This window comes from Lampetra fluviatilis, chromosome 31 (genome assembly GCF_964198595.1).
Source record: "Lampetra fluviatilis chromosome 31, kcLamFluv1.1, whole genome shotgun sequence".
Classification (NCBI taxonomy): domain Eukaryota; kingdom Metazoa; phylum Chordata; class Hyperoartia; order Petromyzontiformes; family Petromyzontidae; genus Lampetra; species Lampetra fluviatilis.
The window spans coordinates 8070282-8141040 of NC_136305.1; the positions used below are offsets into that span (position 1 = coordinate 8070282).

General features: G+C 52.5%; 3 protein-coding genes across 4 annotated transcripts in view; 2 read left to right on the forward strand and 1 right to left on the reverse strand.

Moving 5' to 3' along the window:
- The first annotated feature begins 4386 nt into the window (after positions 1-4386).
- Positions 4387-18550, forward strand: LOC144943590 (aquaporin-like). 2 transcript variants are annotated; one of them, XM_078871195.1, is made up of 7 exons: positions 4387-4397; positions 11106-11354; positions 11882-11983; positions 12921-13322; positions 15617-15781; positions 16181-16261; positions 16890-18550. In XM_078871195.1, the coding sequence occupies exons 3-7, from the start codon at positions 11969-11971 to the stop codon at positions 17130-17132; spliced, it is 906 nt and encodes a 301-aa protein (XP_078727321.1). In that variant the 5' UTR covers positions 4387-4397; positions 11106-11354; positions 11882-11968; the 3' UTR covers positions 17133-18550. The 2 variants fall into 2 exon arrangements, with proteins under 2 accessions (XP_078727321.1, XP_078727320.1); XM_078871194.1 differs by lacking the exon at positions 4387-4397 and having other exon boundaries at positions 11083-11354.
- Positions 18551-21179: 2629 nt separating this feature from the next.
- Positions 21180-44983, forward strand: LOC144943502 (aquaporin-1-like). The gene is made up of 5 exons (XM_078871018.1): positions 21180-21824; positions 26114-26245; positions 32022-32186; positions 34694-34774; positions 41466-44983. Exons 1-5 carry the CDS (start codon positions 21588-21590, stop codon positions 41643-41645), a joined length of 795 nt encoding a protein of 264 aa, XP_078727144.1. The 5' UTR covers positions 21180-21587; the 3' UTR covers positions 41646-44983.
- An 11157-nt stretch (positions 44984-56140) lies between these two features.
- Positions 56141-70759, reverse strand: part of LOC144943503 (vasoactive intestinal polypeptide receptor-like) — a 34511-nt gene continuing 19892 nt past the window's right edge. Inside the window, exons 3-14 of the mRNA XM_078871019.1 lie at positions 70039-70143; positions 68824-68930; positions 67826-67920; positions 66586-66718; positions 65291-65329; positions 64687-64840; positions 63433-63493; positions 62199-62268; positions 59679-59770; positions 58601-58742; positions 57855-57896; positions 56141-56457 (exon numbers count right to left, since the gene is read on the reverse strand). Coding sequence (XP_078727145.1) covers positions 56269-56457; positions 57855-57896; positions 58601-58742; positions 59679-59770; positions 62199-62268; positions 63433-63493; positions 64687-64840; positions 65291-65329; positions 66586-66718; positions 67826-67920; positions 68824-68930; positions 70039-70143 — 1229 coding nt within the window. The 3' untranslated portion in view covers positions 56141-56268. The remainder of the gene's footprint in view (positions 56458-57854; positions 57897-58600; positions 58743-59678; positions 59771-62198; positions 62269-63432; positions 63494-64686; positions 64841-65290; positions 65330-66585; positions 66719-67825; positions 67921-68823; positions 68931-70038; positions 70144-70759) is intronic.

The window sequence follows — 70759 nt, forward strand, 5'->3', positions numbered from 1 at the left end:
CAAGCAGCCGTCCTCAGGTGAAGAACAGGTCTGTCGGAAAGACAGCGTCTGAATGAGTCTTTCCGACAGACCTGTTCTTCACCTGAGGACGGCTGCTTGCGTTGTGGCCGAAACGCCGAAACGTCGTGAGAATTATTTTATTATGTTTTATTTTTATTATTTCATTATTTTATTATTTCCCTTCTACGTGACTTTACCGAAAGAACCAAGAAGATGAATCCCTGCAGCCACGAAAGCTTTAAATCCAAATTTATTGGTTTCCTCTCTGTCCAAAATAATGAGGAGAGAGTCAAGTGGTCCCCACAGCGGCGGTGGCTATGTCTGTGTTGAACTTCTTTTTTTCTTGGCGCCGTACGTAGCCAACCGCGCTCATCGGAGGTGCGGCGCTGATCGGAGGGCAATGCTGCACGTGGCCTGCGATCCAGCGCTGTGGAGCAGAGGTCGCAACCGGGTACCCGATACCCGGCTACCCGTACCCGGCGACCCGTACCCGGCCGGGTACGGGTACGGGTGCCCGTTTGCGACCCTGGTGCAGCCGGGTACGGGTACGGGTAGGCCGTGAGTCACTGTTGAGTAACCGTAGGTCACTCATTTCGGGTAGGGTACGGGTAGGGAACGGGTACCCGTACCCGGCCGGGTACGGGTACGGGTACCCATTTGCGACTCTGATGCGGCCGGGTACGGGTAAGGAATCAAAACCCGTTTGCGACCTCTGCTGTGGAGGCAGCGAGGGTCGGTGGTTCGTCACACACATCTTGTGACACTTCCCTTGCCGCGGGCGTCGGAGGAAGTGTCATACAACGCTGGCTCGTCAGAAGAATTTGTGCTACAGCTACGTGTGGACTCCATATGTTCCATTTGTATGGGATCGAGTGTGTTCTCCTCGCACGTGTGGGTTTTCTCCTGGTACGCTAGTTCACTCTCACGCGTAAGCACTCATTAATCGGCCGACGACACCTTAATATATCGAGTATCGCAGAGCTTGGGGCAATTGTTGGGGCCGGATCGCCGCGTGGTCGCTTGTCCGCTGGTTCCTCCGAGGCCATCCTCTCCCTCCCTCTCTCTCTCTCGACGAGAGCGAGCGGATACCGAGCGGCGCGTTACAAGTTGAGGCTATGACTAGAGCATTACCCATAAGCCCGTCAACAATGAGCGTGCGAAGACCATCCGGCAGCCCATCTTGGCAATCCACCGCTGGGTTAGGGACCTCCCCACGTTGGTCGGACCGTTCTTGACTACTGCTGATGCTGTGCTGGTTGGTGAAGGTCGGGGGGGGTGTACGGGCAACTTGAACGTTGGCAGATCACAGCAGTGGATGTCGCCTCGCTTTGCCGTGATGCCCTCTGCAGCCCACGGCGTGGCCCGCGCAAAGTTTTTTTGTGACAAGTCAGATGCAGTTCGGCAGCGCCACCACAGGAGGACGCGCACGACTCGAATGTTCACGTCCGGTGTTCTTCACTCACTTTCACAGGGGTGGGTGCGGTGAGGTGGGCGTCTTTCGCCGATAAGACATCGTCAGTGTGAAAGCCGCAACACGTTTGAAAGCATTGGGGGTTTGACAGCACGACGACGATGATGACGACGACGACGACGACGATGATGATTGATGATGATGATTATGATGATGATGGGGTGTTTTCACATTTGGGCCGCCAGTGGGCCGCGAGCCTTGCAATGTAGATCACGTGGCTTTGTCATAAATTGCAAACAAAAAAATAAAATATACAGAGTACTTGCCAGATTGGGCATTCCAGAGTTATCGCGTTTGTACCACGAACTCCCCCTGCTGACTGCTGCTGAGGACGCCTTGGCGAGGGGACACCAGTGGCGTCGCTGCCCGGTGTGCAGGCGGTGCAACTGCACGGACACCCGTGGGCCAAAAGGCGGTGGGGAGGGGGCAGGTGTCGGCCTCCGAAGAGGGTGGAAGCGATTTGGACGGGGCGGAGCTGGAGGGCGGGGGGCTTTCTTATACATTATTATATTGTAATGCCCTCGAATTGTGTGTGTAACCTTTTTTTGTTTGTTTCATACCCGTAATTGTTTTCAAGATTCGACTCAACACAAATTTATACGCATGCAAACTACAAAGAGAAGAAGAAAGAAACGTACTCGATCTACGTGGTTAATTGTGTGGTTGCGAGTCGGTGTATTTATTTACGTCCAACGTGTGTGTGGTCCAGCGACGTGCGGTGAGGTCAATGGCTGGGGAGGCACAGGCTCGTTGTCAGAGCCAGATTCACACACTGAGGGGGGCGTGTCCTCGCGGAGGGGGCGTGACCTCACTGAGGGGGCGTGGCCTCATGGAGGGGGCGTGGCCTCACGGAGGGGCGTGTCCTCGCTGAGGGGGCGTGGCCTCACGGAGGGGACGTGGCGTCCAGGAGGGGGCGTGTCCTCACTGAGGGGGCGTGTTAGACACGTCCCCCTCAGTGAGGCAGATGTGGTGGCTGCCTCCCCTGGTGCGTTTCATTGCAGTTTCATGACGAGACCAGCGAGCCTAAATATCTTTATACACGCACGTGAAATAAGTTACCTGGAGTATGGAAGGCGAGGACATGAAATGAAGGGGTCTACAAACATTACATTGGTGACATACTGAGATAGTAACAGGCACGCGCTTATTGCCCGCGCTCCATCCAGTGTCTGAGGGGTTGCGCAATCAGAGGGGAGGCTGAGCTCGTCACTGCCTCACCTCTCGTCTCTCCCTGTATTTGCAGCGGAGATCCGCAAATTTGGCGATTTTGACTATAAAAAATGAATGGAATCGTACAGAAATTACATTTATAACACAGATCAGTGGAAAAATCTTAATCTTTATTTTATTTGATTATTATTATTTTTTACTTTTAGTAACAGCTATTTTCATTGGAGTATGGCAGGTGAGGCTCTGCCTTCGAAAGTCTCTCGAAGTTAGAGGTGGGCCAAAAGAAAACCCCGCCCATCAGTCACGTGGATACGGAGATGATTTTGTATTTATCTATTCTGTTGTACCGGTCGTTGAACTTCTGTCGTCCATACGTAGACAACCGCTCTAATCGGAGGTGAGGGGGCAGGTCAACAAACTAAATACATAACAACAGTTCGAAAGAAATATTATTTTTCAATCTACATTTAAAAGCGCACAGCTCCAGTAGCTTCCTAATATCGAAAGGAAGAGCGTTCCAGACGGCCGCAGAAGCGCGTCTGAAAGCGCGCGATGCGGTGACCGTCTTTGTTCGACGCCAGTGATGTCGATCACTCCGATACCTGCTTTGTCCCTGCTGCCCCACGCAGTCACCGCATGCTGCCGGAGAGCTCTCCATGTCCCATTTGTGCATCGTCAAGTGTCCCCATCAGTTGCTGCTGCTGCTACTGCTGCTGCTCGCATGGTTCGTGTGAGGCTGATGCGGTTCAGGGGTTGCGCCCAGAATCGTCGTGGGAGATCGAACGCCTGGAAGCGTTTTCGTTGTCGGCTCTGACGGGGAGGAGACGGCGTTTGTTTGTCGCTTCTGGAGAACTCCGTGCGGCTTTACAAGCGTCGTCGTCGTCTTTGAAGTTTGAGCGAGGGGGAACTCCATCTGTAATAAATGTCCTTTCAATTGTTTAAAAGGTCATCTGAACGGGAAGAAGACAAATTGATCTTAATGTCAACAACACTAGATACACGTTTTAACTTAAAGAATAAACAGCCAAAAAGTGCGCATGCCGGTGTCAAAATAAAATCAATAACAATATAAACCCAACGTGCTTCGTTCAAATAAATGTAATAACCCATCGCGTCCCAACTTTTGTCCCACCCCTTGAGCGTGCACTTGTTCGGGCATCGCAGGCGGACTGGGGGGGGGCGGTTTGGTGACCCTCTTTAAAAGGTCATCTGAACGTGAAGAATACAAATTGATCTTAATGTCAACATACACTAGATACACATTTTAACTTAAAGAATGAACAGCCAAAAACTGCGCATGCCGGTGTCAAAATAAAATCAATAACAAAATAAACCCAACGTGCTTCGTTCAAATAAATGTAATAACCCAACGCGTCCCGACTTTTGGCCCACCCCATGAGCGTGCACTTGTTGGGGCATCGCAGGCGGACTTGGAGGGGGGGGGGCGGTTTGGTGACCTTTGCGACCCCCTGCGAGCGAGGCGCCGCCACGGTGCGGGGAGAGCGATTCCAACGACGCCTTTGCGCCCCTGTCCCGTGCAGCAGAAACCTCGGCGAGCGCCCATTGGAGCGATCGGCACAAAGCGCCTCACTGTGGACGCGGTGGGGGGGGGGGGGGCTGCAGCTGAAGATGGTTCTCCATGGCACAAACACTCACCGCGTGGGAGGGAGAAAGTCGTTTTGGGACGGGGGGGGGCGGGTACGAATTGTCCCCCCCCCCTTCCCTCCTCCCCCCACAGCACATCACGGTTGCCACGGTAATGTGTGCCAGGGACTTCGAGGGCCCTGTCGGAGGTGCATGAGATGCGTGTGTGTGTATGGTACTGTGTGTGTGTGGTGCTGTGTGTGTGGTGCTGTGTGTGTGTGATGCTGTGTGTGGGGAGCGGTGGTGTAGCGGTTAGCGCGCTGCGCTACGAACCCGGCCACCCGAGTTCGCTTCCCGGCGACGATTGTCTGAACCAGTTCTGGGCCTCCCCTAGATCGACTCAGTCTTAAATTAGCACCTGGTGCGGTGTGTACACATCGCCACTGGGGAGACAAAGGCGGCTGGGCGTAGTTGCTGGCCACCCACCCCCGGGCGTGCCGTTTTGGTTTTAATAGGCGCTCGCTAACAGCACTTGCCCCAACAGTCTGTTAAAGCTACACGGGGCATCTTTGTTACGTGGCTGGTGGTGTACAATAAATCACGTGACTGGGAATGCAACTGGATGCGTTGCTGAATGTGTGGGCTGGGTGTGGGTGGTGGCTGGGAGCGCCTGCAGGAGTCGACTGAGTGCGTGGCTGGCTGCCTGGCTGAGTGCCTGGCTGGCTGCCTGGCTGAGTGGGTGGCCAGTTTCCTGGCTGAGTGCGTGGCTGGTTGCCTGGCTGAGTGGGTGGCTGGCTGCCTGGCTGAGTGGGTGGCTGGCTGCCTGGCTGAGTGGGTGGCTGGCTGCCTGGCTGAGTGGGTGGCCAGTTGCCTGGCTGAGTGGGTGGCCGGTTGTCTGGCTGAGTACCTGGCTGGCTGCCTGGCTAAGTGTGTGGCTGACTGGCTGCCTGGCTGAGTGTGTGGGCTGTGTGACCCCACTGACCCAGCAGCAGTGGTTCCCAGCATCAGTCTCAGTGCCCGCACATTCGAGGTCTGAAATTCCAAAAATGCATTAATTCATAGAGTTTAGAAGAAAAAAAACGCCCATTATCAATCTTCCTTGTTCCAGTTATTGAGGTCATTGAGGTGCATGTGAAGGTCACGACGTCAGGGCTTAGCCACGGCACGGGTAAATTAACCCAGTGGGAGGGTTTGTATTTGGGTTCAGCATAGGGTTGCCACCTGTCTGGGTTTGCCCCAGACAGTCTGGGAATTGACATTTGAACCTTTTGGCGGGACCCCGGGGTCCTGAATAAACAGAAGTAAAAATCGTAATTCATTTATTTATTTTTTGCGACTCTGTCCCACCGCGCAACATAAACGCCGCGACCCACCAGAAATAAATTCTCTCGTTTTTTCACCAAGCACCCGTCGTTGCCAAAATTGCCGTAGTCATAAACAACACTTTGAAACTTTGATTAGCGAATCGTGTAGAACTCGTCGAGAGGAATAGATTGCCGTGTCGGTCACCTTCAACAGACGTAAAATGACGTCGCAACGCAGTTGATGCGAGAGGGGCTTATGGGACCCCGGGGTCCCGCCATAAGGTTCATATTTTGTGATCGGGTGGCAGGAATTGATTTGTACCGAGATTTGGTACCGGTTTTTTGTTGTTATTGTTGTTGACATTTATTACAGTACTAGCGATAAGTACCCAGCGTTGCCCGCGCGAAAAAGGCAGACACACACATGGACTTACACACAGACATCGACCCACACACATAGGAACACATCGACTTACACGCACACACTATAAACTTGCACAGCTCGTGATGACTGAGAAACACGGTCCGGGTTTGGTTTGCAATGGAAAAGGTGGCGACCCGAGTTCAGCAAAGGCGTGCTGTGTGCACACTTGCCGCGATTTCGGCCTCTCACTTGGCGACCTCCTCTTGACCCCCCCCCCCCCCTGCACCCTGCACTGGGCCAGCATCGCCCTCGTGGACTGGAGACAATTGATATGAGCAAAATACAATAAGTTAATTTTGCCTCTTTACGTATAAATAAAACGGATATATGTGTTAGTTCATCAGCAGTTGTCTATTATTGTTGTTGTCTATGTTGTTGTCATATTATTGTTGTCTATGTCGTTTATTGTCGTTTATTGTGAAAATTCGGTCACAGTTCCTATGATCACTGTTACATTGCTTTTATGGTTTTATTTTGGTGATTTCGAAAAGTTTTTTGGTTTGGCCATGTGTGTTTGTTGTAGTACGGAGTTAGACTGATGGCCTTAATCTAAGTTGTCTTGTTGTTGTTGTTTGACTTGCATCCCACTGGAATTTTTGCACACAGCGTTGGTGTACGGTGCTTTTTCTGGAAGATTTTGCCGTTATTTCTTGGATTTTCTGTTTGCACACAGTCACATAGTCACTTTAAGATGTTTTCTTGTTCATGTTTTTGTTTGTTGCGGTTGCACCCGATTCAAGAGCCGAATGGCTCACAGGGCTATACCAAATAAATTAAACTGAGAAAACTGATAAATCTTTCCAGACCAATATTACCTAGCAGCATTTATGTTTAAGCAAACACACTCTGGACCAGGTTGCGACCTTCCATCTCTCATCAATAGATACAGGCGTATTATGGAAACGTTGCCGGATAACCTATGTTATTGGCAAGAGTGCTCCATATAAAATATAGGGCCCCGTTCAACGCAATAAGCAATGCCGTGCACAAACTCGTGATGCGCTTCCGTGGGGCATAATGGGGTTTAAGTAAATCTCCTGGAGCTGAGTGTGAACCATCAAACACGTGGCTAGGGATGGCGCAGGCGAGGAGAGGGCATAATGCAGCGGAGACTCGCAGAACGGTGTCTGTTTATCACACACTGCCGCTGCCAACTATGAAAATTCATCGGAGGCAGTAGCAACTATAGTAGCGACAGCAGTTAACTCAGCCATCAGCTGCATCCGTCGCGTGGCTTTCACACTCAGACCGAGATCTTTAACGTCGCTCTCAACTCAGCCGAACGCAAAAAGACGGAGGAGGATGAGGAGGGGCGGACGCAGGGGAGAGATTTACACTTCCTAAGAGCGTGAGAGTTGTGCGTGAGTGCAAGGCGTTAGTGTGGCACAAGATAAAAAAAAACAAATAACAGTTTCGTTCCCAACCACGTTTGCCAGCAAATGCCCTCCTCTGGCGTCACCGTCACGATGCCCTGAATAGAGTTGCTTGCGGCAAAGTTTGGCACACAGCCGCGTCTCTCGCGCCTTTGTCGTCGTCGTTGTTGCTGCTGCTGCTGTAATTGTTGCTGGGTTTGCGTGCCACCGACTGTGCCGAGAGGCGACCTCAATGGACACTGCCGACGTTGATTTCTTAGAAATTACGAGCCGCTCTGGCAGGAGGCGGTTGCGCATTTCATTACGGACCTCGCTAGGTGTTACAAACGTATATTGTGCAAGAGGCTCCATGGAACTACGTAGACGGTTTCCGATAGTAGTCGTCGGAATAATAATGTCCATTATTTACCCAAGAGAGCCTTACTGACCCTCAGACCTCTTTTTCACAAGGATCCCGGATGTTTAGCCAGTTTGCAATAATGAGTGTTTGGCTTCACGTATGCATGTATATTGAACTTTTTCCGCACCGTACGTAGCCAACCGTGCACATCGGAGGTGCGGGGGACGGACGACGAACTGAACACAGAAAGCAGTTCTAAAGAAAGGAGTTTTCAACGTAGATATAAAAGTGCACGGCTCCAGTGGCTTCCTAATATCGGAAGGAAGAAAGAAGATGACAATTGGGCACCCATGGTAACGCTCGAAACTCCGCACAGATAGATTTAAAAAAATCCATTCCTCTGCTACCATCCCCTGGCCATGCACCTAGCAGCCCAAAGGCTACATGTACCACCTGCTATTCCCGAAGGTAGTCTCCCCTGCAAGTCCTAACCCTATCTGTCCAGCTTAGCCTCTGAGGTCTTGGTGAGACACCGCACACAGCCACGGTGATTTGGCCGCGGCCGTGGCTGAATGTTGCAAAGAGCGCGATTTCTTTGACTGGGCTCGGTGACATTCAAGAGTTGTGTGCTCACCCCACCTCATCTCCTGGCGCCAGGAGTTTGCTGAGGCCAGATCTGGCCCAGGAATTCTACGTGATTGACCACGCAGCAGTAACAGCAGCACAATCGAAGCACAGGGAGGAGGGGGGATAGGGGGGGTAACTCAGTATTGAGAAGCAGAATCAAGTTCCTTTTTTGCTCAACTCGAAGTTTAAAATTGCTAGGCGTTATTTAAAAGCTAACGCTCTTGGTGACAAACGCACAACGCCAGTGAACACTCTTCGACTCGCGTGCGGCTCAGTGTGAAAGGTCAAAGAGCATTCAGACGCTGCCTTTCCGACAGACCTGATCTTCACCTGAGGACGGCTGCTTGCGTTGTGGCCGAAACGTCGTGAGAATTGTATTATTTTATCACGTTTTATTTTTATTATTTTATTATTTCCCTTCTACGTGACTTTACCGAACGAACCAAGAAGAAGTCAAAGAGCAGTCGAGATGTTTGGCTCCAGTTTTTTTGAGCCAAATGATTGCATTTACGGAGGCAGCGTGTAGCTCCCCCACTCCTCCGTAGACATCGACTCTTCACTCCTATCCAAGAGAAGCGTGGTCACCGTGAAACACTCATGGGCCTCAAGCCCTGCAATCGTGCAGCCTCGCCTCCTGCCCCGCGGTCTCTCTGGGCGGCACTTCCTGCTCCACCCCAGTTACTCAACTGGCTCAGAATATGTTTTGATAACGGGGGAATCCGATGAGCTATAAAGCTTTTTTCGCAGATGTCCAGTATGGGCATCAATATCACCCTTACCGTCTTCAAGATCCTCCACGAACTCGCCCTGCTACGAACTCACTCTATTCCCCGTCATGTGTTAGTGCAGCAAACAATGTCTTCGGTCACGGTGCCTCTGTGCTTTATGTACGGTATGCATGTTGCACTTCTTTCGCACCGTACGTAGCCAACCACGCCAATTGTTTAATGGACCTCCTACTCACTGGCCGTCTGCACTGCCAACCACACGCCTCTGTTCAGCTGAACCAGGTTCACAATCATCCTCTCCTCTTCCGTCTATTGCTCTTGCATCTATTTAAAATATATTCATATAAATACACACACTATTCTGTTCCTGGTGATTTACATCATACTGTACAAACACCTTGAGATGCAGTGGCAATTTAGACGCTGTATAAGTCCAAATTCTATTGTATTTCATTGCGCTGCGTGACCTGAGTTAATTTGTGGGCCGTATTCAAACCTTATTCAACCGCTCGTGAAATTTACCGCTTGCTTTTGTGTACGCGCAGCAGTGTGAAAATGTTAAACATGTATATCTTCTTCCTGTTCTCATTTTTATTATTATTATTATTTCTCACACAGTGTCTCTTTTCAGCTCGTTAGAAGCTTGGCTGGGTTTCCTTTTTAAGGAAGTTTATCAACCGCCTTGAACCGGACATCTTCGCCAAAATTGAGAAAATTGATAAAAGGACGTCGTTCACGACGAAAGGCCATTATTATTTGGGAGCCCATCAACACCAAATTCCGAATGTTAACCTATAAGGGCGAACTTTGGAAGCAGTGTCCAATCCGGAGCCGGTTGGGCTCGCTGCCCGTTAAGGCCCTGTTTCCAAGCGAGGGCATTCCTCCACTGGCAAGAACTCAGAATAAGAATGAATATTAACTGTTAATTCTACGACTAAACTCCGTTACGTCTGAGGCTGCGTACACGGTATATCTACACACGTCTGTGATGGGGAGGTTTTGACACTGATTTTGATTTGTACGTAAGCCCTGTATATTGTTTATCATGTGTGCAGTGAGTTCTGGCGTGGATTCCGTGTAGATGTGTTGTTGTTGTTGTTTTCGTTCTGGTTAGTTTGCAAGTTCCCTCCACCCTGCAGTGTCCAGTCATGTAACAGCCACCACGACCGACTGTCTTGGACTGTGGACGTCATTACCAAAGAGTTGCTGAGCTCAATGGGGCCTTACCAGCTGAAATATAGGCCGAGTCTGAATTATTCCCGCCATTCTCTAAGCACAAGGCTATCGCGACGGCACATTGTTTCACAGACGGGTACCTGAGGACCTTCTCTGTGTCGGTCTATCATCAGTAGCGGCAGCCATGATCTACCCACTGCTGTCAAACCTAAGTGTAGAGCCAAGGGTGATACGCCTGCGACAAGAGAGACAAATGCGACGATTTCTTAACATTGCGAAGTAATAATAAGTAATAATTGTTTTTTTTACCCTTTTATCTGGCAACAAAACTGACACCTTTTTTACAAGGAGTCATGTTTGCATTGACCGCAATACCTGCGGTCGGAATGCAAACAAAAAACACGACTCTGATAATGTATGCACTGTCCTTGAAATTGATTGGTCCACACCCGAGACAGCTTTCTTTAGAGCCTAGTCTCACATGGTGTTGGACCAGATGACGCCAAAAGGCGCACAACTCACAGACAATGCACCATCAGAGTATGAGAGCTCGGGGTAAAACCAAAGGTGTCAGTTTTGTTGCCAGGTAACAGGGTAAAAAAAACAATTATCATATTTTGCTACTGGCAAAGGAGGTTCCAATGGTGTAAATTGCGAAGTAACTTGAATGTGACAACGAGCAGTACTTCACAGGACGCGCTATCGTGAGCGGGCGGCCATCGCGAGCTGCGTCTTCACCACGAAGATGCGCGGCCGCCGTTACGCGACTGCGTCGTGGGCCAAAAGTTGACAGCTCCGGTGAGCCGCGTTGACCTCTCGAGAGAGAGGACGCCGGCTCTCGTGAGAGCCACATCGCGAGCCTCGACAAGGTGCCCCCAGCAACGGCGTGCATACTCCTCTGCCCGCAGGCCCGGCAAGGTGGGGGAGGGAGACCAGCAGCTTGGCGCGCCGTGCCACGTGCGACGTGGCAGAGGGCGGCCGGTGGCGCGTGTCGGGGCCACTGCCGGTGAGGCTGCTGCTGCCCCGGTGCGGAGAGCGCCGCGGATGCTGGGAGGTGCGGCGTGGGCTCGGAGAGGGGGGACTGCGTGGACCTCCGTCAACGGCACCGCGCGCGCATCCAGAGCCATCACCACGGCAACCTCGAGTACTCCTTTTGGGTACAAAACGCGAGAGGGGGATGATGTGAATGGGCGAGAATAATTAATCGGCGTGTGCCACCATCTGCGTCAGACCTGTCACAAGCGACTCCGACGCGTCGAGCGACGCAACACGAACCGCCGCCGGCGCTTTGTGTGCCGCCCCGCGAGTAGAACCTCTCCCGAGCGGCGATCGAATTTATGAAATAACTCGACGAGGTGAGTGGAGCGGCGTCGGCGGTTTGCACGACGACTTTTTTGGGGGGGTTTGCGATGGGAACGTTGCTGGAGGTGCACGTGTCCACGCCAGGGCCTCCTCAACTCCGGAGGCCACTTGCTCCGTGCCCAACAATGCCCCCCCCCCCCCTACCTGAACCCCCCCCGCTCCCCACCCCGATGTGACACTTCAAAGCAGAGAATGAATGCTCTCTCAATCATTAAAGGTCCGCATTAATTTGACGGCGGTGGCTCGGTGATGATTCACTCTGGCCAATGGGAGGCGTTAACGAGCTCCCCGTGTGCGTTGGCGTGGGTGGTGTGGCCCACAGGTCTCTCTCTCTCTCTTCGTCTCTCGCCGCAAGTCGCCCGCCCGACAAATTTACCTGCACGCGAGCCGCGACGCGACACGAGCACCGATGGCTCTTCTGGACGTGAGTAAGATGGCCGTGTGCGCACGACGGATCCACTACGACCGCTACGGCGGAAGAGAGAGAGGGAAAACAAAAACCTAAGCCTTCAAATGCGATCCTTCATTTGCCTCGCGTGATGAGCCACTTCGTTTGGGCTATCATTCGCGATAGCCAGAGCTGTAATAGCTCAGTGGGCAATTTGCCGGGGAAAATACATAAAATAAAAAGAGTCAATAGTTTGTGCAGTCTCGACTCATTCCTGGGCTCAAATCCGGCCGGGCAATGATCCACAAGAGGCAATTACGGGTCACCCAATGTGAGATTTAAGCCCGCAATGAGTTGCCGTATGACAAATCTTTTGGGGAAATCCACAACTCCTGTAGGTCCACCCGGTTATGTCATTGGTAGGGTGTTGTTAGATCGCTCTGCTGGTTGTCATTAGACCCAATGATTTGCAGCGATTGTCAATGAGTACCGTATGTTGAACTTCTTTTACACGGTACGTCGCCAACCTTGCTAATCGGACCTCATGCAGGATTCTCAGGAAGGCCAGATTAATGACACCCGTCTACCCTTCGAGTTGTGACTCGTGAGGTGAACTCCTGCTGTTTGATTTGAACCCCCACCGAGCTGGACTCCAGCACCCCACCAATGAGGGCATTCCCCAAGCAGGCTGAGATTTCCCAGACAACGCGAATTTGCAGAAACACCTCCTGTTCTGAGGGTCAACGTTTCAGGGCCTGGGCCTGCCGATAAGGTGCAGCAAGGCGATGGGATACGTGACAGAGGACGACATTTTGTCGATGCAACTCCGATGTGTTTATGAAACCGAGCCCGAAATTTGGTCAACTTTGCTGGAGCCCCCTACCCCACCCATCTCATCTTCTTCCTCCCCCTGGCACCGTCGATGCCTCCGGCGGGAGCCCCCCATGCCCCCCCCCGCCCCCCACCACCGCAGGAGATCCGCAGCGCGTCCCTTTGGCGTGCCGCGTTCGCCGAGGCCGTGGGCACATTCCTCCTCGTCCTCGCCGTGCTCGGCGCGGCCTGGCCCGGCACGGCGGGAGAAGGGCCCTCCGCCGACGCCTCCTGCGGCTGCGGCTGCGTCGGTGGCGCGGCGGCCTCCCTGCCCGTGGCGCTGAGCGCCGCCTTCTCGTGCGCGGCGCTGTCCCACAGCCTGGGACCGGCGAGCGGCGCGCAGCTCAACCCCGCCGTCACGGTGGCCCTGCTGTGCACGCGCCGCCTCGGGGCCCTGCCCTCGGTGGCCTACGTGTTGGCGCAGTGCCTGGGCGCGGTCGTGGCGGCCGGAGTCGTTGCCCTGCTGCTGCCGGAACGTTCCGGCAGAAAGTACTTGGTCACGTCGGTGAGTGGGGTCTCGCGGCTTCCCGTCAACGCGTTGTGTTGAATGTGCCCCCTCCCCTCCTCTTCTTTGTCTCTCTTCCTCCCCCGTCGCGTTTGTGGGGTTATCGCCGTCAGTCGGTCGGTTTGGTTGCTCTGCTCTGCTCGCAGGGCCGCGCTGGGTGACAGTGGGAGGCCTCGTTGTGTGTGTGGGGGGGGGGGGGGTGTGAGATGCCCTTTCTGGGGGGGGGGGGGGCAGGCGAGACATTGCCAGATTGTTTTTTAAGAAGGTAAATCATCGAAAACACAAATTAAGCACGGGCAAGGTAAGTACGACTACTTTGTTTCATCAAACATTTGTATTTATGAATATTATTAATGTTTTAACGATTAAGAACGAAAGGGGTGCAAGGCTGCCGTGAAGGTTAAGAACCACTGGCTTAGTCGGATAACACGACTGTGTTGTGAGTGAAGGAGCTCTCTAGAAGATCGGAACGCTGCCCTTTCCCTAACCTATGTAGCAACTGGGGGGAGGGGGGGGTCCCATGGGCCCTAGTTTCCAATAAAGTGGAATGGTATCACGGGCAAATACATAATAACATGAATGCCCTTTAATTATCCAGTGAAGACTCAGCTTTGTTATCGCTGACGGTCTTGTCCAAGTCTAATTTCACATCATTGATTCTTTCATTTGCAATCGTGAATTTAAAAAAAATGTTGAGACTAACATCAAACTAACATTCTACATTATAAACAACTTACAGTTGTCAAGCATTAGTTTAACATGTCTAACTATAGATTTCAGTCATTTAGTTGAACCTTACAGTTATAGTAAGTTATGTTTTGGATTTATTTAGCAATTCTTTTTATTTTGATACTCCTAAAATACCTGTTCATATAATTTCTTGTTGAAATTTTGTTTTTGTTTTATTCTGAACATTTTTGCGTGAATGAGGAAGGAGGCCCCTCAGACACTGCCTGGTCACGTGCCACAGCTGGTGCATTCTTCCTCGCGAGTGCTTTAGTATCCCTGCCAGTACGGTGACTGCCATCTCAAAATCACTGGTGGCGTCACACGGTATCATCCCAGTAAACTTTGAACGTTGGGCCAACGTTGCTCCAACGATTCCAACCACGTACCGGATTAAGCTAGTGCGGGGCCTGTAGCATATGTTATAAAGTGGCCCTAAATAAAATAAAATAAACACGTAAATATTAAAACATAAATTTTTTTACTTGCTTAGTAAAGTAATTGTATTTTTTGTATTTGCTATACAGCTAGATAATACGACAAATCGCTGCGAACCTTAAACACCCCGTCGTTCATAAAAGTTGAAGGCAGTATAGTACTATAGTAATAGAGAAAATGCAGAATCACTGAACCGGAATTGATAGCTTGAAAGCATTTAGCGCGGGGCCCTTGAAAGTGCGGGGCTCGTACCATTTGTAGCTACTTTTGCTACTGGGATAATCCGGCACTGGTTGGCATGTTTACCGGGATGTGATGAGATGCACCATCCAGTCACCTGACTGGGAGGCCAATTGGAGAGATCCAATAAAATGATTGAGCCTAGCTGAATATCAAGGAACAAAACGTGAGAAAAAAATGTAACACTTGAGACAGCCCCCTTTCCTCCAAGATGTTTTACATGCATTTAAATCCATATATTAAATTATTCTCAATCATATAGCTTATATTATACTGCGTGTGGCACTTGTAAAAGAGATTTTGACTCCTTTGACATTCATAATAAATTCAAAAATGTTGTGGATTCACTCTTCAAACACACCGGTGGGCTGCAGAAGTAACTAATTGGCGTTTTGTTAACGTGACACATTTTTTACTGATTGGCCGTGTCGGGTGGTGGAGGGTTGTGACGCATTTATACTTATCCTTTGACATTGGTCTGGTTGTCGAGTTAAAGCTACCAAATTCCTGGGAACATTAACCGAGACACATGGTTGTTAGCTGGCAGCCCTTCCCTCCTTCAGCCAGCCCACTTTTACATAGCCACGCCCACTCTATGGCTAGCCCCGCTCACACGGAGAGAGTGGCCTCTTCACGCTCTGTGACATTGGGCCCGCATATTGGCTCACCGACCCTGCCTACTCCTCTGCTAGCCATGCCCACTGCTCAGGTAGCCAGATCTTATGCCCGTTTCACAATTCAACTTTAAGCCAGAACATTTCAAACCGGGACAAAGTCCCAGTTTTCGCTCACTCTTCAGCACAGCGGGACCACCAGCACATTCGCTAGCTTCAGGAAACGTCCGTTGGCTGACCCTTCACAAAATCCCCACCGTGTTTCACTCGCCGCAGATTGGCAGCGAGGGCAACGCAGGGCAGGCGCTGGCGGCCGAGCTCCTCTGCAGCTTCCAGCTGGTGCTGAGCGCGCTCGCCGGGGAGGAGCACCGCGTGCGCCGCTCCGGGGAGGCGGGGCCGCTGCCCGTCGGGCTGGCACTGGGCGCCGGCATCCTCGCCTCGGTTCGTCTCTCACCGCCTCCGGCTGGGCCACGCGGCACAGAGAGGGCCCAGGCGATCCGGCCAGAGTTTCACGGGGTTTAACGGGACACTGGGACCGCAAGAGGGCTCATGAATCTGATAACGTCTTTTCCACTGAATATCCGAGCCGTGCCAGTGCTGTGTCAATCCAAACCGGGCACTTGCTCAGGTAGGCTCCGGGTTGGTTTTCCACTGCGGAAGCTGAGCCATGCCGTTGGCGTCACGCGTAACGACCGGGTCGAGACGCGTGTTGGCGATGAGGCGATGTCATTGGCTGCGTACCCCTGGCCCTGCTTGGCCCCGAGCCAGATTCAGTTGTTTTGTGAGGGCAGCAGCGTATCGTGGTTTGGTTTTACGCTACACCTCTCGTTTCCTCTGCAGGAGAAGTTCTCGGGGGGCAGCCTCAATCCAGCGCGGTCGTTTGGACCAGCACTCGTGTGCGGATTATGGAAACACCACTGGGTACGTAGAGCGTGCAGTGCCACGCACCTCCCACACGCAGCATGCTGTTGGCCTGTCACAACAAGCCGCCGTCCAGACCTCTTTCAATGCATCATTCAATTAATCACTCACCAGTTGGGATTGCTGAGTAATTTTTAAAAAAATGTATTGTCTCTTTACTGTCTCGTTTGTGTTGTTTAATTAGTTTTCTGTCTCACTTGTACAGTTTAGTTTTCTCTGTTAGCCTCAATGATATTTGCACAAATGGATAAATAATAACGTGTTGAAAATTTTCGAAAATTATTTGCAAGCATTATACGCTTAAAATCAATATAAATTAATCGAGGCATCATTACCACACCTGTATGTATGTATGTTACACTTCTTTCAACCAACAAGAAAAAGCATTCTTCAAATCAAGATTGACTCGATAAGAGTTATCACATCTCTGGATTTGAGCACAGCTGTTGTCAGTGTTGTGACCTGCGGTGTGGTGAGTGGGCGAGTTGTCGTGACCTTCATTGTGGTGAATGAGTGAGTGAGTGAATGAGTTATTGTGACCTGCAGTATCGTACTCGACCACAGTGTGGCCCCCGCGACGCGCCCCCCCCCCCCCCACGTCCTCACATCCCCACGCTGCATACCGCAGGTCTACTGGATGGGGCCTCTGCTGGGCGGGCTCCTGGCCGCCGCCGCTCACGACCTCGTCTTCTCGTCGGCCGCGAACCGCGACCGCCTCGTCGCGTGCGCCACGTGCCGCGACATCGAGATCACGGAGGCGCGCAGCACGTCCCGATCGTCGCTGGCGCCGCTGCCCGGCGTTGCCGCCGCGCCCGCGCTCCCCAAGCGCCACTCCAAAGTGTCCGCCGTGAAGCCCGAGGCGGAGGGATGAGTCCGTGGGGAGGGCTCGCCGATGGCCGTTATGTGATTATTGTTATTATTATTCGTCTGCTTTGTCAAGTTCGCTGCCCCGTGGGGCGTTTTCTTCGCGGTGTTTTTTTTCTCCGGTATCCTTCGCCATAGGTCAGAGGTCGGTAACCAAAATAACAAGAAAAGTCTTTTTTTTTTGTTCGAATCCGGTCAAAATGAAAAAACCTCAGTATTTCAAGAGCCGCAATGCGTGTGTGGCGTGTGCGCCGCGTGCCGCGGCATCGGAACCGCGGAGGTGCACAGCTTGTCCCGCCAGTCGTTCGTGCCGCTGTCCGGAGCCGCCGCGCCCGCGCTCCCCGTGGTCGTGTGGATTATTCTCCGGGTCCTCCGGTTTTTCCCGTCACATTTAGAAACCCCATTGCGTTTGCAGTATTCGGCTGCTATAGATTTGCACGTGATGAGCCGCTTCGTTGAGCTATCATTTGTGGCCAGGACGCTTCTGCAAAATTGTTATATAGCTCAGTGGGGCCTTACCTGGTCAAATAAAATAATTTATTTTGTAGTGTGAAACGCGAAGGGCCTGATTGGTTGTCTGTGGCGTGGTCTGGGGAGCATACGATCATACACCTGACGGTGTTGTTATACGCAGGGCACTTCTAAACTCCAGTGTTGGTGGGCATCTGCCTGCTGTGCTCACAACCCGTGCACGCTCCTCCGCCACCGGTGAACGAATGTTTTTTTTGAGGAGGGAACGAGTCGTTTATCGTGTCAAGCAACATTTTGCAAGGGAAAGGGCTTGTCGTTCGTACTCTTTATTTCAGTCATCGCACGGCGGCTGACGATGAGGCCGGGCCAACTTCTTCAGCGCCTTTATTTCCCCCCGGTCGTGGCGATCGTTTTTCCTGCTGGCCCATTTTGTTTGTTTCTCTCAAGTCGGGCCTCCTTTAGGCCGTCAATCCACCCCTGGCGTGGACGGCCCCTTCTTCCTGCCCCCCCCCAACCCCCCCCCCCCCCTCCACGTGGCAATGCAAAGCCACCGATGCCATCCGTTAGTCTCCATTCTCTGATAGGTGCCCGCTGCAGTTCATGTGTTGAAACTCCCCAAAGCCGCTGCGCTGCGTGGTGGCCAGTAGACGGCAGTATGACAAGCGGCTCTGTACATCTTCTCGCGTGAACAAAAAATTCCCTCCCAATTGCAAAACACTTTGTGAAAAAAGTGTTGGTTGGCCTAACGTGCTAGCAGAGGATCCTGGTTAAACAAAAAAACATTCGAGAAACTTCCCAGGATAAATAAAGAGTGAAAGTGCAGCGCTACAATCGCTCACTGCTTCGTGAATGTATTTATTATATTTAGGATCGTGTCGCATTGAGTGTTTTTTTCCGCATTTGAAAAAAATGGCTTTTCTCATTATTGTGGTTGCCCACCCCTTGCATTAGCATATCAATCAATGGAATATTTATTTTATTTTTAGAGATTAAATACTGCGAAACGAATTCGAAAAATGCATTTAATTTAATTTATGCGATCAAGAGTGACCGGGCTGACACCTTCAACTCCCTACATTTGAGAACCTGGTTTAATCACACGTGACTGTTTGGATGCTAACCCTGGATCTCAGTGACTCTGACTCAGTGGCTCTGAACCTTCAACCAACGTAGTTTATGAGCGCCCATGTGGTCAACGTGCATCACCCTTCCTGTGTCAGCTAGCTAACGACACTCACAGCAAACGCAGTTTGGTCGATAGATGCTCCTCCGTGATCCACATTTAAATTTGGATGCCACGTGGCTGTGATTGTATGCCAACATTATTGTCGTGAACCCTTCACCACCCGACAGCGTTGTCACGTTTGCAAAGATATGATTCATACGATGCCCATGTGCAGTTCAAATTCTCACCAATAAAGCTCCTCTTCACTGGCGACTTGAGACTTGTCACGCGTGGATTCAAGGCACGGCGACGTTTTGCTCGATTCGCGGACTCGGGAGGCGCGAGTGAGGCTGCTTAATCAGCTGACCCTGGGCTTTGAAAGTGCAGTCGCTACTTCCACAGCCGATGTATCCCATGACCTTCGGGCCTTGACACCTGCGCCAATATCAAGGACTTGTTCTACAAAGTTTCTAGCTCATTTTGTGCTTCACCAGGTTGAGAACTCAAGATACCAAGATGAGTCTTGTTTGTAAGTGTTAGGGGGGGTGGCATTAGTCTGCCGGTAGGGGGCGTTAATTGCTGCAGTGGGTATGCAGTAATCCCGATTGATGAATTTGCGGTGTCATTTTTTTATTCGGCAAATTCGGACTATCACCGTTTCCAACCGTCCATCATGTGCGCAACATCCTGCAATCACACTCCTCAACTTTGGAAACTCACTCTCATCGATCTCTGTCCACGGGATTTTTGGTTGTCTAAACTGAGTTCACTTCAAGGAAAGCGTTCCCTCCTTGCCCGATGGACCACGACCATTGCTCTCTTGTTTGCTGGCCACGTTGCATGCCAGTCCGCAAAGCGTGTGGAGCTGCGCGACTGCGAGAAGGAACCTGTCCAGAGAGGAAGCCTTGGGGTCAATGTTGAGAGATGACCGTGCCCAACACCTCCGATGCCTTCCAACCTCCTGCTGGACCCCTCTGTTAGTGAGTGGCCGTGTGGTGCGTGAGACTAGGTGGCGAGCGGTGGCGCAGTGGTTAGCGCACTACACGATATACGAACCCGGCCGAACCTGAGTTCGATTCCCGCTCACGGCTAAGATCGGTGACGGTTTTTCTGAACCGGTCCTAGCGGCCTCCCCTACGGTCGACTCAGCCTCAAACGAGTACCTGGTGAGGCGTGCAAAACATCAACACTGGCGGCCGGGCGTGGTGCTGTCCACCCACCCTCTTATGTTACCGTGTCAGCCTTCATAGCTGCTTGCTAACAGCACTTGCCCCAACAGTCTGTTAAAAGTTATGCGGGGGACCTTTGTCTTTGTGAGCGACTGTGCGTGTGTGTCACTTTGTGTTACCGTGTGTGAGGGTGATATTCAGTATCTGCGTGACTGTGTAATAAAGTACGCGTGACTGCGTGTTTAGTCTACGCGCCCGTGTGTGTGTGTGTGAGTATTTTAATCTGTGTTGTGTCTGTATAATCTATGATTCTTTGTGCGCGTGTGTGTGAATATTTGCGTATGCGTCTGTGTGGCCATGTGTGTTCGTGTCTTATTGGAAACATGGGTGATCTATGTATATACTATATATGGTTCTGAGTTGATATATGCTGTATATATATCTATGCGTAGGAGTATGTGTGTCTGTGTATGCGAATATATCTGTATTTTATGTGTGTGTGTGTCTGTATTGTGGGGAGCGGTAGTGTAGCGGTTAGCGCTCACGCCCAACACCCGCGACGATTTTCTGAACCGGTCCTGGGCCTCCCCTACGTCGACTCAAACTCAAATGAGTACCCGATGCGGTGTGTCAACATTGCCACTTGGGAGACAAAGGCGGCCTTTTGTGTCTATGCGCCTGCATGTCTGTGGAAGCGTGCGTATATTTTAACGTGTGTCTGTGCGTGTCTGTGCGTGGCATGTTGGAATTGCTTTACTTGCTCTAAAAGTCTTCAAGACTACACGGGGGGGGTCTTTGTCTTTGAATGTAAAAAAATCTGTGTCCACGATGTCTTGATAGTCTGTATAAGTGGGGAGCGTCCGTGGTGCGGTTAACGCACTGCGCTGCGAACCCGTCGACCTGAGTTCGATTCCCGCTCACGGCCAACATCTGACCCAATGCTGGGCCTCCCCTCGGTCAACTCAGCCTTAAATGAGTACCTGGTACGATGTGAAAACATCGCCACTGGAGAGACAAAGGCGGTCGGGTGTGGTTTTGCCCACCACCGCCCCCCTTCGCGTGCCGTTCCTGCCTTCGTTGGCACTCGCTAATAACACTTGCCCCACCAGTCTGCGTAGGCTCTACGGGGAATCTTTGTCTGTGTACGTTTGCGTGTGTGTAATCCGTGCGTGTAATCCGTGTGTGTAATCTGTGTGCGCGCGAGTGTGAGTGTTGGCGCGTGCGTGAATATAAAGTCGAGCCCCCCCCCTCCACCACCATCGCCACCACCAGCGCGGCGCTCAATGCCAACTCCGCACTCCGCTGACACTCAGCGCACCCCGTGTCTCTCTCTCTCTCTGGGCACACGCGTCTCTCCCTCGTCTCCTGTCGCCTCCACTTTAACTATCCCGAGCTCCAAAGCGGACATCATCGTCGTCGTCTCGCCTTTCCACGCTCCGCGCCTGTCCTCTGACAAGCGTGGACATAGCCCATCCGTCCGTCGAAGCAGCCCCAACCAACGCCTTTCCCGAGACATCCATCCATCGAACCTACCCTCCCAACGTCTCACCTTCCTCACCTGCGCAGGCACCTCCTCGACCTCCACCGCCACGTTCCTTCCCAGCCGCCGCCGCCGCCACCATCCCGTCATCGAATCCGCTCGCTCCGATCTCCTCCGATGGCCTCCGAGCTGCGCTCTCGACCTTTCTGGCGAGCGGTCTTCGCGGAATTCTTAGCCACGGCCGCCTTGGTGGCTCTCGGGATAGGCTCGACACTCAGGTGGGGACGCGCCGACGGCTCCGTGGATGTCGTGCGAGTGTCTCTGGCATTCGGGCTCGCGGTGGCCACCCTGGTGCAGTGCGTGGGTCACGTGAGCGGTGGACACCTCAACCCTGCCGTCACGTTTGGCCTCCTGGTGGGTGTGACACTTTTTTGACCTTCTGCACCCCACACTCAATCCCCCACTAATTGGGGAATTATTTTACCCATCCACGTTCATCATCATCATCACAATCCATGGGGCAGGTAGCCCGTAAGGTGTCCACTGCACATTTCGTCATTTTAGTTTAACTTTCTTGTCGTGCCAATATGCTCGAGGAGTGCAAACATCTTTCAGGCATACATTTGGTATGCCGCCAAGCCTCATCCACGTTAGCTAGCGCATTCTTCGGACTAAGCTTCGGAAAGTAAGACCCCCAGAATCTTTATTTAAACTGTAGAATAAATCCGATGAGCTATAAAGCTTTTTTTCACAGCTGTACAGTTATGAGCATGGGGTCAGCCAATTGCAACAGCAAACAATACGACAAACAAACAACGATGAGAGTGCAAAAGAGAGAAAATGATGAGCACGTCACCAAACATCAATAAACAATAGCATATTTCGTCCCATGAGACATTCAAAGTTACCCTCGGTGTCAATGAAGTGACGCAGATCTCGTATCGCACGCACTCGGCACACGCGTGGCGGATTGTAAGACGCGGGGTGAATGGGGTACCCTCGTCAGCGTACCACGCACGGTCAGTCGCCGTGTTTTCCCTGTGAACACGACGAACTCGGCCGTGAACACGGCCACTGCCCTTCGAGCTCAATGGGCGTCCCGTCGAGTCCGCAGAGGCGTTTCTTTTGAGCGCCGTTCGCTTGACAAGCCTGCCTGGCACTGCCCGCCGATGGAAGCCAGCGCGTGGAACCCCGTGCAGAGTTTCTCTTGCGCTGCTCGGCGACACTGGCGCGGCGAAGCCAAAAGGGGATTGACTAAAAGCACGTTTAGCATATTGCATGCATGTGTATGGAGCGACATGACAGGGGCTGCGATTAGGCTCTTTTGCTATATAATGCTCTACGCCGACGCATAATGAAATTGTGTCACCTCGTCATAGTTTGCCGCAATGAACATGAACCCGGCAAGCAGAGTTCAGATCCCCTCCAGGGCTCATATCAGTGGCGAGTAAAATTCCAAACGGGTCCTGGGAATCCGCTCAACCCGCACCGACGTTATCCACGACCCCGAGAATGAACTCAGGTAGGGTTGGCTTCACGGCGCGGCGCGTTAACCACTGCGCCACCGCTCCACCCCTCGTTCCGATCTCGATTTAGATTCACCGAATCGCCGATCGATTTCGCCAGATCTCGAAAGATAAGTGGGGTGTTGAGCTTGGATAAGTGCTTGAAAAGGACGACCATCATGCACAACAGGTGGTATAGGCCCGTGGTCCCCAACCTTTTTAGCACCAGGGACCGGTTTCGTGAAAGACAATTTTTTCACGGACCGGGGGGGGGGTTCATCATTGCGTATTTCCCCCTTTTCAAAGAAGCTCTCCAGCGAGGTTTGTTTTTTACTCATGTTGGCTACTAGGGGTTATCAGCTTGTGGGCTGACCAACACTGTGACTGAGACGAGTGCGCAGTGCGGGGAAGAGGCGCGGACGGAAGTGGTCAATAATAAAACAATGGGGGCGGGTTCCACGCGCGGACTCACCGCTCTCACCTCCTGCTGCTGCTGCTGTGCGGCCCGGTTCCTAACAGGCCACGGACCGGTACCGGTCCGCGGCCCGGGGGTTGGGGACCCCTGGTATAGGCCACGTGACAGTCAGCAGATGGGGCGGGGCAGTAAATCCCACTGTTGAATTGTGCTCCGATGTGTTGAATCAATGCTGCTGAAATTGCACTCCCAGAAGGCCGTGCGGTTGATTAATTTTGTAAGAAATAACTTTACATTTTTTCATGTGGAGAATCCAAAATTTGATTGAAGGAGACAACTGTTTCGCTTATTTAAATGCTTTGCTTAACTATGAAATTCTCCACAAAGACGAACATAATTAGTTTGCGTTACATATTATTGAAGGGACATGCAAAGAGGAGCCAAGTATATATTTTACCCAGTGATGCCATAGCACACAGAGACACAAGCTATAAGGCACCTTTCGGATCCGTAATGTTGATTGTGAATGCCTGAGGCTTATCGAGCCAGATTAAGGCACATTTACACGTCACGGGGTTCACTATTCACGCATGAGGTTGATCGAGTCTGATTGGGGCATCTTTGCATGTTATAGGGGAGTCAGTGTTAAACCCTGAGGATCATCGAGTGATATTAAGGCACCACTATCCCTTTGAACGCTTACGGTGCAATGTAAAAGCTCGCGGTTTATTACACCGTTGCGGGCGACCTCCTGGTAATAAATATAAACACGACCGCCAGCTAATCCACGACCCCGCTAATGCCCTAATCTCATCTACGTGCCAGGCGATACCTGCAAGATGCGTCGCGTGAGGGTCGAACACTCAAGACGGACTGATGCGAGCGAGGGCTGAGTTTATTAGTGTGCTGCAGCACGTGCATCGACAATCGATGTTGTACCTTGTGTCGAGGAGACATGGGGGACGCGGGAGAGAGTCATCCAAAGAGAGAATTGGAAGAGACGCGAAGTGACAAGGAGAGAGAGAGAGGGAGACACAGAAGGACACCGAGACATAGAGAGAGAAAAAAAAACATAGAGGGGCAGATCGACACATAGAGAGATATGAAGACTTGGAGATGTTGGGGCATCACAATTGTCTGGAATAAGCTTCCACCAGCGCCAGGGTCTAATGTTTGCCCAATTGCTCAACTGTGGCGATACACAGCCAGTATCGCCCTCTACTGGCAGGTCAATGCCCCCTGGTCACTTTGGCAAATGACGCTCACCCTGGTTCTCACCTGGTTAAAACAATATTAACCCAGAAACATATTGGTTATTTACATATGTAACAGCAATTACGTGCTTTGTCATTTATTTATTAAAATTAATACGAGTCTATAATGCATAAAAAATATGATATATGTTTGAAACTTTCCCTTCGAATAATTTCTTACTGACGTTATTATTGTCCCTGTATTGTATTTGTTCTCATAATATTATTATTATTGTGCTAGTTTACCCAGGAAAGCCTCATGAATTCCCGAGATTCGTTTTCAGAAAGGTCCTGCCAAGTTTTCGCAGTCGGGGGTGATGCTGCTGCTGCTGCTGCATGCGATCCCAATTGAGTAATTAACTGGTAATTATTCTTCATCATTGGGATGATTTGGCCAATACCGGTCACACTGTTCGATTTTTGCTTCGCTATGGGGAGGAAAGCGGAGAAAGCCGGAGGAAACCCACGCAGTACCAGGGGAGAATGTACCAAACTCCACGCAGAAAGGCGTCCGAATCATGAATCTACCCCAGGTCCTTCTTGCCGTGTGCCACCCTGCCGCACAAACGTCCAATGGGTGAATGTTGCACACGAAATAGAGAAACGCAGCTTGAGACAGACATAGAGACAGAGAGACAGGCCTAGAGATGGAAACACAGGGACAAAAACACGTACATACATACATTCATCCAGACATAGAAACTAACACATAAATACACAGAGACACAAACAGAAAGACACGGTCACGTACACACATACATAGATATATAAATAGCTATACAAAGACACATGGAGACAGACTCAGTGATGAGCACATAGCTGCCATATGCACAGATACAGCCACAGACACACACATCTGGATACACACAGAAACATGGACATAAACACGAGAGATATGCAGAGTTGGACACAGAGGGACACAGAGCAACAGAGATGAAGACAAACAAAAACACACAGAGGAGCAGAGCCAAACAGAGAAAGACGCAGCGACAGACACAGAGACACATACAGAGAGACTAAGACACTTACAGAGACACAGACACGTACAGAGAGGCACAGACACAGGCCTCTTTTAGAAGCCCCTTAAAGTCCCAGTGGAGGTCTCTTTGCACGCACACTCAACTCCCAGTCTGAACACACACACACACACGCACATTTTCTTTATTCAACTCCAGGTGAGAGCCCTTTGAGACATTTCAAGAGACACCTGAGTCAACCTGCACAAGAATGTAAGAGTGGTGCTTGAAGGTCACTTGCGGGCTGCAGAACAAGACCCAACGCCTACTGGTGGACCCTGGAGCTAGCTGGGCTGTAGGATTACAGGGCTATAGAAGTTATCGATCACCCTACCGATTATCGGTTCCATTACTCTCCCAGGTGAGTGCTCCCCCCCGCTCTCCCCAATGCCTGACCTCTTTCTCTCCCAGGTAAGTGCCCCCTCCCCCCTCCAATGTCTGACCCCTCTCTCTCTCTCTCCCAGGTAAGTGCCCCCCTCCCCCCTCCAATGCCTGACCCCTCTCTCTCTCTAAGGTGGGGTGCCGGCTGAGCGCGCCACGCGCCCTCTTCTACATGGTGGCGCAGGTGAGCGGGGCCCTGGCGGCCTGCGGCCTCCTCTACGGCCTCACCCCTGCCGTGCAGCGCGGCTCCCTGGGCCTCAACTCGGTAGGAGCTTCCGCACCCGCACAGAGACAGCACAATCCTCACGGTCGTACCCACCCCCCCTCCCCCGTGTCTCTGTTGAGATGACGTCCCCTCTTCTCCTTGTGCGCCGTGACGAGCGGGTTTCTCATGGGGAGGGCGAGGGGCCTTCGGCACTGTGCGCACTTTCTATTTCTCATGCATGGTGGCGCTGTGGTTCATGAGCTAAATGCCAATGTCGAGGTCTGCTCGCCACGACCAGAGAGGGCGGCTTCAGGAGGTTAGAGTTCGTGTGGTTTTGCTGTTACTGCCTCCGTTGAAGGAGCAACCCACTACAGCGGTTTAGTCCGTGGTCCATAGTTTGGATTACATGGCCACAATCGCACCGCGTGTTTTGGCCGATAGTTTCTCCGTTGATGAAGGAGATGTTGCTCATCGCCATACTGATGTTCTCATGCGGTTGATGGTTTCACCACCGGAGTCTTTGATGGAGGAATGTCAAAGCCGGGAGGTGCAATTGTGACTGTGTGTCGAGTGAGGTGTTCATTCTGGACGTCTGCGTTGTTCCACTCTGCTCACTGGCGTTCTTCCGGATCTGATGAGATTCTAGGATGAGTGACAGCGCGATAGAGTGATATAAGTCATGAATTTTATTCAGTTAAAAGCATGAGGCCCCATTGATGTCACCACAGCGCTAAGTGCACTTTAAGGGCACGTGAAGTGTCGAACGCCCGCTGTAAGGATGTCACGGGACAGACCCAGGTGCCATGAGTTGACTGACTGAAATGACTGGCGATGCACTGTGCCCCCTACTGTGCCAACTTGCTTTGTTTTAGCCGCCCGGCGCTCCGCTCGTTGTTGTGAGCGTCGTTCCTTTGCTCTCCGTTGTTGCTGGAGGGCGACTACCTCAAACTGCCCAGTAGCAGCGTCCTTCATGAGCCTCCTCCACAGAGGCCGATCTTGACACCGCTGGTACTAGTCATTGGCAAGTCCACTCAGCTCCACATCCTCTTGTACCACATCACTCCTACCCCGTGATGTACTCGTTTAACCCCCTCTATCCGGCCGAACAAAAGCTGTTTAGGCATGCAGTGGCTGGCCATGCGGGGTACAGGACCCAGACAACGCAGCCTTGCCTGCGAGAGGAGCTCACCAATGGGGTTAATGCAGACTTGACTTGCAAAATCTTTCAGGATTTGTGAGCTCCTCACACAATCCAGCCTGGATAAACCTGGGATGGATCGTAGGCAGGCCAGCCTAAATGTTTCTACCGGCTAAGATGTTCCATTAGGGGGGTCCACGTTTCGCAAGCATAGAGAAGGGAGGGCATGACCGTGGCCGAGAAGAGCCAAAGATTCATGTGGAGCGACAGACCAGGTAGCTTCCACACAGTGTTACGCAGCCGATGAAAGGATAATGCCGCTCAACTGATTCAGAGTGAGACCTCTGCTGTAAAACGAGAGCTGATCATAAGCACACTGCCCAGGTATGGAACACTTTCCACTGTCTCCACAACTGCCTCATCACCAATAACATGGTTGACTAATAGGGAGCCATCCCTTGACCACACCCGGGCATCAATCAGCCTCCCATTGTATCTGTAGCAGATGGAGATTCCTCCAGTACAGCCATAGAGGGCTTCACTAACTACCCGGTCAAAAAGGATGTTATATAATGTGGGAGCCAGAGGACATCCCTGTCACACCCCAACGTGAACAGGGAATGGCTCCGACTCCCGGCCATGTAGTTTTACCCGGCCTGAAGATCCTTAATGATTGTGAGCAGAGAGTCAAGGACTCCGAAAGCACGACAAATAACCCAGAGCCCAGGCCTATTCATGGTATTATAGGCCTTGACCAGGTCAATAAAGCAGAAAAGTAGGTTCTGTTGGAATTCCCTACACCTCTGCTGTAGCAGATGGACAGAAAATATGTCATCTGTGCATGACCACCCTGGCCTGAAACCACATTGGGGCTCCGCAATTCACTCCTCAGCGTGCCTGGCAAGTCGATGTTGAATAATCATTTCCAAGAACTATTCTGGCACACTGATGAGGGAGAAGCCCCTGTAGTTGTTACAGACTTTGCGGTCCCCCTTCTTAAAGAGGGGGACTATTAAGGCATCCGTCCCATTCTGCAGAACCTGTCCAGTGGTCCAGACTATTATTAAGTCATATAGGCCAGTTTGCACACAAATACCACCCTCCCTCAGCATTTAACTTGGGAGATCATCTCTGCCTGGCTCTCTTCCTGGTCTCAGACTTTGGATTGCCTTCCGTACTTCCTCATCAGATGGCACTTCAGCCAGCCACTCACAGGGGGTGACTATTCCTTACAATATTTGAGGCACCTCAGCATCGGCAGGGTCATCCCCACTTTGCCCCATTATGTTTTCCAGGCTGAGGGATTGTCCCTCCCCCAAGACCTCATAGAAATGCTCAACAAATCTGCAAACTTGTTCCTGGTGATCGGAGATCAGATCACCTTTCTTTCCCCTAATGATGGTGATAGGTGTGACGCTGCAAGTAAAAATTTTTATGGAGTTAAAGAGTGACTTGTGATCTCGGGCTACTGAGGCAGACTCCATCTCTTCAGCAACTCGCGACCAACACCCATCCTTGCAGCACCACACGGCTCTCCAAACCTCCGAGCGAAGGCGGCGGCATACCTCATAATGGTCCGACATGGGATGCTGTAGATGGCGGGAATGGGCCTGTCGTTTTTTCTCAGCCAGTCGGAACATATCCTCTGTCAACCAGGGTCTCTGGGGAGGTCTGGACTGAGTGCCCATCGTCAATGCGTTCCCTGCCACGTGGGCGTTTGCAGGCCGTGCATCTTCCCGGAGGCGCTGGTCTGCTATGAGCCCAGCGCTGGCACAGCATCGTCACTAGGGGTTGCCACCTGTCCGGTCTACAAAAGACAACAGTTGACTCGGACAGTCTGAGAATTGGCATCTGTGTTCGTGTGGCAAAAATTTATTTGTACCATAACCTGGCACCAGTGTTGCGTTGAACCTTATTGTGGTTAATTGCACAGTTTTGGCAATATACGTAGTGCTCACTGAGATACGCGCGTTCGGTCTGCAGTGGAAAAAGGTGGCGACCCCAATGAATCACCGCACATTGGCTCTTTCATTCCAGTCGGTTAACCCAACCGGCTCGCGTCACCTGTGCGCCAGAGAAAAATCGGTAGTGCCTTGCACGGCCCGACCAAGCGCGTTGCAGGCACTGCGATCGCCGATCCGTAAAAACGTCCGTGCTCAGCCAAAAAAGTCAGCCTCATTGTGTCCGGAGTTGTGCACACCGCGCGGTGTCATTCACCGCCGGATTACGGGTCGCTAATCTCCGCGGGGGGAGGGGGAGAGGGGTGCAGGCCGCCGGCCGCAGCGAAGCCCCGCGGCCACAGCCGTCGGCCGCGCGTCCAACCACAAAAGCTCCCGTCCGGAGCGATTAGCGGCCGCTCCCGCGCGCACGGGATCAAGGCTCATCCACGGCGCTCCGACGCCAAAAAACCCACGCAGCGCGCGCCACGTGCGCAGCCGTCGTCGCTAACGCGCGCGCGCGGCTCCCCTCGTTTGTGTTGAACAAAACATTTTTTTTTTTAGTTTTGCTCGCTCTCCGGGTGGTGATGCAATACAATTTGCGACGTGTGCGGCGTCTCAACGCAAGCCACATCTCAAGGCGCAGCCTCAAAAGTAATACCCGGTCATTGCCGGTCGTTGGGTAAAGTGTGGGCTACTCCCAACCTCTTCCAAAGGTGCCTGGCCCGGCGTGGAAGATCAGGTCAGGTGATCGTCATCGGTAGCTGTGCCACGACCATTCATCTTCGAATTGGGAACCAGTTATCAGCGTCGCCCGCCGCCCCCTCATCTAGTCCACCTGCCTTTCTATTGCTGACGAGCTGGGGCAGCTAAGCCAGCTCTCTCTGCTGCCCCGGTTTGAACTCAAATCTCCTTCTACGACAGCCCTTGCAGGTTGAGACTATGTCAGGGGTCGGAAACCAAACACACAAGAGTAGCAATTTTGTTGGTTCTAATTCGGTAAAAAAGAAATGTTTTAGCAAGATTTCAAGAGCCGCAATGCAACGTGAATACGAGACGGCGGTCCTGAATAAATAAATAAATAATGACGTCATGAAGCAGCGGTCCTTCAAGAGCCGCATGCGGATTCCGGAGCCGCAGGTTGGCAACCCGTGGCCTCGGTGCTCCAGTGCCTCGTTGCTGCAAGGGGTTCCGTGGGGAGGTACCGCAAACTCTTTGGTTCTTTCGGTAAAGTCACGTAGGTATAAAATCAAATAAATCACGACGTTTCGGGCGCAACACAAGCGTCTGTCATCAGGTGAGAAAGCATGGTCTGCCTTTACCGAAAGAACCAAAGAGTATGGATTCCTGCAGTCACGAAAGCTTCAAATCAAGATTGTACCGCATACCTGCCAACCCATACGGTGTTCTTGTAAAGGGAAATTGAGTGAAACATTTTTGTTGTAAAAAATAAAAAAAAATTCTCCCTTGTGATGGGACTTTGTAGGATGAACGTTGAGATTTATAAAGGCACGGGGTGACCTATAAGGTCTGAATTGGTCTGCAATAAGGTAGGGCACTGATAAGTGGTTGACAGGTATGGTACCGTGAGGGTCTGGTCTGTAGATCTGCTGTGTACCACCAAAAAGGACTCATGCACTCGGCCTCTGTTTTCGACTCACGGAGGATCTAGCACCATACAGACCTGTGCACATGCACCGCTGACGTGGAAGAGTAGGCCAAAAAACATCTTAGAACCATTGGTACCTCATTTGCCAGTAAAAAATATGATAATTGTTTTTTTACCCTCTTATCTGGCAACAATACCTTCAGTCATAATGCAAACAAAAAACATAACTCTGATAATGTATGCACTGTCCTTGAAGTTGATTGGTCCACACGTAAACAAGTAAACCCGTAAAAACAAAGTTTTTCACTCTAAATCCTTTATATGCGTGGCGGCTAGAGTCCTCTCGTCCTCTGGCTTGAGATGGCTGCAATCTATGGGTCAGATGATTGTCTGCCAGTATTAAGCAATTGGTAATTAAATATTTAATTTGTTTTCCCTAAACAGTGTAAATTTTGGAAAAAAAATTTCACGAAAATTAATTGTCACACACAACGAGTCTGTGTGGAAAATGTTAGCTCGATTGGATCACGGGAAGTGGGTTTAAAAACGAGCGAAATATTTGCACGGTCCTAAGCAAGCGAACTTAATATAAAGGATTTAAAATATATTCACCTGTGGAGGATGCGGGGATCGATCCCGCGACCTTTGGCATGGGAAGCGAGGGCGCTACCAACTGCGCTAATCCGCCACGGCCTGTGGAGGGGTTACGCTCTGGGCTCTTATACTGTGACGTTCAGCCAAAGTTCTATTTGAATATATGTAAAATAATGTTTTTTTGCCTAAAACGTGTAAAATTTTGGGAATTTTTTTTCACGAACATTAATTGTCTGGCACAACGAGTCTGTGTGGAAAATGTCAGCTCGATTGGATCACGGGAAGTGGGTTAAAAAACGACCGAAAGATTTGCACGGTCGTAAGCAAGCAAGCACGCAAGTAAGCACGCAAGCAAGCAAGCGAACTTAATATAAAGGATTTAAAAAGGTGTCAGTTTTGTTGCCAGATAAGAGGGTAAAAAAACAATTATCAACATCTTAGAAGTTTGGCTCCTCCAGAGCTCACCGTAGTGGACAACTCTTTCCGACGGGCCGGTGTCGCGACCAAGTTATTGCAGGGGCTGCACCTTAACCTCCCCCCCCCCTCCCCTCCCGGCAGCTGGGACCCGGCGTGACCCACGCGCAGGGCTTCGGCGTGGAGGTGCTCATCACCTTCGCGCTGGTCCTCTGCGTCCTCGCGTCCACGGACTCGCGGCGGCGTGACGTGGGCGGCTCGCTGCCCCTGGCCGTGGGCTTCGCGGTGGCACTGGGCCACCTGTTCGCGGTGAGACGACCGACGGCGCCGTGGGGCTCCGCTCGCAAGCGGCTCGCCCGCGACGAACGGGCGCTTCGGCGGAGGGCGGAGACGCCAACTCGGGGTTGTGAGAGCGCGCGCGTTTAATTCGCGACGTTTTCGGGCTCTCGTTTATCCTGACGCTGCTGCTGCCGCTGCCGCTGCTGCTGCGTTAGTATCGGTGCACGAGAAAAAACACACGCATTCTCGTCGTCATTTTTTTATGAATTCATTCACCCCCCCCCCCGCCGCCTCTGGTCTTCGCACCTGATTGGCTCGCAGGTGACGACATCATATTGATTTTATTCTATTTAAGCACGAAACAGGAGGATTTCTCCACATATCTGGCTGTCGCCTGATGATGCCGGCTGTAATTACTGGCGAAACGTCGTACTCGAATTGTAAATGTTGTGGATTTGCTCTCCAACACACAACCGGTGTGCTGAGCTTGTAACGAATTGGCACGTTTTGTTTACGTGACAAACCTTACTAATTGGCTGTGTCAGGTGGTGGCGGGATTAACGACACATTTATATTTACGCGAACAAACCCAAAGAAAACTCTAATATGGATAATATTGGTCGCGAAAGCCGATTGCGTGTTAAAACACACGCAGAGAAAACAACACATTCGTCAATAACAATTGTAGGGGCCTTAAAATAAAACATTTTGGGTAATGGTCCCGCTTCCTCGCGCACAAATAGAGAGGGCAGAGAGATACAGTGGAGACTGCACCTTACACCATGGGGCCTGGTAATGAATTATACGATAATTATATATTTTTCATTTTTTTTTTCTGGTGGCCAGGTTTAAATGGGCATATGAATAACTACCTCATTAACTACTGAGTGCCAGATAAATACTTCCGTAATTTAAAATTATCGCTGCTAAATGAACTCTTTTACAAAGTAAAATTATAAATACGTCTTGCTGGCACATTGCATTTCAGGATGACTTGTTCTTGTGAGCACGAGGCTCAATCCACTTCGCAATGATGCCCTCCGAAGCCTAATTACCATTTCAGTCAAAGCAATATAAACGTTCTAGATTTGAAGCTTTCGTGACTGCAAGGATTCATACTCTTAGTTTTTTCGGTAAAGTCACGTAGGTAAAAAATGAAATTAATAATAATAATAAAATAATAAAATTCACGACGTTTCGGAGGCAACACAAGTCTCCGTCATCAGGTGGGACCGTCACAGCCATATTTTCTGTATCAAGTGATAAAAAATTAAAATTAAAATTAAAATTAATAAAAATAAAATAATAAAAATCACGACGTTTCGGAGGCAACACAAGTCTCCGTCATCAGGTGGGACCGTCACAGCCAGATTTTCTGTATCAAGCTCACTTGATACAGCAAATCTGTAAAGAGTAACAATATAAACGTGACACAGTTGTTTTGATGTCATCGCCGTATTTCATTTTATTTCAGCATTTGTCATTTTGGTAATCAAGGTCCCTCGTGCCAAATGAGACTTTGCAAGTGAGACTTATCCTGGCCTCTTGAGCTTCCCGCTGGTTCAACAAAATAATATTTGGATATCTGTTGCGCCAGACAACTTGATCTCTGGGCAATTGCGTATACGACTGGGCCCACTGCCACATGCTGAGAAGCAATTACATTGTGATGTAGATTAATAGAGCGAACGGGAATGCTCGCGCATGCATTTTTTTTTTCTGGTCAGTTTCGGGGCACAGCAGTTTTGACCCCCTTGCCCGGCTGTGCACGCACTCACTCCCCCCCTGCCACCCACTCGGATGGCACTCATCGCGTGTGACTAAACCGTCCCATTTCTCATCCACCCCTTCTTCACGATACATTTATCGTAAACCAAATAAATAAAGACGGCGCCAACATTTGCTCTCCCGGTTTTAAGAACGGCAAGTTTTATTTTTTTAAAGCGCAGGTTTTACGTTTAAGGTCACACGTAGCGCGAGAGACGGTGGCCTTCTCGCAGAGGCCTCAACCGTGAAGTCATCGTGTCACCTTAAACGCAGCCCCACGCCGTCGTCCCGGAGAAATGCATTTTTGCATTCAGCTCTTCTGAGGAAATTGCCACGCGCAAAAATAATTACGTAGACACGCGATTCGCACGCGTAGGCTTTCGCAGCTGATGTCGTCACGTTTGGGTTAGGCCACGTGACAAATAATGCTGCCTCGATTTCTGTTGGATGACCCTCCACGAACCCCCCACGTAGCCGAACACATTTAGTTATCACGTGGTGTATATCGAAGCGTTTAACGGCACGCCAATTATCAATTGTGTCAGCTCGCTCGCCGATACACTGAAGAACACTTCTTCATAAAAAAAAAAACTTAACAGCGTGAATCCATTCTAGAGTTGTTTTCCCAATCATTGTTTTGAGTAAACATCGCTCTCGTGGTCCATGGTACCGCTTCATACGACAACAGCGGTGAATTGTGCCTTGCATCACCCCCCCCCCCCCCCTTTGCCGAGCTGATGCGCGCGCGATGCACGGAATTCTGTTCACAGATCAACTTCACCGGGTGCAGCATGAACCCGGCTCGCTCCTTTGCTCCCGCCGTGCTAACGAGGAATTTCAAAGACCACTGGGTGAGTTGGGGCGCGTTGCCTCGGCGAGAGGGCCGCGGAACATCGGCGTCGACGTGACCGAGCGAGTGGCGATGTGACCCCTCCACGAGGCTCCGGGCATTCGTCGCGGCCCGGCGCGGTGGCAATTTGCCTCTTTGCGTTTTCAGTTTGTTTCAGTTTCATTTATGAGGTGTTGCCCTGTGAGCCATGCGGCTCTTGACTCGGGTGCAGCCGCAACAAACAAAAACATGAACAAGGAAACATCTTCAGGTGACTACGTGCAACAGAAAAATCCATGAAAAAACAGCAAAGTCTTCCAGAAAAAAAACACCGTATATCAACGCTGTGTGCAAAAATCCCAGTGGGATGCAAGTCAAACAATAACAACTCCTGCTCCCGCATTGCACCGCGTGCTCTGTTCGCCAACGATGTCCACGTGCTTCGAGAGCTTTCTTGAGGATGTGAGAATTGGGCGCCCGAAGGAGCTGCCAAGCACGTGGCGTGCATCGTCAAGACTTCGTGCCGGGCAATACGCGGCATCGGCACAGTTTGGCTACGTACGGCGCGAAAGAAGTTCGACATACACGCAATCCGAAAACACGTCTCTGGAACGCAAGCGTGAAACCCCACGCTGTTGTATTGTTTCAAAATGTTCCTGTAACTATTAAGACAGCTTCGTTCACTCCATTGAACTAAATGTAATGCGAGTATCTAAAGTGCATTAATTCCCTGTCTTTTGAACCGTAAATTCGTGTGGCCACTATTCTAGTGGCGGCCTCAATGGCATGCGTTTGATTACCGCAGTGTTGTTTGAGTTGAGTATTGGTAATTGGCACGTGATTACGCACGAGTTTATCAATTGAAATTGATCCTTATACACGCGATACACGCGCCGATTCCAGCGCCTGCGAACCCGATTTCCACATGCTCAGTTCGTAGTGTATTGGTGAAGCTCCGATACAAAGACGCGCTCTCCATGTCAGCTGCACTGGCTCCCTCTGTACTCCCGTTGCCCGTTCAAATTCCTCACCCTGATCTACAAATCCCTTCGTGGTCTTGCCCGACCATGCCTTGCCACTCTCGTATCTGTCTGCGTGGCCTTCTCGCCCTCTACGTTCTCAATCTTTGCTCTCTCTCTCTCTCTGTTCCTCCTCCTCCCCCTTGTGCTCAAGCCACGCTTTGGCTCTTGTTCCCTTCTCGCTCACCACCTTCCCTGGCACAAACTTCCCCCTCCACATTAAAAGCGGTCACCTTCGCTCGCAAGTTTCCCGCTCCTCACTCACAACTCACACTCATTGTTCCCTAGCTCGCCCCACGACCCCCCCCCCCCCCCCTTAATCTCCCCCTGATAGCCACCACCGTTACCTATCCCTCTTCATATTCTCATTATATGGCGATCATTCATTAACCCCATCCATGCAATCCATTCACCATCATTTACTGCCATCAATTTTGCTTTCACCGAATTCGCGCATCAGAATCGGCCCTCATTGCTTCCTCTCATCCATTTCATTCACGTCGCCTCCACCACTACATTCACACGTTGTGCCGTTGTTAACTCTGCGTAAACCAAGGCGCTGTATGAACCAAGGCGCTATATAAATGATTTTAAGACTAGGAGGTTGCCAATCTCACTGCGTATTGGGAGCAGCTAGCCCAGCCGCGTTCATTGTAGAGGCGGGCGGTGCACAGAGGAGTGGCGATCGTGGCAGGAGAGAGACGGCGCCGGCCAGGTGACAACCAGCCAGCCTCACCTGTCAAGGTGCCCATGGAGAACGAGGAGTGGCCGAGTTGTGGGTGGATCCGGTTTCTCGAGTTGTTGATGAGTGGTTAGTTGGTTGAGTGAGTGAGTGGGTTGGTGGGTGAGTGGGTAGGGTGAGTGACAGAGGCCCCGTATCGCCATAATCGTGGTTACCGTTCACGTAAACTTCACTCATTCAGTCCTCAACTCATGTTGAGAAACTCGGTCTATCAGACTCAACTGTTTCGTCTCTTCCACCACAACCACCACCACCACCAAGCTGCAGGTCCCAACAACTCACTCGCTCGCCCACACGCTCACCCACTCACGCACCACACTCCTCTGCTTCATCCCTCGCACTGCTCCACCGTGGAATTCCCTCCTAACCGTTTCTACTCCTCAATCTCTCATACGAATACTTATCACCACGCTCAATTCAAAAGAGTTACTGCACCCTCTATCTATCACACCTTCAATAGTGCTGCTTGTTGCTGGTCTCTGAGCCCTGTGCTTGGCAAAATGTAATTTTAAATAATAAGTAATATTTTTTAAACTTTTTTTAAAGCACGCTTTTGTGAAATGTACTAGTAATGGCAGAACTCCACGACTCCAGAAAGTGGCCACGAAGCTTGTCATAACGTAAGAGACCGTGGCTAATTACAGCCAACGTCAGTTGAGCGTGGACAATTAGACCCAAGCCGAAAAAATAATGTTTAAAAATGTTTTTTTATCATATAATATAGTATTGTCATCAGTATTACATAAGTATACCAAGCTTGCAGTCAATACCACATTGGGGAAGTGGGTTAACATTCAGTTATAAGATTTGAGGATACAACGACAACAGCAACGATAACGAAGACAACAACAGAGTTAAATGAAAGCGTGTAAAAAACAGGCACACCACAGACCAATTTCGATTTTCATTTAATGGGGGCGCCAAGGTGTCGAGATGTTGACTACCTCGCTTGGTATACAGGAGGTCGTGGGTTCGATCCCGACCCTGACACCTGCTGTATGTTTGGAGTTTGCATGTCTCTCCCCCCGTGGCAGCGTGGACTTTTCTCCTGGTCCTCCGGTTTTTCCCTCCACATTTTCGAAACAAGCCACTTCGTTGAGCTATCATTTGTGATCGCGAGGCGCTTCTGAAAAAGAGCTGTGCAGCTCAGTGGGCCTTACCTGGTAAAAATAAAAATAGGTTCGTTTTAAAAACGTGTTGGTGTGAAGAGGGACGCACGGAGCGATTTTCGTAAGCAGGATCACGTGAGCCAGGCCGACGAGCCTCCTCTGCTCTCCACTCCTCTGTGAACAGCAGCGCCGAACGGAAATGTTTTACGTGACACGAAGAAGTGGCCCCGCTCAGAAGTGCGGATAACATGAGGTCTGTTGGGTTAGGTTCAGTGGGAGGGCGAGCGAGTGGTTACTCGGGGGGGCGGGGGGCTAGTTTGAAGCGCCTAACAACTCACGGCCTTTGTACAGTTGACACAATGCGGTCCGTGTTTGACCCGGATGGTCCGGGAAGTGTCATCTGTGTGCGGGTGGCAGGAATCGATTTGGTGTCGCGATCCAGTACCGTCACCGCCGCCGCCGTGTTTCAACTTTATTCCAGCAAACCGCACAGTTTTGATGACGGTAGACCTGGTGATGGCTGAGAGGCACGTGGGGGTGTGGCCTGTGAGGAAGGTGGCAACGTTGCCTTTGGCTCACAGGCCCGATAACAGCTCCCGGTTGCATTCCGTATGGCCCGTGGCCGCATGAGGCCAACCACTTCTAAACAACGACCACTACGGGCATCTTGGCCACGCTAATCGGGTACTGGAGGGGCATATTTTTGACCTGGCAAAATAAGGATTCATAATTGGTTTATTTGGGGTTAAGTCATAGTTTAAAACTATTTGTCGTACACCTTCCTGCACCCGACACGGCCAATTAATCGAAGTGAATCCGATGCGCTAAATGCATTACTGCTTCAGCAGCAGCAGCACCGGTGGTGGTGTTGTTGTTGGTGGTGGTGGACAGGAGCCTCACAACATTCACGTGGGTAACGCCCGCTTGGCTGGATATTACATCCAGCATCCTGAGATTGTTAATGCATTGCATTCAATGCATTGCATTCAATGCATTAACAATCTCAGGATGCTGGATGTGTCACTATTATTAACTGGCTGTGCTGGGTGGAGTGGGGGGGGGGGTTTACAACACACGAGTTTATCGAAACACAACAAGCAATTATGAATCGGAATATTGGCCGTGAAAGCCTCCGTATACAATCTAAGACGGTTTCTCACTTTAGCCAGCGGTCACCTCCGTCACTGCAAGGCCGCCTTGCAGTGAATGAGAGCGACTGCAGGGCCAAGGGCCAAATCTGAAAGTCCAAATTCGGCCATCGGTGTGGCGAATGCGAACTCGCTCGCTCTGAAACCAGCGCTCGATTTTATTTGCGAAGCCACACGCGCTGGCGGCCGCGGCTGTGGATCATTTCACAACCACCACCCCGCCCGCCAACCGCCCCCTCCCCCCCCCTGCCCTCCGGAGTCAAATGCTTTTCGCGAGCTCAATGGAAACGGCTTGTGCGTTCATTTCTTTTGTGCGATGGATAGACAACGGCGCGCGGAACTGCGGATGCAGCAGTCGTTAAATCCACGAACACGCGAATTCCGTGACGCGGCTCGCGAGCTCAGGGGGTACACATGGGGAGGAGTGGCCCTCTGCTCGGCTCGGGTTGGCGAGGCAATGGCTCGCCCAGCAGTTTGGAGGATTGTCCTCATTTTGTGTTGCAGCTCACCCCAAGAATCAACTCTTTGTTATTTCATTGCTGCCGTCTTGTTTTCATCTCTATCTACGTAAACCAGCTCAAGCTTCCCGTAACACCACGCGACCTGTGTGTGGCCTCCCCCACTGAATCTCTCACCTCCCACCACCACCCCACCACCCCCTGCGAAAACGGACTCCGCTCCGCGCAGATCACTCTTACCGCTCGCTCCTTCTCTCATCTCCGTCTCTTCCGCTCCCCCTCCACGATGGCTTCTCGCCCTCCCTCTCCCTTTCGGCGACCAGCGCTCCTCCTTCGCGCCGCTCGTCTAGAGCCGTGCCCTCGTTCTCCGTCTTGTGGGGAACTTCCGTTCCGGCCTCCCTTCCCCTCCCCTGGTCATCTCGCTCCGTCTGCTGCCCCGGTGGCGAGATGTTAACTACCTCGCCTGGTATGCAGGAGGTCGTGGTGTTCGATACCGACCCTGATGTCTGCTGCTGTATATTTGGAGTTTGCGTGTCTCTCTCGCCCCGTGGTCACGTGACTTTCTCTCCGGGTCCTCCGGTTTTTCCCTCCACATTTAGAAACATGCGTGTTAGAGTATTTGGATGCGATATATTTCCGCACGAAAAGCCACTTCATTGGGATATCATTTGTGACCAGGTCGCTTCTGAAAAAGAGTTACATAGCTCAATGGGCCTTACCTGGTCAAATAAAGCAATAGTTTAATGAACAATAATCGTATTTGTTCCTACCAGTTTATACATTTGTGCTCTCTACTCGCCGAAATGTAGCGGCATATCATTTGCATTGCCCACAGCGAGTGACCTAATTCTCTTACTTGACATGATACAGTCTGTTTACATGTTTGTACAATGGTCAGCCTGTATCTGTTTTGATATTTCTGTAACTTAATTTGCAATTGCACTTTGATCAGTCGACGGATAATCTGTCCCAGCTGGTTCGCCTCGCAAGGAAATTCATTAGTCGGCATTTATGTTGTGTGTTTGTGCGTTTTTTTCGATTTCTCGTGTGACACGCTTGTTCTGATTTAATGTTTGCTTCGTTTGCTGTACTTTGCTGCGCTTTTTTTTCTTTTTGTCATGCTCCTGGTCCAGGTCAATCTTGAAAATGACACTCATCCTGTTTCTTGAGTGATCACCTGGGTACACGAAACTAACTGCTGTAGACTCTCGATTATCCGCACTCATGACGGGGAGGACGACCGTGGATAATTTAAAATAGCGGCCAATCCAAAAATATTCATTTTGACGCGAATCTCTAAGTCCAAAAAGCCACTAATATAGGTAGAAGTTTGGTAATGAACAAAACCAACATTTTCACTAAATAAAGTATCGATCGAAGTCCATACCAAATCACTCAAAATGAAGCACACCTGCCGATTTTGATTCTTACTCTTTAAATTGACAACGAATACGCACGATCCGACCGATCGATGCACGTGCTGAGTGATGATAACACTTTCCTGCTCTCGCGCAGAAGACTCGGCCCACGAATTGGATAGAAGAGCCACGCCAATCGACACGTACGTTTGGTAAATGTGGACTTGATTCCTTGCAAAAGGTTTATATTTGGTGTGTGAACATCTTAACACCTGTTGTATTGCCAGAGAGGGTAAAACCTATTTTTATTTTTCAGAAAAACAATAATTTGCTATCGAATCATTTGAAGTCAAATGAAGGAAAAGTATCCTTTCACGGAGTAGACCCACGTGGCAGAGTTGTACCAATTGGAGTTATAAATCCGTCAATTTATAATGAATCACGTGCTGCGTTTCCCCTATAAGGCGGATATTTGTTTTGCGGATTCATGGAATGGCGTGGCCAATTTGTCCCGTAACCTGCAGCAACACCGCGGCAGCGACAACATTTATTTATGGATTATAAGTTTCACCTCCACGGTGCGTCGCGGATTACAGGATCTGCGACCTGGCCCCTCCCCGTATCAACGCGAATTATTGGATATCCGCTATCACGTAAAATGCCTCTAATCCACGTTGATGGCGGGGGAGGGGGAGGTGTGATGCTACGTGTTGTGGATCCTATAATCACCAAATGTTCGTAGAATCTCACGAAGGAGCAGAGTTTTCCGAACCGCACGGACCACGGATATCCTTGCAAAGCACCAGCACGACTCGCGGACAACGAGGAGTTTCTCACTGGAACATTGCATCGCGACTTGCCTCCCCTCCCGTCCGGCAGGTGTTCTGGCTGGGCCCGCTCAGCGGCTCGCTGTGCGCCGCCCTCTTCTACGACTTCCTGCTCGCCCCGCGTTCCGTGCCTCTGCGAGCGCGGCTCAGGGCTCTCCGCTCGGGGCCCCTCGAAGAGGCTTCGCCCGCACCCCACGACTCGACCGAGAGCCCAGACGACATCAAGCTGTGACCCCCCCATCCCTACCCCGCGTTCTCCCCCGGCCCCCCACCGCGCCCGCGTACACCGGTGTTGCTTTGCTTTTCGGTTCTGGTAGATTTTCGACGTAGATGACGCTGCGGCCGCGCGAGGCGTACGGCGCTCCGCTGCGTTGCCAGGCATTGCCGCGGTAGGGACGTCTCTACGCTTAATTACCCCTTTGCCCGCTGGCCCTCCCGAGACATCTGAATGTGACTCGAGGTCAGAGGTCGCAAACGGGTTTTGATTCCTTACCCGTACCCTACCCGAAATGAGTGACAAACGGTTACTCACCAGTGACTCACGGCCTACCCGTACCCGTACCCGGCCGCACCAGGGTCGCAAACGGATACCCGTACCCGTACCTGGTCGGGTACGGGTAGCCGGGTATCGGGTAGGGTACGGGTATCGGGTACCCGGTTGCGACCTCTGCTCGAGGTTGAAGGAGGGGGCGAGGCAAAAGCAGGGTCGAGGGTGGGGCCAACGACACGCGTCATTGCGCGTGACGTCAGCCGGTGCACCTGTGAAGGCACGGCAGCACCGCGTGCCCTGCATGTCGCGTCGCGGCTTCGATCGGCGACATACGGCGTCGGTGGCACGGCTCAGGTTCGGCAGTGGGAAGGGAAGGAAAGAAGCTGGCGCTTCCCTGAGCTGAGCTTAGCACCGCTCGGTTGTTCAGCGAAAAAGGGGTATAAGTGGGGACCTGTGCAGATGCGTGGGGCAGGGGGGGGTTGGGTTAGTGGGGCACTATCGATAAAAACAACACATGGACAGCGGCACAGAGAGAGAGACACGGAGAGAAACGAATGCATCGGAAGAGACCCACAGCGAGGCATTGATCTGCACCCTCCCACGTGTTCACCCACCCCGGCCAAGTGACAGAGTCGCCACACCCCTCCCCACCGCCACCTCACCTGGCTTCATCATTGCATCACCCAAAGTTTCAAAACTGGATAAAAGACTGGACACGGTGAGACGCAGGCAGATAAGAAAGATATGCAAACACAGACGCCCCAGCCATAGAGAGAGAGAGAGAGACGTCGGAGCTATGCGGATCAAGGTGCAAGAAGGAAAGAGAAAGAGATACAGAGACAGAGAGAAATATGCAAAAAACGACACAACAGAGGCAGTGAGTGGCACGGCGGACATGTGAACAGGGCACAGACGCACAGTCACAGAGATAGACACCGTGAGATAGAGAGACGCAGCGGAACGGGCACAAAGAGGCAAAAGTCGTCGGCACAGACATTAACAGAGGGCACATGGGGCAAGAAGTCGCACATCAGGCTCAATAGCAACCCAAAAGCACGAACACACACGCACTATAGAGACAGACACCCACGCGTGTTCCCGTGCCGTCGCCCGATGGTGTCACCTGCAGGGTGGTTGGGCGCAGGACGGCGCTTCGACGCCAACCCTTAAGCGAGCCATGGAACTTGCTCGGAACCAGGGTGAGCCAGTTTTGTGCCTTTGTCTCGCAGAACGCGGCAGCCATTGCCCCCTAGCGTTTGCTCCAGGAGTATCCCCAGCGGGATATTTCTAGCGGGGTATTTATTGGGGGGTATTGTAGCGGGGTATTCTAGCGGGGTATTTATAGGGGGGTATTTCTAGCGGGGTATTCTAGCGGGGTATTCCTAGCGGGGTATTTATAGGGGGGTATTCTAGCGGGGTATTCTAGCGGGGTATTTATAGGGGGGTATTCTAGCGGGGTATTCTAGCGGGGAATTCTAGCGGGGTATCTCTAGCGGGGTATTAATAGGGGGTATTCTAGCAGGGTATCCCTAGTGGGCTATCCCTAGCGGGGTATCCCCAGCGGGGTATCCAGTGTATCCCCAGCAGGGAATCCGGGAGTGTTCGTAGAAGAGATGCTGCTCGACTGCCTTGGGTCGTTGTAGTTGCCGCCCCCCCTGCCTTGTCATGTACTCTGCCGAGTACTGCCTATGACCAAACAACCACGAATACCCTCTCTCTCTCTCATTCATTAGTATGCAGTAACTAACAGCGCATGTTTACCCAGGAAAGCCTCACCGAGCCTCGTGACTCTTTCTTTTTTTCTTCAGTAGGGCCCTGCCGTATCTTTTTCGTCGCGGCGCGTATTTTTGCGGGGCATTTTTTTTCCGTTCAACTTTGGATCCGGGACGCCGACGCACGGTGGCCTTACTCCCTGCGAGCGACGTCGCGGGGCTCTTCAGCGTCCACCGCGAATCGGTGGCGTGTAGCGTGTCGATAACAACCCCGCCAGTATTTACCGGGGTGGACGTTGGATGCGCTCTCGGGTTGCGCCGCGTGTTGCGCCGCGTGATGACCGACGGACCTGTTGGGACCCCCCACGCGTCGGGAGTTTATTCACAAACTTTAAAGAAGCTCAATTCCTGAAGATGCTCCCCAGCGCACAAAACCGAAACGTCGGACACCGCGCCGAACAAAAATCGCGGCGCGACCCGAAAGACCGCGTCGGAGAGCGATAAAACACAGCTCGCGAAAACTTACGCAGGCAGCATCCCAGTTTTGAATGCGTCACGTTGGGCTAACGTTGCGTGCTTTCTGGAATCCTGAACTTGCCCGATCGTGTCCGGTCTCGCAAGCTAAGCAGGTTGAGTGGAGCCCGGCTGGTACTTGGATGGGAGATCTTTAGTAGGAATGGTAGGTGTTGTAGTGGGCTTGGGCTGCAAGGTAACCAGGAGATGACAGTCCAGCAAAGCAATATTGAATATATATCTGTGCGGAGCTTTTGAATTTTACCACCTTGTAAGCAATAGTGCATTGGTTTTCTTTTTTTCGGATGCTCCACTTGCTGCCTTCGTGTCACTCGTGAAAGGAATTGGCCAAACATTCCAATACGGAACCCTTTCCCGGGTAAGTGAAGGGCATGATTACAATTGCTATAGATAACCTGTGCATGCGCACTGGTGTGCATTGGCCGACCCCTGCTGTAAAACGGTGTGACTAAATAAACCAGTAGGCAATTTGCCTCCTTACAAGCGTCGTCTCTCCACGTTCGCACCTCCCGATGAGCACGGTCGGCTACGTACGGCGCGAAAGAAGTTCAACGTGCGTACATCGCGCGGCCGAAACCTGGATACGAACCCAGGTTCCAAGCGGCGCCCGACCTCCGATCCGGCGAGAACCCTCGTCTGATGAACCCGTACCTCAACGCCAAAGTCCATTTCACTCGAAGAAGCACACGGGCGCGAAAGACAGTGTTTATAAGTACGTTTTGTAGTTTACTTTCCATGTTACATAATACAAATCGCTAAATCGCAAAATACAATTACAAACACGTGAGACGATACAAAACTCATGGCACAGCCAGCGGCAGCACGGCGAGCGGGGGGGGGGAGGGGGGAGAGGGGATGGGGGAGAGGGGATGGGGGAGAGGGGATGGGGGAGAGGGGATGGGGGAGAGGGGATGGGGGAGAGGGGATGGGGGGAGAGGGGATGGGGGGGGCGAGGAGGGGACCGGGGCACACGAGGAGACACGAAATGCGCTCGGTGGCAGGTACCCGCACAGCCTGACCAGCGGCGCCCTTCACATTTTCAACCCGAAGCGACAGCGGTTGGAGAACCAGCGACGGTCTCCGTGTGCTGTTACCGAGCGGAGGGGGGGGGGCGCTGCAAGGGGGGAACACTTTGCGAGAGATTGCTACATTTGCGCCGTTTTATTGACCAACGCGTCGAAGTGGAGAGAGTGGCCCACTAAAACCCGGGGAGTCGGCAAGCGAAATAAGGAGAGCCATTTGATTCCAATCCGGCAATAACAACAACGACGACGACGACGCAACTCAATGTTTCAAGAGCCGCAATGCAATGTGAACACGAGACGGCGGGTTCCTTGATACGTAACGTCACGAAGCAGTCCTCGAAGAGAGTTTGCCGACCCCGCCCGCACCAGACAGACGTGAGGGTCAGAATCGTCACTGGGCAATTACACCGAGTGTAACGTGGTGGACTGATACAGGCCCCTGAAATTGGCGGATGCCTTAAATCTTCACCAAGAGCCACTATAATTGTCCCGACAGTTCGCCTTGATGAGACGTTGTCACGAGAGGTGGCGAGGGGGGGTTGAACAAAAGTTGGCAAAAAACGCACAAACGTTTGCCCGGACGAAGCTTTGCGCCATTCCATTTTTGTTGTTGTTGTTTGTCGTGGCTCGGATTCTGAACGGATCGTTCTCGACTTGCATCGCAATGCGTTCGGAAACGTGGACGTCGTCGGGTTGGAGATGACCCGGCCTAGGGGCAGCGCCATTCGTCGCTCGCCACAGAGGTTCACACGGTTCGATTCCAGCGGCCAACCCTGATGAATGCTGCGGGTATAACAACCATAATACTTCTCCTACCAATAATAACACTACTCGCTGTCTGCTTCAACTCGCAGTGGACGTGAAAGATTCCCCTGGCATCACTCGCAAGCGGAGGCCCCATTGTGTTGCTGGTGTCACGATCCAAATTTGCCAAATTTGAAAAATGACCCACAAAAGCAGTCAATTCTATTTGGGACTCTACACAGCAATCATTGCCCCCGAATGCGAAAACTTGGCAGGACCTCACTGGAAGAGAGCTGTGAGACTCGGTGAAACTTTCCTGGGTAAACAGTCGTAAATATAATACTAAAGCATTTTTTGATCAAACGAACCCTCGCTTTTGTCGATAATTTCCAAATGAAACTTGCACTATACAAATTCCATTGACATTCATTCCCATACAGTATACCGATATCATTCCTATGTGTACATTATAATATCTCTGAAGCTAAATGTCGACACACTAACCTCCCAGTTCATGTCAGCGAGACGTCTAAGGTTTACAGATCGATTTGAATGATAGAAAAACGGTGAGCGCCTTGAACGGACCGCAATAAACGTTCATGATCTTTTCACCGATTCAGGTTGAGGGGTCCAAACGTAGCGCTTCTGATTGTCGTTTTGCCCCGCAGCCTCAACGCTCACAGGTCCAGCGAACGTTCAGAGCTGCTTCGTGGAGGCCATTCCCATTACGGAGACGATGACAGCTCAATGGTTCATAGGCCATGACAACGCATCATCATTCATGAGCTCGATAATGAACACTCGAGAAGCCAGACAGTGTGCTGTAAGCGTTAACAACGAAATGCGGCCACATATCAAAAAGGCACACGGTGTGATGGAGAGGTTGGGCACACGGCTTGGAGGTGGAGCACGTTAGCCAAAACTAGTTTTAGCTCTACCCCTCTAAGCCAAAGCAACTAACCAACCAGCCACTGGTACAACCATCCAAACCCTGACACTAACCCTGACTTCATCACAACTAAAGTGAGGCCCGCTTTCCATATTTTATACGCCTTCACAGTTGCGGCTGATACTCGCGCCCCACGTTGAACTTCCTTCGCACCGTACGTAGCCAAGCGTGCTGACCGTAGGTGCGGCCATTCGACTGTGGCAGCCAACCGAGACATCTCCATCCCCAAAAGGCAAGGGCAAAGATCCCCCGTGTAGCCTACACGGGCTGCTGGGGCAAGTGCTGTTTGCGAGCAGTACCGATGAAGGCTTGCGCGGCACACGAGGGGGTGGGTGGGTGGGCCAGCACCACGCCCGGCCGCCTTTGAGTCAACCTCGGGGAGGCCCGTGACCGGTTCAGATCATGCCTCACCGGAGTTGGCTGTGAGCGGGAATCAAACTCGGGTCGCCAGGTTTCGTAGCGCAGCGCGCTAACCGATGTACTATCACTCCCCACTATCACTCACCATCACAGACGCACTCATCACACACACAAACACGGTGCCCATTTATCACCCCCCCCCGCCCACTACCATCACCATATCACACACAGAACCCGCGACTCGCTTCTGAATCGGAACTGGCACGTGCCTTGCGCTTTGTGCGTGCCATGCATGCTGAGTACTGGGGAGGTGTTTTTTTTTTGCCGAGTTTCATGTGACGACAAAGGCAGCGGCGTAGGATGGACTATGTCAGGCAGATGCCCCCCCCTAAGTTTTTTTCAGGGGCCCGCCCCACACAGCCCACCTAAAATATTTTTATTTTTTAAATCTGCCACCCTTAAGGGTTCTACTCAAGCAGGTAAACAATATGGCGCTACACGGCCTGCAGTGAACTGAACACCACCCGCCACATCTCTCACCCTGTCACGGGGAAGCGTCACGCAGCGTGCAACCCCCCCCCCCCCCCACGTGTCCACAAAGAAGTCGACACAACAATCTACAAGTCAACAAGAAGTCTACACAACAAGTCTACAAGTCAACAAGAAGTCTACACAACAAGTCTACAAGTCAACAAGAAGTCTACACAACAAGTCTACAAGTCAACAAGAAGTCTACACAACAAGTCTACAAACAAGTCTACAAGTCAACAATAAGTCTACACAACAATCTACAAGTCAACAAGAAGTCTACAAAACAAGTCTCCAAAACAAGTCTACAAAAGAAGATGTCTACAAAACAACAAGTCTACAAAACAAGTCTACAAGTCAAAAATACGTCTACACAACAAGTCTACAAGTCAACAATAAGTCTACAAAAGAAGATGTCTACAAAACAACAAGTCTACAAAACAAGTCTACAAGTCAACAATAAGTCTACACAACAAGTCAACAATAAGTCTACAAAAGAAGATGTCTACAAAACAACAAGTCTACAAAACAAGTCTACAAGTCAACAATAAGTCTACACAACAAGTCTACAAGTCAACAATAAGTCTACACAACAAGTCTCCAAAACAAGTCTACGAAAGAAGATGTCTACAAAACAACAAGTCTACAAAACAAGTCTACAAGTCAACAATAAGTCTACACAACAAGTCTACAAGTCAACAATAAGTCTACACAACAAGTCTCCAAAACAAGTCTACGAAAGAAGATGTCTACAAAACAACAAGTCTACAAAACAAGTCTACAAGTCAACAAGAAGTCTACACAACAAATCTACAAGTCAACAATAAGTCTACACAACAAGTCTCCAAAACAAGTCTACGAAAGAAGATGTCCACAAAACAACAAATCTACAAAACAACAAGTCTACAACAAATCGCAGAAGTCTACAGCCACATGGAGGAGCAACGAGCAGCAGTGGCAGGGGATGAACGAGCCGCTCGTTGGCAGAGTACACGAGACAATCACATGGCTGGTTCTTACCTCTGATACCAACAACCAGTTAGCCGACCACACAACAGCACTCACCCCTCCCGCTGACCCCAGCCTGAACCACACCTAGCCAACCAGCCACGTGTACTACTAGCGCTACCACTACCACTAACCCTAGCCACAGTAGCCACACAGCCACTAGCGCTACCACTACCACTAACCCTAGTCACATTAGCCACGCAGCCACCGGTACTATCTCTAACCACTAACCCTAGCCACAGTAGCCACACAGCCACTAGCGCTACCACTAACCCTAGCCACAGTAGCCACGCAGCCACCAGTACTATCTCTAACCACTAACCCTAGCTACAATAGCCACCCAGCCACCAGTACTATCTCTAACCACTAACCCTAGCCACATTAGCAAACCAGCCACCAGCACTATCTCTAACCACTAACCCTAGCCACAATAACCACCCAGCCACCAGTACTATCTCCACCACTAACCCTAGCCACAATAGCAAACCAGCCACCAGTACTATCTCCACCACTAACCCTAGCCACAGTAGCCACCAGTACTATCTCTAACCACTAACCCTAGCCACAATAGCAAACCAGCAACTGGTAAGAATGATGCCCAAATCCCAATGGCCCCAGCCCAAAAGCACACCAGCCAATCAGCCACGAGTACTGTCTCTCGATATCTCTACCACTACCCCGCTCCAACAAGCCAACCAACCAAGCCATTCGCACCAAACCTCGTCCCACCGCCTTGAGTGCTTCACCCAGGCCCCTGTTCATTTGATATTTACTTCAGCTTTTGGTGCTCACAGCACTGCGTAATGGCTTGGGTTGCTGCCTCTCCGGGTTTGATCTGGACAGGTGGCAACCGTAAGCTGAGGTCACCCATAGGGAACGGTTGACCCAGACAGTGCAGCATTTGCCACCTGTATTCGGGTGGCCACGGGAATCAATTTGCACCGAGATCCGGTACCGCCAGTGTTGCTGTGTCGAGCTTCATCACCGGGTACACTGCACAGTTGTCATAAGACACCTCGTGCCGACCGGAATGACATAACGGGTTGAGTCTGTGAAGGTGGCAACGCTGGTAGTGATCACATGGTACACCTGCCCCGCCCCCTCCCCTCAACAGGGGCCCAGCAGTAGCTCGTTTGCCGTTCATCACCGCAATTCACGGTTCGGATCCAGCGGGCCGCCCCGACGTTAATCGCAGGAGTAGGCCGTCCATGGCGTGTCGGCGTGTCGGCGTCCAAATGTGCCAATTTTTTTCGAAAAAAACCGTCCAAAAATACACTCGGTTGGGATTACACCACATGCAGCAGCAGCAGCAACCGTCGGCCCCCTCCCGGCAAAGCAATGGGCCCAAAAGGTCGCTCTTGCAAACGCGACTCGCGTCCTGGTCTCCGGCAGTTCGCACCTGGGTTACATAAAATAAAGTGGAAAGTCTCCTTCCCCTCGCCGCTGTACGTACGCGCGCGTGCGTGCGTGCGTGCGCACGCGAGAGAAAAAAATTCAGGGCGACGCGAATGGCAGCCCGCGCCGCGTCCCCCTATCAGTGCAAGTGGGGGCTGTAGGCAGCGCAGAGAACGGGAGAGCCGAACCCTCGACGATGCCATCGCCAATGGCACACCCCCCCCCCTCCTCCTCGGAACAGGACAACAACAGGACACCGCGCACGGCAGCAGAGGAACTTTTTGGACGATTGTTCCTTCTTGAAAGCGGGGTGGGGAACGCCGCAGACAGAAAATATGCGGAGCGACACGTGGCTGGAGAAAGCATTTGGCCATCAGTCCATGGGGGCCAGCACAGCAAGTGGGTACCACCCCAAGGGAGCAACATTGTTACCAGAACGGATTGTATGTATACCCCTAACAAGAGTCAATAACCTGGTAACCCCACTCGTCTCAAACGGTCATAACGCACAAATCACGGCTATTGGCCAGCATAAAGAAACTTGGAACCGCTCAAGTGATGCCACTTGAGGTGGTACCCGACAAGGTGAGACATCTGGCTCTGGGCTCATGGGACCCTGCAATGCGTTGTCTCCAACTATTCAGCACGTCGCTCTCGTCCGCATATCCCTCCCACTCTGAATAACATGGCAATTACCCGAAACGTTTGCCTATACGATACATGTATATCTGTAATTACGGTACATACCAGAAGTCTTCATTTCAACACGAAAAGTCCGGAACACTGTTCTGGGGAATTGTTTTGAGCACGCCACCATCAATCTCACCTTGGTTGTTAATCCTACTTATCTTATCTTCGTGAGATTATCGAAACATAGGGTACAGTAATAGACGATAACCGAGGTTAATTTGGATGGACGTACCTTGCAGCTCTACAATCCCTACTCCGAGCCAGCCCAGCAGCATTCCGGAGAATATCGAGTGAGAAATTCAGCCCTGGCTGTATCCACTCTGTCGACAAAAGCGTGCGCTGAGTGTGTGTACTCCTGCAGACGGCGCGAATACCAAACGTTTCTCATTTACGATCGGGAACGCATTACACATTATTAGCCACCTTTGCGATTATCATAACACGGCGCCACGTGGTGCCGCATGTGCAGCCACGGGGCGGGGGTTGGGGGGCGCTGCAAGCCGTCGAACACAAAATGGATGAAGCGGACAAGCCGTTGAAGCTAAACGCCGTGATCGAATTTTTCTCGCGAAAGCCGATGGCTGGACAGAGTGGGGGGGGACGATTGCAGTCTCCGCGTAGGGACATCTAAACTGATTTTAAGCCTCGGATACAAGAAATGACCTGCAGCAGAGCGAATGACACAGGTCCGACCTGCTGGGTGGAGCTCGTGGGGAGCAATGCGACGCGCGGAAACGATGACCAACCTCGCCACGCTCGCCACTGACGTGGCCTCGTAACAGAAATGTGCAATGGGATAGTGTTTGTGGGCAATGGGTAACAAAAAGGGACGGCAGATAGATAAGTTCGATCGATCGACTGGCTTACAGCTGAAAGTCACGCGCGGTACACACCACATAGACCGGTCGACTGGCTTACAGCTGAAAGTCACGCGTGATACACATCACATATATTGATCAACTGGCTTACAGCTGAAAGTCGCGCGCGGTACACATCACATAGATCGATTGACTGGCTTACAGCTGAAAGTCACGCGTGGTACACATCACATTGCGGCGCTCCAAAAAACCTCCAAGTTAACACGTGAACAGTTCGGCATTCGTATACGGACAGTTTCTTTTTTACTTACAAAAAAACAAATATCGAGTAGCAAACGACCCCTCAAGCCAGAGGTGGGTTCCCTGTAACCGTCCCACCCTCCCGCTGCATTATATCGAGCCAGGCCAGGGGGCCCCGACTCGTGAACGACACTGGCGCTCCTCCACCTCGTCTTCCCCATCGCCTGCTCTCCCTCGCCCACAGGGCTTTTGGTTACAAAAAACACTTTGTAGGTGAACACGCACGCACGCACGCGCACGCACGCGCACGTGCGAGTCTAAGGGAGCCCTCCCTCCGGCCTGTTGTCGGGTCGTACCCCCAAACCAACGCCCCCCCCCCCCACTCGGGGCCGCGCGCCGTTCGGCACCACCGCTGCCCGACGTTTCACCGCTCCGCGCGCCGGGAGGAACGGGACCTTGAGTCGGCGAACATCCCGAGCACGCGGACGAGGGAACGTTCGGTTCCCGAAGGGAGCGGCGGCTCCCGAGCGCGCGCGGAGTGACAGCAAGAAAATAAACCGTCGCACCGCCGTCGTGCCCAACGTCAGCAAACGCAGCGCAAGCGTAAAAACACAATCGGGGAGCCGTAAACGGCGCGACCGCGAGGAAACCTACGCAGAGGTCTACGAGTGACCACCGGAACTCGGGCTACGTCCGAAAGCACTGCTGGGGGGAGGGTGGCGGGGAGGGGCAATCCCCCCCATCGCCGACCGTTTGATGAACGCGGTTTTGAGCCCAAAGCATTCAGGATACTGGGCGACCCCCTCGACGGTAGCCCGGGAGCGGCGGACATTTCGTCAGTGTTCTATTTATTTGTCCGAGTCACAGTCCTTGCCGAGGCGACGACGACCACGTGGAGATTTAGTCGAATCGCAGGTCTGCGGATTTCATGTCGTCACTGGTTTTGGGGGTCTGTTTAAGTCTCAGCTTTCATTCAGAGTGTTCGAAGGAGCGTCTACGCTTATCTCAGCGGTCGCGCGTTTGAGGGCAGCGGCCGTAGTCGCAGTAGTCGCCGCTCGATCACTTTGTCCACCCATCGGAGTCACCGTAAACCACACAAACACTTTCGTCGACGGCGGATATTTTGCACCGCTAATTCCGTTTGCGGAATACGCGCTGCCCATGAGCGACGACCCTTGCGGGCGCGAAACCATGGATGGGTACTCCCCCCCACCCACCGCTCGCCCCCCCCCCCCCACCGCCCGCCCCCCGTACGTGAGACGAGCCGGCGTTGGTGGAGTCTCGTCGAGAGAGCCACGTGAAACAACGGGCGCTCTGCTGGATACATTTCCACGGCTATGACCTACGGCCAAATGGTCCTCAATGCGCCCAACCTTGTCGGATATCGATGACTCTGCGGTATTTGCGCCACGTGTGTGCCAGGGTTAGCCACGTGTTGTAGGCGAGTGGCAGCGAGAAGGTAGATTGCCATGCTGAGTGGAACCCCCTCAACTGCAATAAGAGTTTTTTGATTTTGTTTGCAGTTACTCCTTCCGTATGCCAAAATTACGCATCAATGGAATTCGCCCGAAACATTCCAATGCAGAACCCTCCAGAAAAATAAGAAAAAGCCTTCGAACTCAGTGAGGCTTATCTGGGTAAATTATTCCTATTATGTTAGAAGCCGGATACAAGCTCACCCTATATAAGTACAGTCCTCATATGAGTCGTCACGTTACGCCGATGGGAGGGTGAGGGGTTGCGGGGGAGGCAAGCGCGCTTAGCCTCGATCCAGCTCGCGTGCTCACATTCAGCTTCCGTGTTTTCAATCGCGACAATCTTTTGATGAAAATCCTCCGAAGGATGGCCATCCCCCCCCCCCCCCTTATCACGGGGCGCGTCTTGGCCACTGTGGCCACCTTCTCGCTGGGCGTACGACGGCCTCGACCACGCGACCACAAAGAGCCGCAAGCTCGAGTGGTTCGCTCAGACCAAACGGCAATCCTCCCGTGGAAATGGAAAAGTTGACACTTTTGCTGCCGGGAGACGTTGAGCAGCAATAATAATCATCATCATCATAATACAAGTAACGACGCGTCGCGCGCACAAACTTTGGCCGGCGCCTGGTTTTCCTGACCGGTGTTCTGAGGCCTCCACACCCTAAGGATCGAGCAAAACGTTTTCCGCGGGGAAGTTTCTGTCGGCGCTCTGCGGGAAAACCGGCGCCATAAAAGCCGGAGGTCGCTACAGCGACAGAGCTTGCGGACGGCTATACATCGACACGGGTCCCTACGAAACCACGGACACTACGCGGGGTGGCGCCACGGGACGGCTACACGCGGCAGTCACTGATCATCGCGCCATGCTGCTCCGGGGCTGCGGTTACTGTCTATGGAACAAGCCAAGAACACACACACCACACGACACGCACACCAGCGTTCTACATCTACGGCATGCCCCCCCCCCGCCCCACCCCGAGGGGGCACTTCCAACGAGAAAAAAAAAGCACAAAGGATAATAAGAATTTTTTTTTCTTGTAAAAAATTGCTGCGAGCGCAAGATTTGCTTTAAATATATATAATGTGTAACGCTTTCCAACTAAGCACGAAAGGGTCTGTGCGTTAGTTCTGTACGTTAGTAGCGGGGGGGGGGGGCGGGGGCGCGCGATAGCACTCGTAAAGGCGATCGGATATGAACGAAATTCGAGTAAAACCCTGTGACACTATTCGGCTTGAACCCTATCGCGAAAGCGGCCAAGTTCATCAAAGGGTGATTGCCCAACACTTGGGGACTATAACCGAGGGGATAGAGGACGATAGAAATATGCAAAAGTTACCCGTGGGCTTCTGCGCTGCTGGTTAAACACTCCGAAGGACGCACGCGTTCTCGGAGAGCGTTACACGACCTGTGCGCATGCAGAATTTTGTCCGAACTTTCTCTTTCGCGGAATGCGTGGTCTGGTGCAGTGCGCTGCTTGCTGGGTGCTTCGTGTGCGGCGAAATGGGAGGGGCAGGGTGCGTGGTGGCCAATCTCACGGCTCTCGCTTCCCCTCGCTGTGCGTGTGCGCCCCGGACATTGGGTTCCCTTGGCTCGGGAGCTCAAAACGAAACTCCCTGCGATATCAGCTAAAAGCTACGGCGAAACGGACAGACAACCCGGTTGAAACACGGTGACAGCCACGTGCCAACGTTGGCCCAACGTTTACCGGGAACTCCCACGGAACATGGAACGTTGGGCCAACGTTGAGTCAACGTTGGCCCAACGGTTCCGACCACATTTACTGGGCAGGTGGCTCAACAGGGCTGCGGGCAGCTCGCTTGTTCCAAGTGCAAAGTGCCATGAGCGTCGTGTTTGGCACTGTGGCCTGCGGAGAGCCGCCTGTGAAGCAGCTGGAGCGCCTCCCAGCGTGGCTGCAGAGACGCGCCTGCGGAGTCCTAGGTCTGGAGGGAACGAGTGGGAGCGGTGAGGTTGTGGCCGGCGGTGGACAAGGCCAAGGGGAGATTATGGGTGTGGCGTAGGTCCATTGTGACTCCCTATTCAGCCGTATAAAATTGATTCGACCGCTTGGATTCGACTCGGCGTTTGTGGATATTAATCGGTGAGTAGGAAAGGGAAAAAGCTTAGCGGGAGGGCATTGGGAAATGGATGGCTGTACAAGGGAGTGGAGCAAGGGGTGCTCTTGCGTGGAGCAATGTGAAGTGTGCAGGGTGTGGAGATGGGTGTGATGTGTGTGTGTGGGGCTGTGAACTTCAGAGGGAAGTATGATATGGAAGGATATGTAAAGTGGAGGGGCATGTAGAGTCACGTGTGGAGTTGAGGGACATGCGGTGGAGGGGCTTGTGAACGCAGAGGGGCATCTGGAGTGGAAGAACATGCCGACGAGTCATGGCACGTGCGCAGCGAAGGGAGTGGGGGGGGGGGGGCGCGTGATCGCACAGGGCCATGCAAAGTGGAGAGTGAGGTGGCGTGCGGGAGGCAAGGGAAGTGTGCAGCAGAGGGGACCGCGTGGTTTACGGGATGGGGGGAGGTACGCGGAGCGCAGGGACATGTCGAGTCGAGGGACATGCGGAGGTCAGGGACTCAGAGGGGCGGGGGGGGGGGTGGGGAGCGCGTGGAGGTTACACCGCGTGGGGAGCGGAGGAACGAGGGCGCGGGGAGGCACATGCCAAGCAGAGGGGGGGGGGGGGGTGCGAGGCGGAGGGACGCGTCCAGTGGATCGAAGTATGGAGGGTGAGGAGGGCGGGGGGGGGGGCCATGCTGGGTGGAGGGTGGGTGGGGGGGGGGGCGGGTAGCACGTGTGCGATCGCAGGGGGACGTGTGTGATGGCGTGGGGCACGTGCTGCGTGACCACCCCGCCCCCACCCCCCCCCCCCCAGTCGGGGTCTAGATGAGCGAGGAGTCCACCTGCAGGCTGGAGGAGCGCGTCTTGGGGCTGCACTTGGTGAGCAGCGAGAGCTGCGTGGCTCCGTTGTTGCCGTTGCTCACGGTGGAGTTGTGCTGCTGCCGCAGGTCGACCGACAGGTAGCGGTCCACGCACCAGCGTCGCCACTTGCGCTTCAGCTCGGCCTGCACCTGGGGGTTACCGGACGATGACGGGGGTGGGGGGGAGGGTGGGGGGGCCGTTTGTACCCCACCGTGCCATTCGGTGCGGATCGCCGAAGGAGGGGTGGGTGCCCGCGGCCTGGTTCGGTGACCGCTCGCCACCGGCGTTAGCCGCTAATGCGAATCTACCCCCGGCTGGCTCCGCGCGGCGATGCAAGCCGGGGAAAAGGTTACGAGTCAAAAATCCTGGTTGGAGGTTGGCTCGTCCTATTACAATGGTAATACTAATATAATAATAGTACTAATAATAGTAATGCTAATATAGTAATAGTACTAATAATAGTAATACTAATATAATAATAGTACTAATAATAATATAATAACAATGTCAACTCGTAACGTGCCGCCACCGTGCGTGGGGGAACCAGAGATGAGCGAGAAGGCAGCAGCCACGTGGTAATGCTAACAATTGCCCGAGCTCTGCGGTCCTCTATATATATGAAGGGGTTATTGTCCAACGAATGTGTTTTGGTGTTGGAGGAAACGTGGAGAAAACCCACGCGTGCGAGGGAGAAACGCTCTATCCCCGTACAGATGGGATGAAGTCCCACACAGGGTATGGCACTTCGACGCCCAATATTTGTGCAGTGATCCAACAACCTTCGCTGACTCCACCCTGCGGCTAAGGTCGATTAAAATGAGCATCGGGATGTTGAGCGACGCCTCAATGCCCTTTTTGAAATGTGGTATACCACTGGCACTTCTCAGAACGGTTCCTATTCCTATGCTAAGTTGCATAGATGGGAGGCAGCAGTCGCCGTGAGCTATGGAACTAAAAAGTTTCACAATTAATAATAATTTTGCACATTTGGTATTCGCGCCATTGCAGTAGCGGCGAGGCTATCACGAAGGAAGACGCTGCTGCTGCTGCTGCTGTTTCACAGGCAGAGTCTGCAGGAGGTATAGCACAGCAGGGGGCGATGTTGCTGTCTGTGTGTAATCACAATTTTGGGAAATTTGGACCTTCACGCCGGCGCGCGATGGCCCACCCGTTTCAGAAACGGCATTAGGCGATCTTTCCCACACCTCCGATCGGCACGCTTGGCTACGTACGGTGTAAAAGTAGTTCAACGTACACGCATACATCTTTCGCGTTCACTGTGAAGCAGACGGTGCGCGGTATACTGCGGTTCATGCATGCCGCAGTATTAACCAGGGCGGCCGCCAGATGCGAACCGCGTCACTGTGCCCCCAACCGACACGACCGCATTTCCATTTGTTGGACCGCTGGGCATGCGTGCACGCGAACATGTGGACGCGTGCTTGCGTGTGTGGACGCATGCGTGTGGACGCGTGTGTGTGTGGACGCATGCGTGCATGCGTGGACGCGTGTTTGCGTGTGTGGACGCGTGCGTGTGCGCGCGTACCTCTCCATTGAGGAAGCAGTAGAGGATCGCCACGGCGAAGCCCTGCGGACACAACGCGGAGAGAGGGGAGACGGCGGCTTTGGGCACAGTCGCCACGGCCGCCTGTGCCGTCAGCACATCACGGTCACCACGCACGGCCGGCACACGGCTTTGGTGACCCCGAGGTCACCCTCGTACGTGACACTCATCCTGATCTCGGGAGGTTCTCAGCTGGGGTTGAACAAAATAAACGCGACACTTGAAAGTCGACACAGGGGCACTTGGCTGAACACCGCACAGGGACTGGCTGCCTCCGTGTACTCTCACGGGACCCGGCTACAAGTTACATTTACACGACGCGCAGTTTCCGTAGATCCAGGGGAGTGGGAGACCACGCACGAGCGGGAAGCAAGGCAGTCGGAACCGGTGCCGTAAATATTTCGAGCTCTGCGGCCCTAAGTCGGGACGTCTGGCCAACTCCATTAATTGTGGGGGATGAAATCGTGTGCCGTGCCGGCCTTCATAGGTGCTCGCTAACAGCACTTGCTCTAACAGTCTGTTAAGGCTACACGGGGGATCTTTGTTTTTGAGTGCGTGGGTGAGTGACTTTGCGGGCGAGTGAGCAGGTGAGCATGTTAACGAGTGAGCGGGCTGGGGAGTGGGTGAGTGTTTGGATGAGTGCGTGGGTGAGTGTCCAGGCGAGCGAGCGAGCGTGCGGGCGAGCGTGTGAGTGTGTGGCTGAGTGCAGGGGGTGAGCGTGGACATGCCTGGAAGGAGCCAAAGGACAGCTCAAAGTAGAGTCTCATCTCGATGGGGAAGTCGCGCAGCATGTTGTCGGGCGTGAAGGCGAACACGATGTAGTGCACGCCGAACAGCGGGATCAGCAGCAGCGTGGACTTCACCAGACGCCTGCACACGCACGGGACAGGGACAAAGATCCCCCGGACAGCCTTCAACGGACCGTTGGGGCAAGCGCTGTTGGCGAGTGGCGCCGATGACGAGCGGGTGGCGTGGCTAACACCACGGCTGGCTGCCTTTGTCTCCCCTGGTGTGCGATGTTTACACGCCGCAACAAGGCTCTTTTAATGCTGGGTCGACATCGGGGAGATACAACAACAGCAGCCGCCATTCACCACTCAGCGGCGTTCGTGCCACGCCAGGTGCACTTTGTGCCAGGCTAGATGCACCGGCAGTAGAAAAACAAAAAGACAAAGATCCCCCGTATAGCCTGAACAGACTGTTGAGGCAAGTGCTGTTAGCGAGCACCTATGAAGGGGGTGGGTGGCCAACACCACGCCCGGCCGCCTTTGTCTCCCCAGTGGTGATGTTTACACACCGCACCAGTTACTAATTTGAGGCTGAATCGACCTAAGGGAGGCCCATGACCGGTTCAGATCATCGTCACTGGTGGTGATCGTCACCGGGAATCGATCTTGGGTTGGCCAGGTTCGTAGCGCACGTGCACCTTGTGCCAGGCTAGGTGCACCTACACTACAAAGACAAAGATAAAGATCCCCGTATAGCCTTGACAGACTGTAGGGGCAAGTGCTGTTAGCGAGCACCTATGAAGGCCAGAACGGTACACGAGGGGGTGGGTGGCCAGCACCACGCCCGACCGCCTTTGTCTCCCCAGTGGCGATGTTTACACACCGCACCGGGTACTCATTTGAGGCTGAGTCGACCTAGGGGAGGCCTGGGACCGGTTCAGATAATCGTCACTGGTATTGGCCGTGAGCGGGAATCGAACCCGGGTCGCTGGGTTCATAGCGCAGCGCGCTAACCGCTGTACCACCTACACTACACACACACAGACACATGCGCACGTGCCCAGGGTGGTCGTCTCACTTGTAGTGGCTCGAGTCGGTCCCTCCAACGTCTGGGGACTTGAGCTTCTTGATGAGGATGCGGATGATGCTGATGAAGAGGATGAAGTTGACCTGCAATGACACCGCCTCGTTATGCGCCGCTGCGGATCAGCGTGGGTGATGGCATCCACCGTTAGGCCTCTGGCCTGCGTCTCAGCCGTTTGAGTCCATCCACCACGTTGACTTGCCAGACCAACATGACCCAGCGGCGTTTGCCTCGGCATGCAAACTCGGGGCCGGCTACGACCTTCCCCGGGTCTCGTCAGCCGAGGCAGGCTTAGTTGGGCAAATGCTGCTGGGTTCCCGCGTGGCCTTGGCAAGAGCACTCCGTCCAAACGATGGGGGCCGAACGTGACCCCGTTGTTTAGACGGAGCGCTGTTTCCAAGGCCCAGGCGCACGGCGAGCCATGTGCTCGCGATGCACCCAGCCTGGCACGGATAAGCATGGCCTGACACAATGAACATCATCACGTCTCGGTAATACGCACCTACGGATGTCGAGGTTACAATTGAGGGTTGGTGTCAATGCGGAGCCAGGATTTTCAGGTAGGGGAGGCAACCTCTCCAGCAATGAACAATTATAGAGGAGTTGTTAGTAAGTCAGGACTTGTCCCTTGCTCTTTATTCGACGCGTGTGCGGCGATGGCGCAGCCATCGATCGAGGGTCGAATTCGAACCGCGTTGTGTGATCGGCATCGCGCTCGCTGAAGGTGAATGCCTCAAGGGAAGTCGTGTACTGTATACGCAACTGCGCACAATTCTGTGAGTCACTTATAACTGCTTTGCCGTTACTTATTGCCAATTATGGACTCAGACTATTGTCATATCATCTCACAGAGTCCCTGGCACGTAATAATATGCTTCACGGTGGCAGTGGGGGTCGCAAAATGCCGATTTGTTACTAATAAACCCCAATGATCCGATCTAAATTAGGGATTTCGATCGAATCATTGGGGGGGCAAGTGCCACCCCCCCACTGACTCCGCCAGTGGTTGGTGTTGGGGAGTAGTTTTGTAGTTCCACGAGTCCGGTGATTCGGGTTCAGACTCTGGGTCTCCAGGTGGCCGGGTGACTCTCAGGGCTTCAGTGCACTGAGCCGGCAACGCCGAGGGCCTGGGTTCACGTCCGGGATCCAGCCGCTCGTGACTACACCACCAGGTCCCTCTCGTGTGTGCAGTGCAGTGCGTGTGTGAACGGAGCATGTGAATAGTGTGTGTGTGTGTGTGCAGTGCAGTGCGTGTGTGAACGGAGCATGTGAATAGTGTGTGTGTGTGTGCAGTGCAGTGCGTGTGTGAACGGAGCATGTGAATAGTGTGTGTGTGTGTGCAGTGCAGTGCGTGTGTGAACGGAGCATGTGACTAGTGTGTGTGTGTGTGTGCAGTGCAGTGCGTGTGTGAACGGAGCATGTGAATAGTGTGTGTGTGTGTGCAGTGCAGTGCGTGTGTGAACGGAGCATGTGAATAGTGTGTGTGTGTGTGCAGTGCAGTGCGTGTGTGAACGGAGCATGTGACTAGTGTGTGTGTGTGTGTGCAGTGCAGTGCGTGTGTGAACGGAGCATGTGAATAGTGTGTGTGTGTGTGCAGTGCAGTGCGTGTGTGAACGGAGCATGTGAATAGTGTGTGTGTGTGTGCAGTGCAGTGCGTGTGTGAATGGAGTGTGTATGTGTGCAGTGCGTGTGTGAATGGAGTGTGTGTGTGTGAATGGGAGTGTGTGCACGTGTGAATGGAGTGTGTGTGACTGCAGTATGTGTGTGTGTGTGAATGGAGTGTGTGTGTGTGTGAATGGAGTATGTGTGTGTGTGAATGGAGTTTGTGTGTGTGAATGGAGTATGTGTGTGTGTGTGAATGGGAGTGTGTGCACGTGTGAATGGAGTATGTGTGTGTGTGTGTGAATGGGAGTGTGTGCACGTGTGAATGGAGTATGTGTGTGTGTGTGTATGAATGGGAGTGTGTGCACGTGTGAATGGAGTATGTGTGTGTGTGAATGGGAGTGTGTGCACGTGTGAATGGAGTATGTGTGTGTGTGAATGGGAGTGTGTGCACGTGTGAATGGAGTATGTGTGTGTGTGTGTGGATGGAGTCTGCGCGTGTAAATGGAGTGTGTGTGAATGGTGTGTGTGTGAATGGTGTGTGTGTGAATGGAGTGTGCGCGTGTGAGTGGAGTGTGTGTGAATGGAGTATGTGTGTGTGTGTGAATGGAGTGTGTGTGTGTGAATGGAGTGTGTGTGAATGGAGTATGTGTGTGTGTCAATGGAGTGTGTGTGTGAATGGAGTGTGTGTGAATGGAGTGTGTGTGTGAATGGAGTGTGTGTGTGTGAATGGAGTGTGTGTGTGTGAATGGAGTGTGTGTGAATGGTGTGTGTGTGAATGGAGTGTGTGTGAATGGAGTGTGTGTGAATGGAGTGTGTGTGTGTGAATGGAGTGTGTGTGAATGGTGTGTGTGTGAATGGAGTGTGTGTGAATGGATTGTGCGCGCGTGTGCACACATGCGCGCGTCTCACGAGGATGCAGAAGAGGATGGGGCCCTTGATAATCCACCAGATCTCGTGGTTGTCATTCGTGTCCCAGCAGCTGTACACAGCACACCAGAGAGACCAGGTGTCACTTGCTGCTGACGCCGCTACAGGTACCGCTGTTTGCTCCTGGGCGACAACGGTTGCCAGCTGTCCTGGTTTTCCCAGAACGTCCTCGTTTTGAAGTAACTGCTGTCCTGGGAAAACCGCGAGGCTTCAAAAGTCCTGGTTTTGTCATCATCACCATCATTATCATCGTCATCTTCTGAAAGGCCTCCCGCAAGCCACCGCTGTCTCGCGACCCTTCGACGCAACAATCCACCCCGGTGCATCCGCACACGAACCAATCTCACCGCTACGTCTCTTCAACGGACGCCCTCTCGGACTCCTCGGCTGCCACTCCGTTACTATTCTTGACCGCGTCCCGCCCAGGCCCACTCGCTTGCGCTAATCGCTTGAGCGTATATATCTTGAGTGTTGGGACTTCTCTCGCGCCGTATGCATCCACCTGTGCTAATCGGAGACAATACATTGGATGATGTCATTAAGCCGCACCTGCGTTCTCTAACGCACGTGTAATTGTTTTGTCAGTTGTATAATAACGGCATGAGGAGCCCAGCCAGCCAGGGCGCCACGATGACGAGATGTTAACTACCTCGCCTGGTATGCAGGAGGCCGTGGGTTCGATCCCGACCAGGACAATGCCTGCTGTATATTCGAAGTTTGCGTGTCTCTCTCCCCGCGGTCCTGTGGATTTTTCTCTGGAACCTCCGGTTCCCCCCCCCCCCCCCCACATTTAGAAACACTCGTTTCGAGTATGTGGATGATAAGCCATTTCCTTGGACTATAATTTGTGGCCAGGTCGCTCCTGAAAAACAGCTACATAGCTCAGTGGGATTTACCCGTTTAAAATAATAATAATTTAAAGCTTTCGTGACTGCAGGGATTCAAATTCTTGGTTCTTTCGGTAAAGTCAAGTAGAAGGGAAATAATCAAATAATGTATATATATTTTTTTCCCTTCTACGTGACTTTACCGAAAGAATCAAGAATATAAAATAATAATAGTTAATAGTCAAAATAATGTTCATACAGCAGAGGTGGTGACTACAGTATCAGCGTCTTGGGAATCACGGCTGCCTTTGGGGGGGGGGGTCGAGGGGGGGGGTCGAGGGGAGGGGCTGTGGAGTGGCGGGAGTTGGAGGTGAAGGCAGCGCGCTCACCCGGTGTTCTCGTAGATCCAGCGCGACAGGGCCCAGGGCACGATGAAGATCGCGGGGGCTCCTGCAAGACACCCACTCGGCTCGCTGACGACATCACACGCCGCGGTTCAGTGGCAGATCCATGTGGTGCGGGGGGGGGGGTGGGGGGGCGATGTGGGGGTGATATCCACCCCCCACCCCCCACTTGCGTCCGCGAAACTTTGATACGTCATTGATGTGTATCAGAGAAATTATATTGAAAGTCTCTTTAGTAAGCTGGAGTCATGTTTAAAAAGCTTGACATTTCAAGACCGCCCCCCCTTGGGAAGTTTCCAGATCGGCCTCTGCCCAGATACTACACTCACTGCGCGATGCTGGAATTGAATTTCAACCAAAAGTGGAATTGTTGAATTGGCAGGTCACAAGGCAGTCCCTTGTAGCGTTGTGGAGAGGGGGGCTGGAAGAAGCTGAGCCCCCCCCCAATCCGAAGGCTCAGCTCATCATGCTCAATCGAGTAAACAAAAAAACACGTGGGCAATGGGATGAGGACGATGTAGCGGTGGGCGCCGCAGCTCCTCCTGGTACGCGTGGCGAGGGGCGAGAGCGCGAGCAGGACCCACGACAGACGGAATGACGCGTGGCTGGAACAAGAGAGACTGGGACAAGAGCCGCCGCCGCCGCAAAAAAAAAGATAACTAGCAAGCGCAAGGCTCGATTGGAGATGTCAATACGCCCAATCAGAGAAGATCCCCGACAGAGAGAGAGAGTAAGGTGGGAGATTCGGCAGTAGAGGTTTAGCGCTTGGGCCAATACAATTGGCGGTCGCAGTGGCAGCCAGAGCCAGCTGCCTCTGATGTCTGTTTTGGCGAGCCGCGCACGCACAGCCACCACGGCCAGGTCACTCTTGCCGACGAGACACCCGATCCTGGTCCCCCCGGAGTCATATTCTTAGGTTTTCGGTAAAGTCACGTAGGTAAAAATTTTTAATTAAAATTAATTAAAGTTAAATAAAATAAAAATCACGACGTTTCGGAGGCAACACAAGCTTCCGTCTTCAGGTGGAACCGTCATAGCACGCTTGCTGTATCAAGTAAATGAGAAATTCCAAGAGATCCGACCTTGTATATATACTGGTTGAGGGGGGAGGAGCCAGGGTAGGCCCCTGGATAGGAGTTTTAAATTATTATTATGATAAGTCCTCGCCCCGGTGACGCGGAATCGACCCGAAAGCGCGCGGGCCCGCTGCGGGGCTAACGCTGGCCACCGCTCGCTCACCCCAGCCGATGAGGATGTAGCAGCAGAAGTACTTCCTCTCGGAGAAGAAGGAGATGAGGAGCAGGGTGTGCAGGTAGAGACCCTCCACCAGCAGCCAGCTGTAGTTGGCCATGATGCAGTACTGGAAGAACACCATGGTGAGCTGGCAGCCCAGCTGCGCTCGCACGCACACAGGCGGGAGACAGAATCGTCGTACGTGTTACGGGGGAGGGGGCAGGGGGGCTGGGAGAGGGGGGGGTGGAGTTGCTCGTTCCTTAACCACGCTCACGGCCAACCACCCGTGACGATTATCTGAACCGGTCCTGGGCCTCCCCTAGGTCGACTCAACCTTAAATGAGTACCTGGTGCGGTGTGTGAACAAAAGTGGCGGGGTGTGATGCTGACCACGTGTGTCGTGCCGGCCTTCGTAGGTGCTCGCTAACAGCACTTTCCCCAACAGTCAGTAAAAGGCTATACTGGGTTTTTTTGTTGTCTTATAGTGGTACATGTTGGCATGTGTAGGTGTGTACAGGGATGATGATGATGAGTGGGAGGTGTGCGCGCGTATGCAGGTGTATTCGTGTGGGTTCTGCGTGGGGCTGTGGGTTCTATAACACGCAATCACCTTCATGTTCTCCATGTCATCGAAGTACTCATCTTCATCCTGGCCAGACACGTAAAATACGGTTACCAGCGCAACACAACTCATCACCAATATAACTGCTCCACCATCAACACAACACACGCCGTCACCAACACAACTCACGCATCGCTCACGTGACCAGGCACTGTGGTGATATAGCCATCCCTCGATTCCGACTTCCTGGACTGTTGTTCTGACTTTCAACTTTCTTGTCATAATGAAGTTTAACGTGGTCTCAATAGCGTATCCCTCTACTACTTCCTGTCTGCATCCTTAAAACCTTAACTATCCTCCCCCTTCCTCACCTCACCTCACCTCCCTTTCCATCCCTTCCCCTCCCCAACACTCAAACCCCATCCCCTGTTTCCCATCACCCAATAACTAACGTATCATTAATAATTCCTGTAAAGCGCTTCGACTAAAGCACTCTATAAAATCCCCGATAAGGTCATATATAATTGTTGCTGAGATGGACAGCACCGAGCAAACAGGAAACCTGGGAGACCCAAGACCACGTGGTGCAAGGCCGTGAAGAACGAGCTGGTTGCAGCGACCAAACTCTCTCGCGGCGAGTCTCAACACGTTGCCGAGGACAGGAAAGGAGACGTGGAGGGAGTCATTGCGGCCTTGCGTCCCACACGGGGATGAAGAGGATTAACTAAGTAAATGTAAATCCACTGCGAACCGGTGAGTGAGCTCGAGTAGCTGACAAATGCTCGCCGTGCTGCACGCGCGACAATTTCATTCGTTTCGCCGCGTCGGGTGGTGGAGGACTTCCAGTGACACAGATCTGGTCGGCGATCATCACAGCGGAGCCTGACACACACAAAAACCTCACGACGTTGGCGGTGAAAACCCAATTGTTAATAATTATAAATTACGGTAACTGTAAAAATTGTTAATAATCATCAATAATTATTAACAATTGTTCGTCACTTTTTGGCTGAAATCATCACGTAAGGTGCCATTCCAATCTCCAGCTGTACCCTCTGCCACCCGTCAGAGCCAATCAGATGAAGTTTCCACGTCGTGAGCAAATGCGCCAAATGATTTGTTTTTTTTCATCATGAAAAACCGGAGGGACTTTCAAAACGCGAGCACCTTTTTGGCGATTTTCGGACGAGGTTTCTGTCGTCGGAGATTACATCCGGCACCATCAGGCGTCGACAGCGGGCTTTGCTCTCGCGTGAATGAGCTTCGTGCTGGGGGTCCTTGTTGCTGTTTGTCACGAGTGTGCGTGTCTACGTGTGCGTGTCTATGCGTGCATGTGCGCATACCCCGGCGGTGGAGCAGCGGCTGCTCTCGTTCTCGGGGAAGAGCACGGCGTCCTTGATGAACACGGAGATGGCGCGGAGGATGAACGACATGAAGAGGTGCATGTGGATGTAGTTGCGCGTGCAGTGCAGCTTCCTGTAAAGACGGACACCACACGTCGTCACGATCACACACGCACACATATGCACGCACGCGCGCACACACACACAAACGTGTCATCTAGTGTCGCCACCTTTTCCGCTGTCGACCAAAAACTGGACAGATTCCCCAGCCCGCACTGGGTCTATAATTATCAGGAGCGTGCGGTACACTGCTGCAACGAATTTCCTCGTAGCAGCTACACCGGTACCAGATCTCGGTACACATCAATTCCTGCTGCCACCTGAACACATACGCCGATTCCCGGACTGCACCAGCTGACACCCGCACCACAGGTGGCAACCTTTGCGTTATCACACATCGCATCATCATCATCATCTTCTTCACACATTGAATGATCGCGAATTTTAATATAACACGTAAAAAAAAGTGTTCGATAAAACTGAACCATCACAACTCACTCAAGTGTTCGATAAAACTCGCTATCGGGTGTGCACAGTGCCGGATGATCCAAGTAGCTACATATGCTACAGGCCCCGCACTTTCAAGGGCCCCGCGCTAAATGCTTTCAGGCTATCAATTCCGGTTCAGTGATTCTGCACTTGCTCTATTACTATAGTACTATACCGCCTTCAATGTTTATGAACGACTGGGTGTTCCAGGTTAGCCATTTATCGTATTATCTGAAAATATAGCAAATAAAAAAATATAATAAATTTACTCTGCAGGTATTTTTTTTACATTTATGTGTTTTTTTAGGGCCCCTTTGTAACATAAGCTACAGGCCCCGCACTAGCTTCATCCGGGACTGGGTGTGCAGGCGCTGGCTACGGCACTCCTGGGGCCAGTGGGGCCGGCCCACATTGCACCCCCCCCCCCTATACGCGACCAGTCGCAGCCACCGAACAAACCGCGCGTCCCGTCGCCACGCGTCAACAACGATCACGGCAAACAGCGCCCGCCGTTGGCCATCAGTGACACCGTTCCGACAACCGCAGCGCTCGTGCCGGGCTAGGTGCGCTTCCGAGGCCGCGCGACGTGACCAAGCGCTCGGCCGGCAGGGCCCCCCCCCCGGGAGGTCACGGGACGGACCCACCCACGCGTGTCCGCGCGTCCGCGTGTTTCGTGCCGTCGGCTTCGCACCGGAAGAGGCAGAGGATGAGCATTGCGGCGGTGAGAGCGATGAGCGACGTGCTGTACCCGACCGTGTACGTGATCTTCACCGTCCTGTAGTACGACTGCACACGCACACAAAGGCACAGATTCCCCCGTGTAGCCTTGAACAGACTGTTGCGGTCAAAGTGCTGTTTCGCGAGCACTTATGAAGGCCGCCACGGCACACAAGTCAGTGGGTGGCCAGCACCATACCAGGCAGCATTTGTCTCCCCAATGCTGACGTTTATACACTGTACCAGGTACTCATTTAAGGCTGAGTCGACATAGGAGAGGCCCAGGACCAGTTAAAATATTTGCCACTGTTGATTGGTCATGTGGGAATTGACTTTTGGTCACCGGGTTTGTAGCGCAGCGAGCAAACCACTGTGCCGCCGCTCCCCCAAACACACTCTCCGATGTGCTGTCGGATTGTGCCACGTGCTGTTCGGTACGGTGCCCGACGTTTCGCCTCCACATGCTGGTAGCTTGCTCAGGGACTGAATCGTTCCTAAATTCTGTCGTTTCGTTGAAGAAGCTCCCAGCAGCACGTGGGGCGGAAAGTCCGGATGTCATTCACATTTCTGGGATGCACGACAGCCGAATAAAGTTGAGATGTGAATTTGAAGCAAGGCCGCTCGAAATCTTATCATGACAGAGCATTAACAACGGTAGAACGTATGAGTGTAAGGGTGGAGATGAGGTGAGTGAAATGGATGAGTGTAAGCAATGGGGGGTGGGGGGCGAATCTGCGATGCGTCAATTCGGTGAAAGCGAAATCGATGACAGTAAATGATGATGAACGGATTGAACGAAAGGGGTTAATGAGTGAGCCCCATATGATGAGAATACGAAGCGGGGGGACGGTAACGGTGGTGGTGATCAAATCGACGCCCGGACGTCGTGCCCACGGGCCAGTTTTCGGATGCCGACTGTCCGGCGGGGGAAGACGGGGTTGGGGCGTGGTGGTCGGTAGACGGCTCCCTCACCCTCTCGTCCGTCTCATTCTCGTTGACGTCGTCCAAGCCGCAGGCCTCGCCGTATATGGGGTAGGGGTCGGTCCAGCCGATGAGCGTGCAGTTCCGGTACACCACGCCTGGATGAGCACACGCGTGAAAACACGTAGCCTTGAACAGACCGCCAGGGCCAAGTGCTGTTAAGCGAGGCACGAGGAACCAAAGACAAGCAGGAAAGCAGCCACGCGGTGAGCCGGCACCAGCAGATTGTGCAAGCTCTGCGGTTCTCTATGTATTAGGGGCCGTCCATAAATGACGTCACGCGATTTTGGACGATTTTGACCGCCCCTTTCCTCCTCGTCACACGGCGTCACAAAAATTCAGACCCCCCCCCCCTCAAATATAACGTCACAAAGCTCTGCCCCCCCCCAAAAAATAAACCATGCTTCAAATCGCTTTAAATTAGTGCCATTGTAGTGCGTATTTAATGTGGCGCTGCACTCTGTTGTAGGAGAAAACATTTATTAAAAAGTCTATTTAATTAAGTAGAACGTGTTGTCTATATTTATTTAAAGTTGCACATTTTGATGTGACGTCACATTTCTCAACCCCCCCCCCCCCCTCGTCACACATCGTCACAAATGTCTGACCCCCCCCCCCAGGTGCGTGACGTCATTTATGGACGGCCCCTTAAGGTGACATCGGCCAATTACTGAGGTGTTTACATGTGTGAAGAAACCCCACGCATGCGAGGAAGCAACACTCTATCCCATACAGATGAAACAGGTGGAGTCCACATTTTAAAGTGCTGCCTTCTCCTGGAAAGCCGAGGTACGGCTCCTCATCGACGCCCAACGGGAAGGGAGTTTCACAACATTTGTGCTGTGATCCACGCTACCCCCCCCCCCGCCTCCAGCGCTGGATTACAGGCGACACGCAGCATAGCCACCGTCAACCTGGAGGTATTTCATGCTGCAGCCTTTGGGGTCTCAGATATTGGAGGGTCGCCACCTTTTCCAACTGGAGAGCAAAACCCGGACACGTTTCTCGGCCACCGCTCGGCCTGTCATCTCCTGTAACGAAGCTCTGCACAGCAACGCCGGCCGGCACCAAGTCACCGGCACGAGTCCATTCCTGCTGCCACCCGAACAACCGATGCCCATCGCGAAACAGTCGTCGATGGCTAAATAGCCGGTGTTGATGGCGCGCGTGTTCAGGCGCGCCGCTGCCGCGACCGCGAGCGCGCACCTCGTTTCTTGAAGAGAGCGATGAAGTCCGGGCAGGGCACGGAGCGCACGTCTCCGTGGGCAGCCGCCGGCCAGCACGACAGATTGTCCCACATGCCGGGGCAGCCTGGCACGAGGCGCGCGCACACACACACACACGCATGCACACACGCGCACACACGCACGCACACACGCGCGCACACACACGCACGAACACACGCATGCACACACGCGCACACACGCACGCACACACGCGCGCGCATGCGCACACACGCACACACGCATGCACACACGCACACACGCGCACACGCACACACGCGCACACGCACACACGCACACACACACGCACACACGCACACACGCACACACACGCACGCACACACGCATGCACACACGCGCACACGCACACACGCACACATGCACACACACACGCGCACACGAACACACGCACACACACACACGCACACACACACACACGCACACACACACGCGCGCACACACACACGCACGCACACACACGCACACGCACGCACACACGCGCACACACGCACACACGCACACACGCGCACACACGCGCACACACGCACACACGCACACACGCGGGCAAATGCACGGACATAGCAACTTTTACTTTTCGTTTCGCGTGACGCGTTTGCGATCCGATTGTGCCGACGGCATCGTGCGACGGAGAAATCCCCATTCGGAACTCACCCCAGACCTGCAACTCGCTCGTAAACAGCCGG

Coding starts and splice junctions, on each gene's coding strand:
- LOC144943590 (XM_078871195.1), top strand. Junction 13,323..15,616: donor GAAAGTACTTGGTCACGTCG/GTGAGTGGGGTC, acceptor CACTCGCCGCAG/ATTGGCAGCGAGGGCAACGC. Junction 16,262..16,889: donor GATTATGGAAACACCACTGG/GTACGTAGAGCG, acceptor TGCATACCGCAG/GTCTACTGGATGGGGCCTCT.
- LOC144943502 (XM_078871018.1), top strand. CDS start 21,588: ATGGCCTCCGAGCTGCGCTCTCGACCTTTCTGGCGAGCGGTCTTCGCG. Junction 32,187..34,693: donor CACTGGGCCACCTGTTCGCG/GTGAGACGACCG, acceptor TTCTGTTCACAG/ATCAACTTCACCGGGTGCAG. Junction 34,775..41,465: donor GGAATTTCAAAGACCACTGG/GTGAGTTGGGGC, acceptor CCCGTCCGGCAG/GTGTTCTGGCTGGGCCCGCT.